This window comes from Hippichthys cyanospilos, chromosome 10, assembly GCF_059441005.1.
Source record: "Hippichthys cyanospilos isolate Australia breed blue-spotted pipefish chromosome 10, RoL_Hcya_1.0, whole genome shotgun sequence".
Taxonomy (NCBI): Eukaryota; Metazoa; Chordata; class Actinopteri; order Syngnathiformes; family Syngnathidae; genus Hippichthys; species Hippichthys cyanospilos.
The window spans coordinates 4,174,123-4,246,211 of record NC_142378.1 but is presented as its reverse complement, the minus strand read 5'-3'; the positions used below and the strand labels follow the sequence as shown (position 1 = coordinate 4,246,211).

The 72,089-nt window shown below is 38.1% G+C and overlaps 3 protein-coding genes and 1 long non-coding RNA gene across 6 annotated transcripts; 3 read left to right on the top strand and 1 right to left on the bottom strand.

Annotated features, from left to right (window-relative positions):
* The first annotated feature begins 31,011 nt into the window (after positions 1 to 31,011).
* b3galt2 (beta-1,3-galactosyltransferase 2) lies at positions 31,012 to 42,462 on the top strand. The gene is made up of 2 exons (XM_088426402.1): positions 31,012 to 31,594; positions 39,441 to 42,462. The coding sequence occupies exon 2, from the start codon at positions 39,686 to 39,688 to the stop codon at positions 40,994 to 40,996; it is 1,311 nt and encodes a 436-aa protein (XP_088282528.1). The 5' UTR covers positions 31,012 to 31,594; positions 39,441 to 39,685; the 3' UTR covers positions 40,997 to 42,462.
* Positions 42,463 to 50,567: 8,105 nt separating this feature from the next.
* On the bottom strand, positions 50,568 to 55,909 carry LOC148416668 (uncharacterized). The gene is made up of 3 exons (XR_015867051.1): positions 55,805 to 55,909; positions 52,156 to 52,234; positions 50,568 to 50,644 (listed from the first exon to the last, which is right to left on the bottom strand). It is a non-coding gene; the product is annotated as an uncharacterized LOC148416668 (long non-coding RNA).
* A 1,617-nt stretch (positions 55,910 to 57,526) lies between these two features.
* Positions 57,527 to 61,814, top strand: glrx2 (glutaredoxin 2). 3 transcript variants are annotated; one of them, XM_088426442.1, is made up of 4 exons: positions 57,527 to 57,562; positions 58,231 to 58,297; positions 59,626 to 59,802; positions 60,794 to 61,814. In XM_088426442.1, the coding sequence occupies exons 2-4, from the start codon at positions 58,232 to 58,234 to the stop codon at positions 60,953 to 60,955; spliced, it is 405 nt and encodes a 134-aa protein (XP_088282568.1). In that variant the 5' UTR covers positions 57,527 to 57,562; position 58,231; the 3' UTR covers positions 60,956 to 61,814. The 3 variants fall into 3 exon arrangements, with proteins under 3 accessions (XP_088282568.1, XP_088282567.1, XP_088282566.1); XM_088426441.1 differs by lacking the exon at positions 57,527 to 57,562 and adding an exon at positions 57,569 to 57,762; XM_088426440.1 differs by lacking the exon at positions 57,527 to 57,562 and adding an exon at positions 57,992 to 58,154.
* A 346-nt stretch (positions 61,815 to 62,160) lies between these two features.
* On the top strand, positions 62,161 to 68,862 carry uchl5 (ubiquitin carboxyl-terminal hydrolase L5). Its single transcript, XM_088426439.1, has 11 exons — positions 62,161 to 62,378; positions 62,765 to 62,828; positions 62,899 to 63,004; positions 63,527 to 63,652; positions 64,668 to 64,729; positions 64,845 to 64,975; positions 65,118 to 65,181; positions 65,646 to 65,748; positions 67,957 to 68,070; positions 68,155 to 68,253; positions 68,328 to 68,862. The coding sequence occupies exons 1-11, from the start codon at positions 62,303 to 62,305 to the stop codon at positions 68,370 to 68,372; spliced, it is 990 nt and encodes a 329-aa protein (XP_088282565.1). The 5' UTR covers positions 62,161 to 62,302; the 3' UTR covers positions 68,373 to 68,862.
* The last annotated feature ends 3,227 nt before the right edge of the window (positions 68,863 to 72,089 follow it).

Here is a 72,089-nt window from a genome sequence, read left to right as displayed (position 1 = left end):
AGGAGTGAAAGGATTGTGTGTGTGTGAGACGAGCATAATATTGCGGTCATGCTCAATCACGTACCGCTGCGCTCAGCAGGTGATTTAAGTTGTTGTGGAAATCACATTCTGTCGGATTCACTAAAATGTCTTTCTTTTCCCCCGTCGCAATCATCTGACGCTGGCGTTCTTTCAAATGTGTCGGGGGTCCTGGTTTGCCGAGAAAATATCCGGAGGCAATGGAAGAAGGCACGGCTCAGACTGGGATCCTCTCACATGACGACTTGAACTATAATAGATGTTTTTTCCATGTTCAAAATTAGATTGAATTTGATCATCAGATTATCGTTTTATTGGATACCGGTAATCGAAGGGAAGTGACTAATTTCAGGTATCAGCAAACTAATTTGGCTGACGGGAACGGTGCACGTTTCTTTTCAAATTAAGAACAAATAGATTGGAACATGAAGCAATGCTAAATTGTGTCTTAGGGACGCCTTTGCAAAATGATTTGTACGTTTATTTGGTTAAGTTTTATTAGGAAGCACAGCGTCATTAGTGTTCAACAATCTAATCTAATGCCTGACAGAAACAGCACGTTTTTCAAATTAAGAGCAAATTGATTGGAACATGAAGCAATGGATTGCTAAATGGTGTTATGGGACTCCTTTGCAAAATGCTGTGTACCTTTTTTTTGGTTAAGTTTCATTAGGAAGCACAGCATCATTAGTAATCATCAATCTAAACGCCTGACAGAAACATTACACTTTTCAAATTAAGAGAAAAATGATTGCAACATGAAGCAATTTATTGAGAATGGTGTTATAGGGACTCCTTTGCAAAATGCTGTTCACCTTTATTTGATGAACTTTTATAAGGAAGCGCATTGTCATTGGTGATCAGCAAACTAATTTAATGCCTGACAGGAACGGGACACTTTTCTTTTCAAATTAAGAGCAAATTGATTGGAACATGAAGCAATGTGTCGCTAAATTGTGTTGTGGACTCCTTTGCAAAATGTTGCATACCTTTATTTGATGAAGTTATGTAAGGAAGCGCATTGGTGATCAGCAAACTATTTAATGCCTTTTCAAACTAAGAGCAAATAGATTGGAACTGATATTTGGCTTTTTTATTTTATTTTTTTTACAGGGCAGGCAGTTGCTAGGCATCAAGGGGTCATAGTTTACTGCATAAATTTAAAAATGGCTGGACGGAAAAAAAAAAATGTCCAAAAGGGGAGTGGTCTCGGCCACCATATAGCTCCGCCCCTGGCAGGACAGCAAAGGTAAAAAACTCCCTGCCAAACATATGAGACATCCCTGGAAAGGCCATGATGAGCTGCCCCAACGAGTCAAACGACAGAAAGCAAAAACTAATGTCCACTATAGTGGACAGCAACAAATAGACCAGCTAAGGAAATACTCCATTTAAAACAGCATGCTTTCTATCACGCTGAATAAAGTGGAATACGAATGTTTTCTTTTTTGCCGTCGGGAGTTCTGGTATCATTTTCTCTTCAATGTCATATCGCTCCCGCTGCCAAAAGCCTATCATTTACAATTCCCACCTTGCTTTTTTTCTTGTCCAATTACCTCCACTTTCACAAAACGCTCGACTCAACCTGTCATACGCCGCCCGAGGAATGGCGCCGTTGTTCCAAGCCTTCCCAAACATATCAATTTGGATGTTGCGCAAATGAGATGGGCCTGGCCAGGTGAGATGTTTCATTTACCGTTCATCGGCCGTCCGCCTTTTGGATGCCGTCCAATTTCCCGAGCCGCGCCGTTGTAATTCGGGGCCGGGATCTTCAGGCGGATCGGTGCGTCGCTGATGAAACGATCGGCAACTCAAAGCCGCCGGCTCGCGGGTCAAGATTAGCTAGCGTATCAAAGTCCCGAGTCGCGGGTGCCGATACCAAGTATTGGTACTGGGCCCGTGCCTGAACTTATCTCAAGGTATCGATATCGCGATTCAAGGTGATACTAGTATCGGGCTGGCTGGGTTAGGGTTAGGGTACAGAGGGATGGACATGTATCAATATCAACCGCCGATATCGGGCTGATACCGGACCTTGTTTCAAAGTATGAGCACACGTGATCAAGTCAATACTGGTACTGACCTGATACTGTGGTACTTGGAAGGGCAAGTATCGATGCCATGTATTGGTATTGGGCTGATACCTCACCCTATTTCAAGGTATGTATAGTACACGATACTGTGGTACTCAGGCATGGATGAGTACTGATACCAACTAGTGTTATCAGCCTAACACCTGACCTTGTTACAAAGTATGGGTATTTGTGATGAAGTCGATACTAGTGCCGACCTGATACTGCGGTACCTGGGGCAAGTACTGATACCACATATTGGTATCAGGCTAATACCTGACCTTGTTTCAAAGTAAGGGCACTCTTGATGAAGTCGATACTAATACTGGCCTGATACAGTGGGATACAGTTGGATGGGCAAGTATGGATGCCATGTATTGATATTGGGCTGATACCTGGTATGGGTCCCCATGATGGAAGGTGATACTAGTACATGATACTGCGGTACTAAGACATGGATGAGAACTGATACCAACTAGTGTTATCAACCTAATACCTGACCTTGTTTCAAAGTATGAAGTCGATACTAGTGCTGACCTGATACCGTGGTACCTAGGGCAAGTACTGATACCACATATTGGTATTGGGCCAATACCTGACCTCATTTCAAGGGATCTATTATATTAGTATCAGGACAATATCGTGGTACTTAGTGAAGGACGAGCACGGATGTCAACTTTCTGTATCGGGCTGATACCTGAACCTGTTTCAAATTATGAGTGCTTGCGATGAAGTCGATACTTTACAGGCCCGATACTTTGGTACTTAGGGATGTGCAAGTACTTATACCAAGTATTGGTACTGGGCCAATACCTGACCTTACTTCAAAGTATCGGTACTCGTGATGGAAGTACACGATACTGTGGCACTAAGGCATGGACAAGTACTGATACCAGACCTAAATTCAAGATATCAATTCTCACGATGTCGAAGTCGATAATAGTGTCAGCCCGATACCGTGGGGATGGGCAAGCACCGATACAAAGTATCGTTTCTGGGCTGATACCTGATGTCATTTCAAGATATCAGTACTATACTATTACCAGCTTCCCTCTTGGAGCAATTTTTGAGGGGGTAAATGCATACACCAAAAGTGGTATCGGTACTTGGTATCCTGGGTGATCTCCTGGAAGGTCTGCTAGTGGAAGGAGCCTCAGTAAAGCATCCGCAGCAGAGATTAAGTTTGATTAAATGGATGCCTTATCTTCCCCAAAAATACACTTGAAATCTCTGGACTTCATGTGGCTGTAATTCCAAAAGTTATGTTGCTGTTGCCCATGAAAAATAAAAACAAAACAAAACACATTCTTTACTACTGTACTGATTTTCTGCAGGTGCTAGCAAGGTGTTAAGTCTTCCTAGACAAGTGGACTTTATTTGGTGCTAAGCACTTTTAATGGTGGCGACTGCGGCGGCATAAAATAGGCATTTGGACAAGGGGTGTGGTGACTTTTTATAACCACTGCGCATCTATATATTTCTAATGCCTGGTGGTTTCCAGCAAGAGTGAAGATCTGAAATGGACTATTTTTTTATGTCCACTGTAGCTAGCAATTTCCAGAAAGGTTGAGGAGAAGCTAATGGTGTGTGGACGGCGCCTGCCAAAACATTTCTTAATATGACTCGTCTTGCTAATTGCTTCTCCGCCCGTTCTGTTGTCCGTCCCATTTGTGCGCCAGAAGGTGGGGGAAAGTTATTCACCGTAATCGTTGTGTGATATTCTCCCTTGTTTATTATTTTTTTTCCCCGGGCACGCTTCGTATATGCTGCTGGCTGATTATTCTCGTGCGTGTCAGAAATACGATAAACTGGAACATGAATTTACAGCACAATTTTGCACAAAGGTGCATGCACGCTGTAGCTGGAACAAAATCAATTTCATGTTTCGAAGGAGGATCTAGAGAAAAGTAAACTTGGAAAACTAGACCTCGAAGGAAACTAGGAATGGAGACTCGGAAAACTAGACTCGAAAACTAGACTATAAAAATAGACTTGGATGGAAACTGCTTGGAAACTAGTCAGAAAACTTGATATGGGAGGAATGTGAAAGAGATATTCTGAACACTAGACTTACAGAACTAGACTCGAGAACTAGACTCGAAAACTACACTAGAAGGGAAATTTTTTTAAACGACTTACAAAACTAAATTTGAAGGGAAAGTGAATAAAAGTATTGGAACACTAGTCAATGAAACTAGAGTTGGAGAACTAGACGTGGAAGGAAACTGGGAGACTCAAAACCTGGGCTTGAGAAAGTTACTTTTGGAAGGAAACCGCAAGGGAGACTTGGAAAACTATGCTTTGAAGGAAATTGAAACACAGACTCGGAAACTGGACTCACAAAACTATTGGAAGGAAACTGCAAGGGACTTGGAAATTTACACTCAGATTCGAAAATTTTGAAACCAGACTTGAAAGGAAACTGGAAGGCAGACTCAGAAAATGACTCGGAGGACTAGACTCGAAAATTAGACTAAAGATGGAAAAACTAGACTTGAAACTTGAAGAGAAACTGTGAAAACTAGAGTCGTAGAACTAGACTTGAAAATTAATTAGACTTGAAAGGAAACTGTTTGGAAACTAGACTCAAAAATTAGATTGGGAAGGAAAGTGAAAGAGAGACTTGGAAACTAGACTCAAAAATTAGATTGGGAAGGAAAGAGAAAGAGAGACTTGGACCCTGGCCTAAGGTTTGGACGGGAATACCTAGAAAGACGTAGAAAACTACATCCAGAAAGTATAATCGTAAAACTCGACTTGAAAGGAAACTGAAAGAGATACACAGAAAACTGGACTCGGAAACTAGACTAAAACAAAGCCTGACTGTTCTTCTTCTCCATCTTCAGCATAACAAGCAGAATGGGCACGTTTTGTGCTTGACTGCCCCTACAGGTCAAAATTGGAATAACGTGTCTTTTCTCACACCGAAAAACAAAACAAAAACAAAACAAACTGTCATCGCTTCAACCCTTTTCCCTCTTCTTTATTAGCCGAATGAGTTTGGAGTCGGACAGCTTGCTCCAGTCACATTAGTTGGGGGGGGGGGGGGGGGGGCTCCTCCCCCTAATAGTGTCGGACACAGCTGGGCGCACGGCTGACTCCTCACTGCCCTGCCGGGCTTAATCTTCACCCGGGCGAAGACGCTCTGAGGAGGAGGGGCCGACGGAGTGCGTTGCCATGGCGCGAGAGTGTGTCAAGTCCAAATCAAAGGCAACACCTAACAACTTCCATTTCCCGCTTGCGGTCTTCATTTTCTACAGGCTTAATAGGTGTATGTCAAATCCTATTTGAGTTCTTTTTCGGGATATCCCGAGGCGCGTTTTAATCAGCAGCTCCACAAGATAGATTGTGAAACATCGCAATTTACTTTGGCTAGTCGTCTTGAAAAATTGCGTCCTTAATAGCATCCGTACAGGACATAACAAAATTGTACCTGTTCCGGTTAATTTGTTCTTTGTTTGAGAAGGATTTCATCACTAATGACTGTGCATCCGTATGAAACTTAACATAATGACGGCATACGTTTTGCAAAGGGGACATGAATTTCCTTCATGTTCCAATTAATTTGCTCTTAATTTGAAAAAAAAATACTCTTAACTTGAAAGTAAATATGCCACTAATGATGATGTGCATTCATACAAAAAATTGACAGCATACAATATTTTGCGAAAGATCCACCATCACACAATTTAGCAATATGTTGTTTCCTTTTCCAATTGCTTTGCTCTTAATTTGAAAAAAACTGTTTCGCTCATTACAATGAACAAAACTCACCTAAAAAAATGCGTCGAACAATTTACGAATAAGCCACGATTACAGAAAGCAGCCATACTTAGTTTGTTGTTCCAATTAATTTGCTCGTATTTTGAAAAGAATTGCATCACGAATGTGCTTCCGTACAAAACTTAACAAGATGACAGCTTTAGAAGTTTATAACATTCGCGCGATAAGCTGCTCCACGTTCCAAAAAATTAAACCAATAAATGGTCCTGTCTAAAAACATGTTTAAAAAGGAAATCAAATTCAAAATGTAAAGGTAAAGTCAACGTCATCCGAAGCAAATTTTGTAAATTCTGTATTTAAAAAAAGGATGTGACACTCATTTTTTTGCAGACTGATACAAGCTCTCAATTATCGAGTAGTCACTGATACCGATACCCAGCACTGATACCACTGGCACGCTTGATATGCAAAATGACCCTAATTCGATTCAAGGCTTAGCGGAGTTCAATCCAAATCATGAAGCACGGCAAGCCGTGTTTTCCGGCCCCCTTGCAAAGTTTCCATCTTATTGACGGATGGATTTGAAGAGCTGGCGCAGAAAGTGAGGGCAGGATAAAGCTTATCTTGCCCGGTCCGCAACAGCTTGTAAAACAATGCTGGAAACAAGTGCAATCTCTGCCGTGATAGATTACGGCCGCGCCGTTAGCTCTGCGTTCACGCTAGCCAAGCAAGACAATGAGATTGCTCGCTGCCGTGTCCAGGAAAATTCCAATATTTGGCCCAAAAATGTACATGGGGCAAATAGCATTCACTGGAATGATTTGAAATGCCTCTAATGTCAGGATCAATTGATTAGATAAAATACAGCACAATTTACACTCACACCTTAGGGAAATTAAAAAATGCTTTTCACATTTTCAAATTAAGTGCAAATTAATTGGAACATTCACCTTGTGTAGTATTTGGACCATTTTGGGACTTTCCTTCCACATGATTTAGGCAGTATTAGAGCCATTCCTGCAAGTGTGATAACTAAGTGGCCGTGCTTTTTTGAAATTTGACATGTTGTCTGGGCGAAATTTCAGCTCCTCACTGTCATCTTTCAATGCTTTCTCTTTGATGTGCAATGCTTTTGACTTCAGGATCAAACTATTGGACAAAATACCACACAATTCATACTCACACCTTAGGGCAATTTTGTAGCACAACATGTACACATTTCTTTTCAAAAGAAGAGCAAATCAATTAAAAAACTTAACCCCTGTGAAGTATTTTGACCATTTTGGATCATTTTCTTCCACATCATTCTGGCAGTATCTTAGCCAAGTGTGGTAACTACGTGGTGGTGCCATGTTGAAATTGTCAGCATCTGGGTGAAATTTCAGCTCCCCACTGTCTTCTTTCAATGCCTTCTCTTTGATGTGCAAGGCCTTTGATGCCAGGATCAAATTATTGGATAAAATACCGCACAATTCACACTCCCACCTTAGGGCAATTTTATAGCACAACTTGTACACTTTTCTTTTCAAAAGAAGAGCAAATTAATTAGAAAATTAAACCCCTGAGGGCAATTTTGTAGCACAACATGTACACTTTTTTTTTCAAAATAAGATCAAATTAATTAGAAAATTAAACCCCTGAGGGCAATTTTGTAGCACAACATGTACACTTTTCTTTTCAAAAGAAGAGCAAATTAATTAGAAAATTAAACCCCTGTGAAGTATTTTGACCATTTTTGGTCCTTTTCTTCCGCATCATTCTGGCATTTTCTCCGCCAAGTGTGGTAAGTACGTGGTGGTGCCATGTTGAAATTCGACAACACTGGTTGAAATTTCAGTTCCTTACTTTCTTCTTTTAATGCTTTCCCTTTGATTCAAAATGCCTTTGATGTAATCTTCTCAAAGTATTGACAAGATAAGATGAGATGTTATTTATTCTAACGGGACTAGCATAGGCCAGAAATCTGAACGCGCGCTTTGAACCCTGACTCGGTTTTTCCATTTGCAAAACGTCCCCGTTTCCACAAGCAGGCTCGAAGGAGGCAGATGGGGGTAGATTTTGCAAACAGGAAGTGATCGGGCGACCATTATGATTGGACAATTACGACACGCCCAGGAACGAAAAACTCGCGTAAAGCTGTTTGTTTTTCTTTCGTGGGGGGTCGCTAGGTTGGATTGTGTCATATTTGCTAGCATGAATTCATTTGGGAGGGAAAAGTCAGGCGGCGTTAAAGCGTTTGAGAGGATCAGATAAATCCCCGCCTTCAATAGAGCAAAGCGCCTTTCCTCAACGCAATCGTTCTTAACGGGCGGAAGAGCGCACGTCCTAATCCCCAATTTTTGCCCTGCCCAAAGCTCCGAATGCAAAAAGGGAGACGGACACCATTTTGCAAAAAACGTTTCAACAAAACAATCACAGATTTAGCCTGTTGCTTTTTTTTAGCAGACAGTTTCTTTTATGTATATTTTTTTGTATATATGTGTGTGTGTGTACAGTATGTTTATGTACATAAGGATATATAAAAAAAAAATAGGCCTCCAACCAACGATTATTCCAATAATTAATCATTTTTGTCAGCAAAAATACAATTAAAATTTGATTTAATGCTTTATTTATTTACATATTATATCTACTTTTACTTTACTTAATTCTTTTATATATATATATATATATATATATATATATATATATATATATATATCTATATATATATCTATCAATTGTTCCAATTAATTTGCTCTTGGTTGGAAAAGAGAAGCTGTTCCTGTCTTTGCATTAAAAAGGATTAAATTGGATTTGCTAATAAATTATCAAACCCAGTTAATTTATAACATTGATTCTCAATGCAATGACGTGCCCAGTGAAATATTTATTTTTCCGCTAAGCTTTAAGCCGTGAGCCACTGCGATGTCATTTTTAGTTGACAGGAAGTGGCAAAATGGCCGCCCCCTTAGCTAAATCAGTGGATTTGGCTCATCGATTTATATTTCGCAAACACGATATTAATCCTCATACCTTGGGCATCAAGAAAATTTAAAAACGGGTTATATCATAGAAGTGGATGACCCAGAAATGTAAATATTACTGCGTTCCGAACGTTTACTACAATCGAAAGACCAGCAGCAAAATTTCCCTTTTACTTGCGTGAGCAACGCTCCCAAATTCAATTTGAAATGCGATTATCCATATTTGTACTCCGGTGTTAAGTGCGTTTGATTGCGAGGGGGCAAAACACGCCATTCATATAAAAAAGCGTGCGCTAATGAACCCTTCAATCATGAAGCAATTCACATCTGCCCCACTCATTATCTGGGAGGCGTATTACCATCATGGCGGAGTGGAAAGGGAGTTTACAGTATAATTAGTTATCTGTTTTAATGTAATTACTACGTCTCATCTCCCCCACAATAAGCCTCATTTCCCCTCTAAGTATAGCGCACATTGAATTTGGGATGAATGCTGTTGCAGAAACCCTCGTCGTTTTGTGGTGCCTTTTAAAATGGGGATGTTGATATCCTGATTCCCAAAATATAGGGCACGCGTGTATATGGGACGCGCCCTTATTCAAAGGGCTACATTTCGAAATTTCAGCTCCTTACTGTCATCTTTCGATGCTTTCTCTTTGATGTGCAATGCCTTTGACTTCAGGATCAAACTTTTGGACAAAATACCACACGATTCATACTCACACCTTAGGGCAATTTTGTAGCACAACATGTACACATTTCTTTTCAAAAGAAGAGCAAATCAGTTAAAAAACGTAACCCCTGTGAAGTATTTTGACCATTTTGGGTCATTTTCTTCCACATCATTCTGGCAGTATCTTAGCCAAGTGTGGTAACTACGTGGTGGTGCCATGTTGAAAGTGTCAGCATCTGGGTGAAATTTCAGCTCCTCACTGTCATCTTTCAATGCTTTCTCTTTGATATGCAAGGCCTTTGATGTCAGGATCAAATTATTGGACAAAATACCGCAAAATTCACACTCACACCTTAGGGGGAATTTTGTAACGCAATATGTGCACTTTTCTTTTCAAAAGAAGAACCAATTAATTAGAAAATTAACTCCTGTGAAGCATTTTGACCATTTTGGGTCATTTTCTTCCACGTCATTCTGGCAGTATACCCATGTGAAGTATTTTTGTGAAGTATGATTAGTTAGAGCAAATTAGAAATGTTTGTGTTGACCCCCCACCACCGGGTGGCGCTAGCGGCAAATTTATGACATATACAAGCCTTTCAATGACTTTATTGATTGGCTTAGCCTGGACTCCCGTAATGCGAATGTCTTCAAAGTCATAATACTCTAATTATGACACAATAAATATTACTATTTCAATTTCAGAAATATATAAATATCGAGTGTTGTTACTTTTGCTACTATCACATTTTTACAATTTTTTTTTTTTACAATTTTACAATGACTTGTTCAAATTCAGCCCAAGTTGGGTGATATTATATTTGGTGAATTACGGTAAGTGGTCACGCCATTTGACATATTGTCATAATCTGGGTGAAATTTCAGCTCCCCAAAGCCTTCTTTCAATGTTATTTGATGTAAAGATCTATACTATACACGTGACAAATGCTATATATATGACAATAAAACTCTTGAATCAAATCATTGGGCAAAATACTGCACAAGGGCAAAAATAGAATATTTTTATTAAAAAAATTAAATACAAATCATCCACCCCCCCTCGTCGATGCTAATCCATATTCCCCGCCGGTTTCTTGCCATTTCATCAAGGAATATTAGCGTGCCTGGAAAATGTCCAAAAGGCCGTAATTTAATCACGACTCTGCAGTATTTAATTTCATTAAAGGGTTTTGTGTCGATTTGATGCACTGCCACGAAATATAATTTTTTCGTTGCGCTTGGTCATGGCTTCGACTTTCTCCGAGCCGTCTTTGCCACACTTTAAACTGACGAGGGACTAATTACGTTTCCCTCCTCTTTCAGACTCCTCCGACGTGCGTATCATCTAAAATCTGCCATTTCTCCCGAGCAGGCGTAAACGTAAGGAAAAAAAAAAAAGAATGATTCAGGCCGACAATAACCCGGGATCACCATCTGCGATTTTCGTCCGCGCTCGGCTAGCGAGCTCCGCGTTCTCCGAGGGGAATCAGATTAGACGTTAAGTGATGCCCGGGCTGTAAAAGAAATTAAATTAGACCCAGAGAGTCATTTGAAAAAGGTGATGAATAACCCCCCCCCCCCCCCCCCCCCTCCCCCCACACACTTTGACAGACAGGGCCGTGTTTTAATCTTATTCGGTCGATACGTACTGTACACGACTGGCGTACGGATTTCATAGATTTTACTCTGTTACAGGAAACAGTTCAAAAAAATCCAGATTAATTTGGGAAAATATTGTGATTCATTTGGTGATGGACTCAGACGTTGGTTCAGCCTGCTCGCTTCTTTTATTGAAAATCATGCAGAACCTCAGCTAACAGGAGCAGCTGTTAGCACTGGCTGAATATATATATATATATATATATATATATATATATATATATATATATATATATATATATATATATATGTATATGTATATATATATATATATATATATATATATATATATATATATATATAAAATAAAAATATCGATTGTTCCAATTAATTTGCTCTTGGTTTGAAAAAAGAAACTGTTCCTGTGTTTGCATATATATATATATATATATATATATATATATATATATATATATATATATATATATATATATATATATATATATATATATATATATAATAAATAAAAATATTGATTGTTCCAATTAATTTGCTCTTGGTTTGAAAAAAGAAGCTGTTCCTGTGTTTGCATGTTTGCATATATATATATATATATATATATATATATATATATATATATATATATATATATATATGAAGCACCAATACTCTCTTCCTTTTTTCACCGTAAGCAACAAGTCTTCTAGCCAAAGCGCTGTTTCTCTGTGAATCCTTTCATGAAAAACGTCAGGACAATTTGAGCCGGCGGCGCAGATTCCCGAGGATAATTAAGTGTGAACATTTTTCACTGGGCATCCCTTGTCTACTAACCGACCTGGGACAACTTTGGTCTCCTGCCAGAGGACACAGGTCCACAATAATGTCCTTACATCTTTTCATGATTCACCTCGCATGACTTTTACAACGCTCGATAAATATTGCCTCGAGGCGTTTCCCTCCTTTTTTCGCAGGGAGCGCACGATGCAGCAAGAACAAAATGATTTCCAAGCCAAGAACCAGGACAGAAAATGTCCATTTTCATATTTATACATAGATAAAAAAAATAAGTACCCCCTTAATTACTCTTCATTGAACATACAAGGCTCAACTTATTTATTTTTACACCGTAACACAATTTAGCAAGAAGTTGCTTCATGTTCCATGTAATCTGCTCTTAATTTGAAAAGAAAAATGAACTATTCTTATCCTGACATTATTGAATTTCATTAGGTGATCCTTGCAGAAACTCTACCAAAAAAAAAAAAAAAATCTCATGTATCTCTGTCATACTCTCACATACTCCAAAACTCCAAATTCCATTTGAGGTCTCTACCGCCACCTACTGTTTTGAGGTGAAACACAAGTCAACAAGGAATTTTCCGTTTGCTGATTCAATGATTTATTTATTTAAATCATAAATAAATAAATAGTTTAACCGCAGCTCAACGGAATGTTGCAAAAATTGCAGGAAAATTATTGTAATCAATCCTGTTAAAATGCATCTCAAAAATTGTAATTATCATGGTTTTATATGGTCCAAAATATGGACAATGATTATTTTTATACACAAAATCTCGCACGTCCAGCTGCCATCAGTTAGAAGAATCAGAATCGTTGCATTTTGAAATTTTACATGTTTTATTCTTCTGCTGGAAATTTCACTTTCCTTGTGTTTTTTCCCATTGATTCTTTTATGATATCATTAAAAAAAAATCCATAATTTGTAACACAAGGGTTAGTAAGTAATCCAAATTTGAGCATAACTTTCCAAGTACCTTGCTACCTAATAAATATATTGAATATACTCCCGCTGTTGTGATACCTTATGTGTTAATTTACAATTTAAAAAAAAAAAACGCTTGAGGGAATACATTACAAAGCTCTAAAACGCCGCTTGAACCATTTCTGAGTAAAATATTCAATTTGGCTTAATAAATGTGAAGCGTGAGCTCAACGGAAGCAAAAAGCCTGGGACCGAGTCGTCCAAAGGCTTAGTCGGCGTCAGCCTCATATTTGATGAATTTTGAAAATCTACAGCGGAACGGACGTCCCATTTGGCGCACTCTTGGGTCTGGGGGCCGATGGTGAGCTTTATCATGTTGACAGCGACTGACATCGCGGGCCCTCATCAGGCCACCGGCTTCACTCGAGCCTCCCTGGGTGCGCAATTAAGTGCGAATCGCCAGCATTGTGTCATTCCTTACGTCTTCAAAATCGCTTCCTTTTCGCTGATGGTTGGAGAGGGGAGTACTAGCGATAGCGCCCGCCTTTTTGCTTATAATTAGCCGATCTTCCAACACTGGATACCTCCTGTTATTTTCTGCCGTCTCCTATTGATTTGCAGCATTGGGCGCATTTGTTATAAAAGTGACAACAAATCAACAAAATGGTCAACATGACGGCAATGACTTGCCAGGGTTTTATTTTGAAGGGCAGCCTGCTCACGTGTCGGGAAGTGACGGTTGAGTAATTTCTGAATGAGTTCCGAATTCCGATGAATGACGGGAATGCTAAAAAAATGGCGAATTAAAAATGTCGGAATTGCAAATTTCATCGTTCTTGAAATCGTAACCGATGCTAGCAGCTAGCAGTGCTCGTAGCGGGGAACGGCAGTGAATAGCTCTAGATGCTACAGCAGAAGCAGCTAGCAGAACTCCACTGCAACTTCAATGGCAACAGTGAGCAATGCTAGTAGCAGCGAGAGGCATTAGATGTAGCTAGCAGCACTGCCGTATAGCATGACAAGAACTACCAGATTATGTTAGAAGCTAACAGTGCTAGATGCTAGCAGCATTAGTGGCTAGCAGCACTCAATTACACCTTCGATGCCAACAGCTAGCAGTGCTAGCAGCACTGAACTATCCCGTATAGCATGACAAGAGCTGCCAGATTATGTTCCTAGCTAACAATGCTAGATGCTAGCAGCATTAGCGGCTAGCAGCACTCAATTACACCTTCGATGCCAACAGCTAGCAGTGCTAGCAGCACTGAACTATCCCGTATAGCATGACAAGAGCTGCCAGATTATGTTCCTAGCTAACAATGCTAGATGCTAGCAGGATTAGCGGCTAGCAGCACTCAATTATACATTCAATGCCAACAGCTAGCAGTGCTAGCAGCACTGAACTATCCCGTATAGCATGACAAGAGCTGCCAGATTATGTTCCCAGCTAACAGTGGTAGATGCTAGCAGCATTAGCGGCTAGCAGCACTCAATAATACATTCAATGCCAACAGCTAGCAATGCTAGCAGCACTGAACTATCCCGTATAGCATGACAAGAGCTGCCAGATTATGTTCCCAGCTAACAGTGGTAGATGCTAGCAGAATTAGCGGCTAGCAGCACTCATTTGTAGTTACTTATATGACAGTATAAGAAACGAACAAATACAATACATATCTATAGTCATATATATATATATATGTTTTTTTTTAAGGCTGTAAAACCTCTTTCACCTTGCACTTAATGCATGTTCATCAAGCATGCATGAACATTTTCTAATTTTAAAATTCTAACCTTTGTAAAAAAACAAAACAAACAATAATAATACACATGAAAACTGATAGAGAGGCCACGAAAGGTGAATCACGTTATGTGGAGGGAACACTGTACAACGCAACTATGCAATAAATTGATTCATGTTCCAATTAATTGGCGCTTAATTTGAAAAGAAGCTGATTAATGCAGGAACCCTGTTAAAGTTTTTTAATATACTGTGTATAAGATGCACCAATGTAAAATCAACTGTCCAATTCCTCCATTTTTTTTTTGTGTGTGGAATTATGGATTACTGCATATTGTAATCCGCAAGCAACCAATTAATCTCTTTTCAGAGTCTCGCATTTCTATTTCTTTTTCCCCAAGACCAAATGGATAATTGGAAACGTATTTCCGTCCTTAATTCCCATGGTCTGTTACCTAAGTGAGATGGTTTAATTACACTCACCAATAAAAGAAAGCAAATTTGTTGTGTCACGTCGCATTAACTTAATGTTGTTTTGCGAAGGTTTCCGGCGGCGTAATGAAAGCGTTCCCCTCGCTCTGCCATCGCATTCATCTTGGCACACCATTACAATGAATGGGCTAAAAATGGCAATTTAGCTTCAAAAAAAAAGTGCACTGATTAACAAAAAGGAAGTCTGTTTTCTCCTGCAAGAAAATCGCCATCATCAGATCACATAAGTCTTGCGCCTAACCAGGAACTGCGGTCGAATCGAAAAAACACTCATTGTTTAACTTTAAGTGTAAAGTTGTAAAGCGGTGGTGTCAAACATATGGCGAGCGGGCCGGATTTGGCCCGCCAGTATGTTTTATCTGGTCCTCAAGATGATTTTGCAAGATGTTCCAAGAAATTTAATACCCAACCCACTTGTTTGCTTTCCATATTCAATTGAGAAGAAAAACTTTTTTTTTACAAGCTGTGTCCTGATCAACACTGAAACTTAAAAGTAGAAGTGACCAGTTGACCATTTGTTTTGAGCTCCAATTTCTTTAGTTTTGGATTTGTATTTTTACTTTTTTAATTTATTTACGCACACGTGATACATGATATTTTCTCAGGGTTTCTGCAAGTATCTGCAAATTTAATTTTAGTTTTTTTTTTCATCTATATATACCTATATATATATATATATATATATATATATATATATATATATATATATATATATATATATATATGATTTGTACTATTAGATGATTTTATATTAGCTTGTATATATTTCTTTTTATTCTTGTTTTTATTTATTTTGTATGTAATATTATAAAAATTATAATAATATATGTATAAAAAATATGAAAAAATATAAAATAATACATATATTTATTTGCAATTAAAATTACGTTATTTTTATTATTTGTTTGCTTTTAAGCTTTTTTTGATAGGGACAGTACATTACTCTTTTTATCATTATAATTTTATTTGTATCTTTTTTATGTATGAATTGACAAATATATATATATATATATATATATATATATATATATATATATATATATATATATATATATGATTTGTACTATTAGATGATTTTATATTAGCTTGTATATCTTTCTTTTTACTCTTGTTTTCATTTATTTTGTATGTAATATCATACAAATTTTAATATATGTATATGTAAAAAAATGTGAAAAAATATATAATAATACATATATTTATTTGCTATTAATATTATGTTATTTTTATTATTTATTTGCTTTTAAACCTTTTTGATAGGGACAGTACATTATTCTTTTTATCATTATTTTATTTGTATTTTTTTACTGTATATATGAAATGACAAATATATATATATACATATATATACAAATACATGTGTTTATTAATAAGATATATTATTTTGATTAGGTTTATCTTTTTTTTTTCACAGGAATAGTACATTTCCCTTTTAATTCGATAAATTCAGATTCAATGAGATGAAATTGTTTCATTCTTTCCCACACACATGTACATGGTCCTTGAGGGACACGTTCTACTTTTCAAAATAAAAGCCAAATGTCCACTACAACGGACAGCAATGAAAGGGCCGGGTCTTAGGAAGATATCTGGAGCCTTCTCCGTTTTTCCTCCTTGCCGCTCGCTCGCCCGACGGCCGACTCGCGAAGAGAGGTCCGGCCGGCGCCGAGTCATAAAAATGATTCAGGGCCGGGCGCCGAAACGCGCTGAGTAAGATTGGACTAGCGAGGAGCCATTCGTCGTGGGCTTTCATTGCGTTTCATTCACTTGTCCAAATGAGCTGTCATTTCTTTTAGTGGGCTGATGAGAAAGCGCTGTAGCCCAGCACTTAAGATGATACGGCGGAAGCCGGCCCATCAGAGCTCAGCTGATGGATGCGGCGGACGCTCCGCCTCGCTGCCGCTAATGCGCCGGGCTTTTTCCGATGGCAAATGGGACTCTCGGCGGCTGCTTCCAAATTCACGTGTGAACAAACTCGAATTTCACCTAATTGGATGAGGATGACCAGATGGATCTGCATACATATATGTAAACACGTCTGATGTTAGCACTTTAGCGATGACATCACACAGGAAGCACTTTGCATGGCCCCAAACTAAATTTAAGTCAACTTACATGCTCAAAATAACCCCAAAAATAAATATCATTGCTCCTGTGGACTTGTGATTACTAGATGACTGGAAATGTAAAATAAAAACATACAGATAAAACGCCCTAAAAAGGTGTCTATCTCTGCACTTGTCACCAACACAGCAGCACCATCTCGAGGCAAACTAGTGAACTGCATTCATATTGTTAACTTCAATTAACATGATTTACTTAAAGGGTTTAGGATTTTTTTTCGTTCTTTACACTATACATTTTGATTATTATGCACTAATGTAATTCTACTATATATTTCTTACCATTTTTTATGCATTTTTATAATTCAATAATTGTCATTTAAAGGGTTTAGGAACATTTTATGATGTGTGGAACGGATCAGGATATTTACATGTTTAGAAGCTTCTCATGAAAGCTCCACGCTACGAAATTATTTCCGGAAAAGGTTAATTTCGTAAGCACCATTGTATAAGCCACAGGTGTCGAACTTTAGTCCTCGAGGGCCGGTATCCTACATGTTTTCAAATCTTTTCCCTCAAAAACACCTGATTCAAATGATTGGGATCGTTTGGAATCACCTGCAGAGCTTGCTAATGAGCTAATCATTTGAATCAGGTGTGTTGGGGAAAGAAAACCGGAAAACATGCAGGATGCCGGCCCTCCAGGACTGGAGTTCCACACCTATGGTATAAGCGAAAGTCCATTTATACGAAAAACAAGCACAATTCATCCATTTCAATTTCCGTACCGTAACTGACGAAAGGTACTCGTCGTTCTTGCTCCCATCGGCCATGATTTATTTTTTTTTTTTAATCAAATACTTGTTCAGCGCGCCCCATCTGCGGAACGCGGCCGCTCCAATAAAAGCCATCCCGCCGGAATAAAACGCAGCGTGCGCATCCCTCACCGAGCCAACGTGGCCTTTTGATTAATAACCCCACAAGTTGCAGCCTTGTTGCCAAGCGCTCCATTCATCAAATATGCAACATCTACATATCCCGTGTATTTTTTTTTTTTGGCGAAGCTTATGAGACGAGCCCCACTGAAGCAGATTGCTGCCATATATCCATTAGGTTTCCTTTAAGCGCCAATCACCGTAAATGGAACGGCATGAGCTACACTGAAGCAACTTTTCAGCTCGTAAAATCGACAATCGCGTGGCCGTGATCAGGAAGCGACCCACTCGGAGCAAATGAATATGGAAAATTCCACAACAACGGATATTATTAATCAACCTATCTTAAAAGTTGACCACCCGACTTGGTCAACTTTTTCCACCTCCAGCCCTAAATTCACGTCAATTTTCTTATTGTATGCATGTTTTTCTTTGCGATTCCGCCAATAGTAAAGTTCAGTAAAGTTTGGATTTCAGTTCTAGCCTTGGTCGGCCTGATTGCCAATGATTCGCTCGGGTGACCCGCTAAAGCGGGATATATTTGACTTGTGGTATTTGAAGCTTCAAATATAAAGAAACCCCAAAAGACATTTTGCTTTTCATACCACTTTGATAATCTCACCTAAATACTAGAAATTTCACCACAACAGATGTTTATAGTCGACCCGTGACTTACCCGACTTGGTCAACTTTTCCACCTCCAGCGCCAAATTCAAGTAAATTGTCTCATTTTATGTGTGTTTTTCTTTGTGATTCCGCCAACAGTAAAGCTCAGTAAAGTTTGGATTTCAGTGCTAGCCTTGTTCTGTCTGATTGCCAGTGATTCTCTTGGGCGACCCGCTTCAGCAGGATGTATTTGACTTGTGGTATTTGAAGCTTTGAATATGAAGAAACCCCGAAATATTTGTTTTATTTTCTAGACTATTGATCTCGCTTAAATACGAGAAATCCTACAACAACGGATGTTTCTCAGTCAACCTATTTTATGTTGATTAACCCAACCTGGTCAACTTTTCCCACCTCCTGCCCTAAAGTCAAGCCCGGCGTTTTTTTTAATTTTGCGATGGTTTTCTTTGCGATTCTGTCAGTACTATGGTTCAGTAAATTTCGTATTTCCATTTTAGCCTTGTTCTGTCTGATTGCCAGTGATTCTCTCGGGCGACCCGCTTCAGCAGGATGTATTTGACTTGTGGTATTTGAAGCTTCGAATATAAAGAAACCCCAAAAGATTTTTTTTATTTTCCAGACTACTTTATTGATCTCGCTTAAATACGAGAAATCCTACAACAACGGATGTTTTTCAGTCAACCTATTTTATGTTGACTGACCCAACCTGGTCAACTTTTCCCACCTCCAGCCCTAAAGTCAAGCCAGGCGTTTTTTTAAATTTTCCGAGGGTTTTCTTTGCGATTCTGTCAATACTATGGTTCAGTAAAGTTTGTATTTCTGTTTTAGCCTCGTTCTGTCTGATTGCCAGTGATTGTTTTGGGCGACCCGCTTCAGCAGGATGTATTTGACTTGTGGTATTTGAAGCTTCGAATATAGATTACTTTATTGATCTCGCTTAAATACTAGAAATCCTACAACAACGGATGTTTTTCAGTCAACCTATTTTATGTTGACTGACCCGACCTGGTCAACTTTTCCCACCTCCAGCCCTAAAGTCAAGCTAGGCGTTTTTTTTAATTTTGCGAGGGTTTTCTTTGCGATTCTGTCAATACTATGGTTCAGTAAAGTTCGTATTTCCATTTTAGCCTTGTTCTGTGTGACTGCCAGTGATTCGCTTGGGCGACCTGCTAAAGCGGGATATATCTGACTGGAGATATTCGAAACATTTGAAGGCCTGCCTCCCCTATTTAGATCCCGGCTTTTGTCAGCCGTATCCATTTTCAGAAGCCAGCCGTCCGCGGAGCGACGGCCTGTGCCTTATATTTCATATTTCCTGCGCAGTCAGTAACACGCGTTTGAATTTGAGCCGCTTTTAAAAGGGGAAAAAGCCTTTAAGGATTCACCCGGTTGATTCGGCACATTGTCGCCCGGTGATAAGAAAAGCCCGACTTTTTTCTCAGTCAGCATCATTTCCTTCCCGATGTGTTTTCCGTCAGGATTAAAGGCCATGAAAACATGGCGTATCCTTGAGGAAATATGTGCGGAAAGCAGAAATTGTCCAATTATTTTATTCATGCGCGACTCCCTTCCCGGGCAATTGGCATTGAAAAGGAGCCAAGAAACAACGGCGCCATTGGTTTTATGGCTGAATGAAAGTTAAATTTCATACCTACTTTGAGGGAAACATCAGACGCGATTTAATAGGTGAGCAGGCGTGGAGTTCTGCGCTGTGGGGGCTACTAGAGAGAAATTATTGGCCTATAATATACTTTAAATAGTCTGGCAATCCCCTGTGTCTTGTAAAACAGCCATTATCAACTTTTTTCAATCGTACACCCCCGGTGAAATATTTTCGCCCCCCGACTAAGTACCCTGTAACCAGCATAAAGCATTTGGGATTAATGAATCGGAAAAAATAAATAACTAAACCTCTTTTGTGCCATTCGTTCGATATTTGCTGTGTGTGTGTGTGTGTGTGTATCTGTATCTATATATATATATATATATATATATATATATATATATATATATATATATATATATAGCTTTTTACGTATTACTATATATCATATTTCAATTCATGTGCTCTTAATTTGAAAAGGAAACTGCACCATTCCTTAACATTAAGTAAAGTAAAATTAAAGTATAGAGCGAGAGAGAGAGAGAGAGAGAAAAAATAAAACATATTTAAGATATTTTGTTACATTTATATATATGTTATATGTATTTTCAGATTTTATTTATTTTATATCTTACTCATCTGCCGGAAATTGCATTCCTAATCTCAACGAGTATCTGGATAAATCAGAAAATAAAAAATGAAAAGCTTTGCAAATTATATTAATTAATTTAATTAATAATATTACTTAATTATTATTTAATTATTAATTATACACTTTAGCCTGAAGATGTTTCATGTTCCATTCCATTTGCTCTTAATTTGAAAACTGCACTGCTCCATAACATTAAGTATAATCATATATATATATATATATATATATATATATATATATATATATAGAGAGAGAGAGAGAGAGAGAGAGAGAGAGAGAGAGAGAGAGAGAGAGAGAGAGAGAGAGGAGAAAAACAATGACCTCGAGAGGAGAAAAACAATGACCTCATTTTCCAATCAACATGCTCTTGATTTGAAAAGAAAAATGTACTGTTTCTGTGAGCAAGACTGACCATGTGCGTATGCAATCTGATGGCATTAATTTTACAGTAAGTTGCCTTAAACATAACATTAAAAATTCTTCAATTAGTTTTGCCAACGCCTGCAGAAAGCATGCTAAAATCTCAGCTACCCATTGAAGTTCATTCCCCTGCCCCCGGGGGTTCTCGCAATCTCATTCGAGAACCCCGTTCCTGTTATTCAGAAGAACGCTAGTAACACAAATTTGTGATCTTTACCAAAACCTGTCAATTCTCCTGGGAGGAGAATCAAAAATTTGATGTTCAAATCTGTCATACTCAAAAGAAGTGTGGCAGTGTGGCATGTTGGTTTTCTCTTTGAGGAGCAGACAGGGATAAAACCTTTTTTTTTTTTTTTTTCCCCAATACAATCCTGCCAATGTAGCCCGTAGGCAGGCTTTGCGTTTGAAATGCGCAATTAGTCACCCCCGTTTACGTTGAATGCAACATTTGGGGAAACATCAAGCCTGCGGACTCGCAAAGAGAATGACAGCAAAGGGGGCGGAGCCATACATTGGCTCTGCTTCTTACTTGCCACTTTAATGCCACTTTTAATGTCTAAAGCCTATGTAATGACCTGTTGGGCTTGTGGGGACCGTTTTAGTGGACTCTAGAAGTTCAGACCTCTTTTTGATTGTCAAGACTTCTATATGTTTTTAAGGTTAAGGTTAGAGGCTAGTAATAGCATTTCGTCAATGGGGTGTCCCCAGTATGACAGAAAAAACAGTGTGTGTGTTTGTATGCACGTGTCTTTACCCTTGGGGACCGAAACCCAGATGTTACTTTTTTGTGTTGACCTGTTGCACTTTTGGGGACTGTTTTGGTGGGCCCATGAATTCAGAACTCTTGTTGATGGTGAAAACTTACTTTTAGAGTATATGTTTGCATTTTGTCTAAGATTAGGCAGAGGGTTTGAGTTGGGCAATCTGTCGTAATGATTAGTATTAGAGACATGAAAATGCATTATTTCAATGGAGAGTCCCCACTATAATAGAAAAACACGTGTGCATACGACCTTGTTTTTGTGCATAATGGGGACCAAAGCCCTGATGTTACTGTCTGTGCAGACTGCTTTGCTTTGGTGTATTGCTTTGATTGTGTTAGGGCAGTGCTTTTTTTTTTTTTGCAAAGACCCCCGACCCCCAGGAAAGAGGTTGTCACGCCCCCCCCCCCCCCCCCCCCCTCGACACGCTGACCATCTATAAAAACTGCATAAGTATCCTAAACCTGTATTCTTTTTAACACTAACGAAAAAAAGCTATATAAATCAACGTTGAACAACTTGAATTTTTTACAGCGTTTACACGGGTTACAGCTTCGTCTAAAACTGAAAAAAAAAAAAAACAACAAATGCATCAAAGTGCTTGAAAAAAACTTTTTCCTGGGGTTATCCGTGCCCCCCAGGGGAGCCCGCCCCACTATTTGAGAAGCGCTGGTTTATGGTTAAGGTTACGCAATCATCCTGATGGTTAAGATTTGAGTTAGGAAATGCATTTTCTCTATGCAGTGTCCCCACTCAGGCAGTAAAACGTGTATCTGTGTGTGTGTGTGTGTGTGTGTGTATACCTCCTGCTTGCAGCATTGACCCCTCTGTTTGCCCGCTCGCCACTGTGCTTAATCTACAAAAGAGCGGAGCCGAAACGCAGAGCTAGCGTTGGGGGAGCCGTTCTAATCTCGCTAAGTGTTCTCCTGGCAACCGCGATGCTTTTTGCGAACTTCTACCCGAGGATAAATAACTCGCTTAACAGTCGATCTGGAAGGAGCGTGGCACATTTTAGCCACGTCGTCTGCCATTTTTCATGACTTTCCATTTTCTGACGCTCGACAACTGACTGCCGAAAGCGCATTGGGCTCGGCAAATGCTTTATTGCCGTTTACGGAAACGTGGGATTAGCGGTTCAAAGTCATGTGATGCGTTTGGTTAGGAGAGTTCAGGCCGTTTAACGTTTACATGAAAATAAAGGGACTTACGGTTGTAGTTTCCCTCAACGACGTTTAGTTTCGTTTTTATTCATCGACGATACGGCATTACAAGCGGAACGACGGTTGTCGTCACTCGATTAGCATTTTTGTCGGATTACGTTTCGGTCAACGGAAGTAAGGAGTGTATTATAGCCGAGGGTTAAAACCCTTCGCTGGCTTTGTTTTCGTGTTACACTTATATTACTGTGTTGTATTACAGTTGCAGTGTAATTGTAGTATCACAATCATGGTGTTGACATTAAGTAAAAAGAACTAAAACAGAAAAAATAAATCGTTTGAGTGCAGACAGTAGACCAGCGCCTGACGAATGACGGACCAGAAAAAAAAAGTCAAATGTCCTCTGAGTGGTTGGACAAAAAAGAAACGACGGACTGGTTACAATTTCGTACGGCTTGAAAAAAAAATGACGGAGCGACGTTGTCGGAAAGTGGGCGGAGCTCTGACGAAAGAAATGAAAGTCGCCCACCTCTGCTCGTTTTTAATCTCGTTTTTTTTTTACAAAGTCCGAGCTTTTGATGAACGTTCCCTTTTCCCTCCGAGTCGTTTGCTCGCCTTTTTCCCCGGCCGGATACAAGACGTGCTTTGCGTGCCAATGCACCGGCGACGGCGGACACAACTCAGGTGCGTCTAATAACCAGCCATAAACAAAAGCGGGGGGCAAAAGATGCTTATGGAGGCAGTCGGGCCGCTTGAAGGAAAAGCGGCCTTTACCTTGATTCATGACTCTATTAGACTTTGTGACGGAGATAAGGACCGGCATGCTTCACCGTGATAGCTGACCTCTGCGTTTTAGCCGTCATGGCGCCGAGACGCCCGCACCTGCGCTGTTTATCAAGCGCGGTGGAGTAATTTCACGCTTAATCATACGCCCGCTCGGAATTAATTGCCCTCATCTGACTTTGCTATATTAGCATCTCGCCGCCATGGTTTCACCCCCGATGTAGCCGTTAGCTAGGATGCGGATTAGCCTTCGCTTCGGCCAATGGCTGTCGAGCATTTTTCAATGATGGAAACCCTGTCAAATATTTGTTTGAGCCAGTATAGCATGTCTGACCTATTCAAATTTGGAACTACAATTGCTGGCGAATTTTATTCGGTAACTCTAGCAGCTAGGAAACGTAACATCATTCGTTTTATTTATGGCAGAAAACCTGGGTAAAACTTAAACAGAATAAAACACAATGTACAAACTGTTGCAAAATAGTCACTATAATACCATTTTCAACTGTTCCAATTCATTTGCTCTTCATTTGAAAAGCAAAAAGGTTTGGTTCCTGTTATGGCATTAAAAGGCATTAATCAGGTGCATAATGGGAAAATTGTACTTTTGTCGTTATTTGAAAACTTAGAACCAAAACTGCCAAAATAAACAATTTAAAAAATACATAAAATAATAAATAATAATAAAATAATACATAAAAATAAATAGGAAAAACACTGAAACGTGTACAACTAAATAACAGCAATGGAAATTATAATGTACACTAAAAAAAAAAAAGAAATAAAAAAACAAGATGCAAAAATTAAAAAGAGGAACCTAATGTGGAAATAATATGAAAATATAAATATCATTTGGATAATATTTTATGTTGACTGTCTTCAGAAACTCTTAAATATATATGTTTTTTTTATTTTCATGTTTAATTAAATGTATACATTTGTTTTTGCTTTTCTTTCATTTCTTTTCAATCTTAAAATGATTTTTAATTTGAATTCATTTCACTTGTATTCATTTTACGTGTATGTAGTTATTCAATTTTAGTTTTTATATATTTACGTATTTATTTACTTTGAAAAAGAGAAAAATAAAAACCTAATTTAAATAAATATAAATGGAATTACAAGTAAAATATGATTCCCCTTAGATATAAATAGAGTCGATATAAAATGAGACTGTTTTTTTTTTATATTTGATTCCATTTTTACATTACTTTTGCATTTATTCCCACATTTATTTTTCCATTTACTTTGAATTTCCAAATCATCGAGTTGAATTAAATTCACCTTGCTTTTGTTTAGATTTTTGCATACATACAATTTCAAAGTTATCTACATTTATTTATTTCCTTTTCATTCATTTATGGCACTTTTGGAATCTCCATTGATTTCTGCATCATCTACCAGAAACTGCCAGTGTATCTTCATCATGCACCGTACATCCAAAATGAAGAGAAAAGAAAAGCTGTAAAGTAGCAAATAACAGAACTTCTTTAGATGTTTTTGCTTTGGCCTCGAGCGACGCTGAAAAAAATATCCAAGATATTGTCGAGCAGGCCTTCAGGAAATCCCAGATGTTCTGCTTTCCCTTCATTGTGCGCGGGACACATTAATATAAGCTGTTAAAATCGACCAAAAAAAAAAAAAAAATCAAGAGGAATAATAAAAAAAAAAAAGGAATTAAAAATAATAGGAACTTGATTTCTTATTTTTATAATGCACATTTAATTTTTGCTGCAGCAGCGACAATTGAGCAAGAAATAAAAGCTCCATTTTAATGTTTGCTCTCCCACTGACACAAAATCCATCACATTTTTGATACTATGCAAAACAAAGATGAATAAAAAGTTACTTCAAGTGCCTAATTTGCAGAAGACACTAAAAGTAAAGTCACTTTCTCTGCAAGTTTTTTTTTTCCGAGTGGTGTTGAAATGTTTTTCAGGAAGAAGAGGAAGGAAATAAGACGAGCGGTTTTGGGGTGGGGGGGGGTAACTGTGTATTATACGCCCGCAAAAACGGCACACGCGTGACGTCAATCGAGTTGCTATGACAACACAGATGTCCTGATGCGTTGCATGACGAGCGAGCGCCGCTTCCGTCGCCCTGCAGGTAGAAAGACGCCTCATCTCGTTTCCTGTGCTTTAAAGGTCAAAATAAGTTGCTTTCTCTGCCATCCTCTTCATCACATTTTTTTTTCTTTCTCCCGCTCTCAAACGGTACCCGAGAAATAACTTGAAAGCACGCGATGAAGTCATTTTTCCATTTATTAAAGCGACAGTAAACGTATTTAGACATTGTCAAAGGATATTATTAAAGTTACTAACTTTAATAACATCAGCCAAAAGACGGCACACTTACGGTAATTAAATACTTTGTATGCTGTGACAGAATCAGTACGGATTTCTTTTCAAATTGAGAGCAAATGAATGAGAATATGAAGCAACTTGTTGCTAAACTGCGTAAAAAATTGTATGCCTTTATTTTATCAGTTTAGATGTATGCACAATAATGCATATATATATATATATATATATATATATATATATATATATATATATATATATATATATATATATATATATATTATACAAATTGTCTCCAGGGTTGCCTGCATGGGCGAGCAAGCAGGTGTGACAATTTGAGGAAGTCACCTTTCCAATCCATGTCACATGATATGAATGTCCGGGGCACGGCGGCTCCGAGCCGAGCGCCAGAGGAAATCAATCACTATCCTGACGGTAGGGTTTTTTTTTCGGACAAATAAGCTCTCATGGTCCAGATAGGCCCGCTAATGGAAGTCCAAAGTATACCTGTGAAAGATACACTCCGGATTAATAATTTAGTCATGTGTACTCCATTGATACCTTGCTAGAGTGCCGACAAAGACGCAAGCGATCTCCGTGAAGCTTCGTAAGCGGCGTTTCGCCAGACAGAAATGAATGCTTAAAAATGTTTGAAAAAAAGCCGTGAGCTCATAACCGCGTTGTTGAGTCAGGAAGCACTAAGACTGTCCATAACCGGTAATCTTATTTATATTTTTCATCCAATCCTTGACATCAAAAAGAAAGCATTGAAAAAAGACACTAGGGAGCTGAAATTTCACCCAATATGTCAAAGTTCGACATAGAACAACCACTTAGTTATCACACTACCAAAGTTAGCCATCTCTGGGCTAAAAAAAAAAAAAAAAATGCCGGAAGATGACGACGACGATGATGATAACGACGACGGTAATGATGACGAAAACGACGATGACGACAAGAATGATGACGACGGCGGTAATGACGACGAGAACGACGATGATGACGATGATAACTATGACGGTAATGACGACGAGAACGACGATGACGAAGGACGACGATGATAACGACGACGCTAATGGCGACGAGAACGACGATGACGACGATGATAACGATGACGGTAATGACGACGAGAACGACGATGACGACGACGACGATGATAACGACGGTAATGACGACAAGAACGATGATGACGACGACGATAACGACGATGACAACGACGATGATAACGATGACGGTAATGACGACGAGAACAACGATGACGAGGACGACGATGATAAAGACGACGGTAATGACGACGAGAACGACGACGATGATAACGACGACGCTAATGGCGACGAGAACAACGATGACGACGATGATAACGATGACGGTAATGACGACGAGAACGATGATGACGACGACGATAACGACGATGACAACGACGATGATAACGATGACGGTAATGACGACGAGAACAACGATGACGAGGACGACGATGATAAAGACGACGGTAATGACGACGAGAACGACGACGATGATAACGACGACGCTAATGGCGACGAGAACAACGATGACGACGATGATAACGATGACGGTAATGACGACGAGAACGACGACGACGACGATGATAAGGACGGTAATGACGATGACGGTAATGACGACGAGAACAACGATGACGAGGACGACGATGATAAAGACGACGGTAATGACGACGAGAACGACGACGATGATAACGACGACGCTAATGGCGACGAGAACAACGATGACGACGATGATAACGATGACGGTAATGACGACGAGAACGATGATGACGACGACGATAACGACGATGACAACGACGATGATAACGATGACGGTAATGACGACGAGAACAACGATGACGAGGACGACGATGATAAAGACGACGGTAATGACGACGAGAACGACGACGATGATAACGACGACGCTAATGGCGACGAGAACAACGATGACGACGATGATAACGATGACGGTAATGACGACGAGAACGACGACGACGACGATGATAAGGACGGTAATGACGACAAGAACGATGATGACGACGACGAGAACGACGATGACGAAGGACGACGATGACAACGACGACGCTAATGGCGACGAGAACAACGATGACGACGATGATAACGATGACGGTAATGACGATGAGAACGACGATGACGACGACGACGATGATAACGACGGTAATGACGACAAGAACGATGATGACGACGACGATAACGACGATGACGACGATGACGACGATGACGACGATGACGACGACGACGATGATAACGATGACGGTAATGACGACGAGAACAACGATGACGAGGACGACGATGATAACGATGACGGTAATGACGACGAGAACAACGATGACGACGACGACGATGATAAAGACGACGGTAATGACGACGAGAACGACGATGACAACGACAAGGACGATGATGATAACGACGGCGATAATGACAACGAAAACGACCATGACAACGACGATGGACAACAACAATGATGGCGACGGCGGTAATGACGACGAGAACGAAGATGACAACAAGGATGATGACGACGACGACGATGATAACGATGACGGTAATAACGACGAGAACGACGACGATGATAACGACGACGGAAACAACGACGAGAACGAATATGACAACAAAAATGCTAACTACGACGACAATGACGACGACGATACGGTAATAGTTTTTCCTCGAGGTTATCATACCGTCAAAATCTGATATCGCACGTGCCTACATGAATGTGAAAATAACCAAAAATAGAAACAATTCGGGTATGTTTTTTTTTTTTTTAAATTCCTTGTCGTCCATTTGCATACTTAATTTGACCCCACATTGTTTGTTCATCCATTTTTAATTGTCCAGTTGTCTCAGCGGTGTGGAACAAAGAGCGCAGGGGTGGTTAATCCGCTTGTTACCAGACAACCACTGGCCACCATGCTTTTCACACACTTAAATCCCCTTTTTCAACACACTGAGAGGGGAGGAGGGAGGGGGCAGGGAGGGAGGGAGGGACAGGAGGGAGGGAGTGTAGTGCTTGAGAGGAAACCAAAAAAGGAGAAGTAAATATGTGGCATTTACAGTTAGTGGAAAAGGGAAGCTGTGATTGTCAGTCACGAAAAAAAAAACAAAAAAAAACAACACTTCCTAGTCTGGTATTTGTTTGTGTCCGCTGTTGTGTCCATTTTGTCTCTTTGTGACAGCGGGGCGCCTCGAAACGGATGTAGGCCTTCAAGCTTTTTATTTAACAGGGTTATTCAAACTTTTGAAAAATCTCATCATGAAAGGGCCATTTTGACATTTTCCTTGTATAATAAAAATGCTAAACGCAATAAAATCAACCAAACCAATGAAGTCCTAAAGTTAATGATTACCACCAAAAGTATTTGATTATTTAGTACTTAGTTATCTAGGATTTTTTTTAGGATGTTTTTTTTCCCTACTGTCAGTGAACACAGCACGGTCGTGCACGGTCATTCAAAACAGGTGCAGATATTTTCTGGTGTATTTTCTGACCACCCAGAAATCTTGTAAAATTCTAAAGTGGTAGTCTTATAAAATTGTGTTATGTTGACTGTTGATTAAAATGATGAAATCGCTTGATTACTTTCACTGTGATTGTTAAACAATGAATAATATAACAAAAAAAAATCTAAGTGGCGTTTGCAGCCTTCGGTTTTTCTGTGTTTCCCTTAGTTCTTCATTTACTTAGTACCAGACATTTTTAGAACCTCATTTAGTCAAACACTTAAACAAATGTTAATTACCACGTCAAAACTTGTAAAAATAAACCTAAAAATACGTCTTTGGTTGAAAAATAAATATTAAGTATATATTAAGTACCTTGTCAAGACTCGTAAAAATAAATGTAAAAAATGTGGCAGTTCAACCCATGTGGTAATATTTCTATATGATTGCAGCTGGGCCTGCGAGATTTTATGTCCAAAATTAATTATTCTCTAAATTTTGGACCATATAAAATCATTATAATTACCATTTTTTAGATGCATTTTAATAGGATTTATTAGGACATTTAGTAGGAAATTAATAGGAAAATTCTTTGTTGACTTGTGTTTCACCTCAAGACAGTAGGTGGCAGTAGAGCCCAGTTAATGGCTATGTCTTAAAGTGACAACATCACATCACAGTTTTCAATTTTTTGTGGGTATTAATAAATTGAACTTACATATGTATGGATAGAGCTTAAGCCATTTAACAATTTCTGTGGTTGACGGAAAAAAAAATATAAATAACTTTAATTATTACGCCTTTAAAAGCATTTACAATATTAGGGGGGAAAATTCAATGTGTGTAGTTTGCAAAGTGTGTGCACAAAGGTTAAAAAAACTGCTGAGTAAAATTATAAACTCGCAAGCCTGCTTTTAATGCTGAACCTGAAATGATATAAAAACAAAATCTAAGTGGCGTTTGATGCCTTCGATTTTTTTCCCCCTTATTTCTTCATTTAGTTAGTACCAGCCATTTTAAGAACCTCATTTTGCAAAACACCTGAAAAAACACGCATTAATAAATACAAGGCTTGTAAATAAACGTAAACATGAGATTTTAACAAAACAACTGTGCGTCATTTTCAGATGCGTACATGTCAACATTTGGACATCCTGCGTGTTTTTCCCGTACTGTCAGTGAACACAGCACCGGCGTCTAACTAGGTCACGTGAGACACTCGGCTAAAAATGCGGTGACGTGCGCGAGTTCCGTCAGTGAGTGTGGCGGCGTCTGACATCCATCCAGCCAGCAGCCTCGCCGGGACCTCGTCAGCTGCTGCAAAAGCCGACGGAAGAACCGTCTCACGATGGGGACGGACCAAGAAAAAGACAACGCGGACAACCGGGAGAACATTTCGCTTCTGCACAAAAACATCGGATCCCATCGTTAATGGCCAATTGCACGCGTGCAGCTGTCCCCTTTAATTCCGCTTTGTTTTTTTTTTATTTTTTTTTTAATAAAATGACCCCGAGCCCTGGAAAGAGCAACTTGGATCAACGAGGCTGAGGATCGGATCGGATCGTGTGTACAGCGGGGGGGAAAAGCTGCGGTGCGTGCCGGAGACCAGGAGAGGGAGGAGAGGAGGAGTTGCGGCTCGAAAAAAAGCCGCAGGCAGCCTTCGAGACTCTGCTGGGGATGGCCGTCAGCGAGGACGCCACGCCGGCGATGTTGTGACGAGCCCACTCAAGGGAAACAAACAAAAACAAAAAAACCTTTTGGATGTGGACTCAACACCCTTGCTTGACACCAACATGAAGAAGAGGAGACACGCTGCACCGCACATCTCGTGAGTCCCCCCCCCCACACATCTTCATCATTTATTTATTTCGCCGTCCCCACCCACTTCTCTCCCTTCTTGACTGTCAGATAAGCGCAGGCACGTCATTCCATCATTTTCCGTTAAAAGCCTAAATTTGTTCGCAAAAGTAACCAAGTGTTCAACCAGGTGAGATGACACCGAAGCCGCTCACAAATCTGCTTTAAGACCCTCCGGTATTTTCATTCGATTTTTTGAAAACGCATAAATAATACACTCAAGAACCTTTAGTATTTTCATTTCATTCATGAAAATTCATGAAAAAAATGTCTATTTATCGTTCGAGCCCCCCCCTATGGCTCAGGTGTGAAAAACATTCTGGCAAATATGTTCAAACGTACTCGTGGGATAACGTCAAAAACGTAGCGTTGACTTGCACATGCCTGAAATTAAAAACAAACAAAAAAACGTGAAGGTACATATCGTTTTGTTTATTTACAAAGTCCAATGTTGGGCAAGTTACTTCAAAACTATAATGCATTATTTATTACTTAACTGTCATTCAAAGTAATTCGTTACGTTACAATGTTACTGTTTTTAAAATGTAATGCATTACATTACTATTGCATTACTTTTATATCACTCTCACCACCATAACTGGAAATATGGATTTGATATTCTAACTGAAGCTCATCATGCTCATCATACAATAATTTCAATTGTATTGTTTTGTAAACCTCACAAGAAAATATTTTTTTTTTGTATTTTAATCCCTTTATAACTGAGCTTCCCAGAGTTATGCATTGTTTATGCTGTAGGCAAAAAAATCTCACGATTCCAGCGTTAATATTTAAATTCAAGATCATTTGGCTAGGTGAGAGACATGTTGCAAAAATAGATGCTAACGCGCGGCTAACGTTAGCAGCTAGCTTACCTCATTGCTAAGGTGTTTACCGTACTTTTTTATGCTTCGTCTTTAACCAGAACTATTTAAAGACTATTATCAATAGGAATTGTACTGTGAAAATTAGCGTTAGCTTACCTTGTCATGTATGCTAGTTGCGACAGGGGTCTTGCTGACAAGTGCTAGCATATCTTCTAACGAATCTGCTAACCTGTCAAAGTGGAATCCTTCATCGAGAGTGCGCAATCCTCCGCGTGTTTTTTTTTCGCTAACGTCACGTTACTATGGCACCGCTCTAAATGGTTTGTGAAATTACAGGTCCTGTTTGTGGACAGCGCTTTTAGGTGTCACACACAAAGTGCGCCTAATGATGAAGTTTTTCTTGTCGTTATCTTTAACGAACTGAAAGTAATGGTCATATGTCCATTTGTGTACTTGTTTCATCTCAGCTGTAGTGGATCAGCAAGTAAACATTTTGCCCCGGACTTTTCTCCTCCGATCTCGCAGTGTTTTGGGTGAATTTTGGGGGAGAAAAAAAAAAAAAACACCACTTCAGGCTAAAAATGGATTGCATTACTTGACTCTCGGTACAATATTAGAATTTTTTGTGTATACATATTACATTACTATTTTACAGTACAAAGTAATGAATTACAGTAATTACATTACTTCCGTAATGCATTATTCCCAACAATGACAACACCTGCACTAAAACATGTTCAAACACAGTTGCAAGTACTGTTCAACTACACTATAAAATCACGGGGCGTTGGCTTGCACAAATCGAAAGTAAAAAAAAAAAAAAAAAAAAAAAGTACCAGGGCAATAAAAATCCTTTTGTTTATAAACAACATCTAGACTATAATACTGTTCAATCACAACTGCAAGTACATTTCAGACTTCAACATACTTGCTAAAAAAATGCCCCCATAATGCCACAAAGTTAGAAAAAAAACACATTTTAAACATTTAGACTAGTATGTTCAAACATATTTGCAGGAAGTATTCAAATATACTCATTTTTTTTCTTAATATCTAAACTTCTTGTGTGCAAACATACTTGTCGGCTAAATGCCCAAAACAGCGTTTTTTTCTCATAATGCCACAGGGGGTAGATTTGCACATTTCAAAGTTAAAAAAAAAATAATAAAAAAAAATAAAAAACACATTTTTTTTCTTATTTAAACTACTCATGCTCATATGTGCAAACTTACTTGTAGGATAAATGCCCAAAACAGTGTTTTTTTTCCCATAATGCCACAGGGCGTAGATTTGCACATGCCAAAGTTTAAAAAAAAATACAAAAATAAAATGTATATTTGAACGTTTTTGCACGTAATACTCAAATGCTCAAACTTACTTTTATGTTAAATGCTCAAAACCTCAAATTTCCCCCCCTGGGTTATTAGCCTGTGCAAGTAAAACAGAAAAAAAAATATATGTTTGCTTCTTTTATTTTTCTCTTTTTTTTTTTTTACCCATAATGCCACGGGATATGGCCGTGGGCACATGATTTGTGGAAAAAGCTACGTTTGTAGCATGTTTTGATTCAAGTGGAGCGGGGAGCGACTTGGCAGTTCCGTCGGCATCTCCAAATGTATTCTGTATTAATTTGCAAATGATCAAGTTCAGAGAGAAAAAAAAAACATCCCTGCCAAGAGGTAAGGCCTGGGATTTTCCGCTGCTTTCCGAGCGATTTGGCAAGGAACGGCGCACGGCAATCGCTGCCAACGGCTGAGGTCGGCCGTAAAAATGAATGAAAAACCGACTTGGATTGATTGGATACACGCAGCATCCACTCATCAAGATTAAAATGTCATAAGTGTATTAGTGATGTCAGAAAATCTGTGGGAAAACGAGTTGTTTGGATTTGGGCCCGCGATGTCCCAGACGTTGCCGTCGTACGACATTCCAAGGTTATTTGATTCTTTTGTTTTTTATTCGTGGCCTAGTAAGACTTTTCATGTTTATTGTACCGGTTTTTCCGCACTATAAGGCACACCTAAAAGCCTAATTTTTTTTTTTTATTAAAGTTGATGGTGCGCCTTATAATCAGGTGCGCCTTATATATGGATCAATATTGAGATTGGGATTGGTAGATGGGGAATGAAGTGATAAAGTAAGCTTGACCTGTTTCTTTTGTGTGTTTACATTTGAACAAGGTTGCTCATATTGACATTGAATTATTATGCTATTGAGGGAGTTATTATTTGAGTTATTATTGTTATTACTTTGAGTGTTACTATATTGTGATTGAATAAGTTTTCAAATATGTCGTTAATTGAGGGTGCGCCTTATAATCCGGTGCGCCTTATATATGGAAAAAGTTTTAAAATATGTCATTAATTGAGGGTGCGCCTAATAATCCGGTGCGCCTTATAGTGCGGAAAATACGGTAATTACATTACTAATCCTAACACTTATCGTAATTATTGTAGAATACACCTTAGTATAGGATGCACTTTTAATTTTAGGGACAAATTCTGGTGTTTTCACTGTTACTGTGTTTAGGACGCACCAAAAATATGTTGACATTGTAAAAACTGTAGCAAAGGGTCACAATCCCTGAAAAATTTCAGCCGCCGCAACCAAAACACAACATCGAGATTAATATTGCATTATGGAATTGAAATAAAATCCATCTGTTTTCATCCATTTTGCCATTTGCAAAGAAGATATGAATGTCTAAAAGACATATGAAAGGAGGCACTTCCAATGTGGGATGATCTCATCTTCTTATCAGCACACTAACTGGATACGTTCCAATATTGGTCGGGTGCGACTACTTCTTTGGAACTCCACCCCCCAGCTCCTTTCTTTTCGAAATATTGATCCGTAAACAGTGCCAATGGCAACCGTCCCAAAAATTCTGGATCGATTGTCTACACACGTCTGATGTGCGGCCAACAATTGCAGAGTCGTCACCTTGTCCATTTTATTCATGATGTCGTGTCTCATCAACCGCCGTTAAAAGATAAATAAAACTAAACTGTTAAATAACGTCACAAAATGTTGTCTCGACAAAATGTTTCCCCAGCTTTTGCAAGCTCCCCCGTTATGTCTAATTGCAAGGAACAACAATAATGTCCTTTGGTCACTTTGACCCGGGGCATATTCATTCCCCCAAACCGGTCAGAAATGAGTAAAACGCAGATCCAATATTTCATAATTTATATTAATTACTCAAGAACAGCAATATTATCACTGGTGCCAGAGGTGTTTACGTATATTTACCCAAAAGAGTCAAAAATTCCTTTTTATTTTTTTGTTGTGAACCCATTTACAAAGGAACAAAGGCAATCATGTATACTTGTGTGTTGCTTCTCGTAACAACATCCTGGGTCAATTTGACCCGTAGAGATTTTAGTCACTCAAACATGTCAGAAAAGCGTAAAATCCAAATCCAATCCTTTGTTTTAATCTGTGATTCATACGTATTTCTCAAAAACAGCAATGATTTCACTGGGTCAATATGACCCGGAGGTGTATATATTTTTCCAAATGTGTCAAAAATCCAGTTTGTTTTTATGGATTACAAAAGAGATAACACATAATTTATATTTGTGTGTTACATTTGTTTCTCTGGAATGGTAATAACAACCTGGGTCAATTTGACCCCTGGTAATGTGTAATCATCCAGAAGTTTCAGAAACATTATTGTGTGTAATCCTGTCAAAAAATATCGAGATTCTTTTTTTTTTCCCATCTCAGAAATAGCAACAATATTTTTGGGTCAATTTGACCCGGGATTTGCTTATTTATCAAAACTATTTTTAAAAATAGCATGCAAATCCTGTTTTAAATGAATACGTTTTTTTACTGAAAAACTACATTCAAAATTAACTTTCAAATGCGTCAGTTAGAACCAGCAAAACCAAAATCATGTTTGGATGTTTTTTTTTTTAAATATATATAATTTTTTATATATGATTTATATATACACAGAAGCTGCAATCTAATAATAATATCAAAAATAATGATAAGCCATAAAACTGACAGTGTGCCACTAATATGTTTTCATTCCGAGCTTATTTAACAGCCTAATTTTCTTCACCTTTTTGCTTTTGAGAGCATTTAATTCAAAGGTGTTTCCAAACTTTTGATCGGTAACTGTTGTCCACCATGACCAAAGTTGATCAAGGCTACTTGGGTTACAAAGCAGAAAAAAAAAATGACAAATGGCCTATTTCTAATTTCCGAGGAAATGTATGGATATCAGACAGACGCGACCAAGCTCTTGGAAATGGAAAATGTGAGCGTGTCAGATATTGAAATGAGGAAAGTAATTATGAGGCGTCTCGGCTTCATTTTTCATACAAATGCTTGAAGTATAAGATAAGAGGTTCAACTTTACTGATACTGCGTGTACTGAAACTGAGCCGCGTACGGGAAGTGTAGCCTACTTTACATGCTACTATGGAATGAAAAGTAGTTCAGATTGCAAGCGTTTGCATCGTTTTGTTTTGAAAATTAGTTGTTTCGTTATCCTCCATGCATGAGGAAATCAGAAAAAAAAATATGATTGGGGCTTGTTGAGTCAACTCTGCAAGCAGTAGTGATACCGTATCACAATAGGATCTTGTCAAACTGTCTCCAAAAATGTCCACTGTCAGCCGCATTAGATTTAAAAAAAAATCTTCTACAAAAACGATGGATATTGTTTCAAAATAATATTGAATATTCTCAGTTGGAAGCCTTAAAATTTGCAGACAGCAAGTTTGTTTAACTAGCACGAGCATAATTTTGTGTTCTCGATAAAAAACAAAGTCAAACGAAGTCGAGATTTGTGAGCCATTTTTGAGATCCAAAAAAGGCACGGAGGGCGTAGCAACCCTCATGACTTGATTTTATTTGGTACAGCTTTGTCTCCAAGAAGTGGGCGACATCAAAAGTCAGAGTATTTATTGGTTTGGATAAGCAAACCTGCCATGTTCTCCATCGTGATCCTTTTACTCCATGCATGCCAAGAGGGTAGAAAACAAAACAAAAAACTGAGATTATCTAATTATTTTCAGTGGCTTATTGAGTCAACTCTACACGCACCAGTGATACCGTATCACAGTAGGATCTTGTCAAACAGCTGTTTCCAAAAATGTCCACTGTGAGAATTTTTTTTTTAAAACCCATTACCGTACTTCTTGGACTATAATGCGTACTGGTATATTAGCCGCAGCGGCAAAATACGAGCAAAAAATTTATTTTTGGCATGGATAAACCACAGGTAATAACATCAGATCATTATGTAAAAAGATGATATATGAAGTTTCGGAATTTTTTTTTTTTTTTTAGTTATTTAATAGTTTTTTAATTGTCTGCCCCAACATATTTTTAGTCCCAACATATTTATAGAAAATGGATGGATGGATATCTGTTAGAAAACAGCAACAACAACAAAAAAACAACACAGATAAGCCGCACTGGACTATAAGCCGCAGGGCTCAAATCATGAGAAAAAAGTCGCGGTTTATAAAAATAGTATATATTTTCAAAATAACTGATTGGAACCCTAAAAACTGTCAGAAAGCAAGTTTGTTTGACCAACATAAACGGTCCATTCCTACTTTAGATAAATACCCCTAAAGACGAATGAACACGTCTTTGGGATGGAACGAGTCGGCACCGTTGCGTCTCAGTTTTAGTCCGCCCACTTTATTGTATATTTGCGCCCGGTTGCAGGCCGGGTAGCCCTGGTGGTCTCATTTGGACGGGTAGGCACTGTCGATAAGCTTAAGGTGAGCGCCGGGAGAAGATGGTAATCGCCACAGGCTGGCAGCGGCTTTCGCTCGGCTGCCCGCCGGACTCCGAAAACTCATCCTGACAGATGCATTTCCTCCCGAGATGCGGCTTCTCGACAGGGGGCCGATGACATTCGGCCGCCCCGGCGTTTCGGCGTAGCATTAGTCCGCCTCACGCTGAGCAATTTATACGTAGCGTATCATCGCGTGGCGCAGACGCATCATAATTCCATCGAGATCCACTTTTCCATCCGATTCAAACCGTAATTTCACGACGGACAAATCATTTGTCAACGTGCCTATTTAGTCTTCCTCTCGATTGTGTATGCTTTTCCGGAGCTTACCATGCAGAAATTTGGCACGCGGCAATTGAGCCCTCTCAAATAGTCCCGCTAGTATTTTGCGATTGTCCCCTTCTCTCTTCTCACTAAGCCGCATCCCGCGAGTCTTGTTGCGCTCCCCGCCCTCGTCCGATTAAAGCTGTTACAAAATGGCCGTATTGATGGCGCTTGGCTCTTTTAAACCGTTCGCTTCTATTATCCCCGAGAGACGCTTGCAATCGGTGGCGAAACAGAAGCACGCAATTTGGCCGTTTTATTGAAATGAAATTAGGAGGGCCCGACAGATATGGATTTATTTTAATTAATTTTTTTTTTAGGCTCGTGAAGATGTTTAGCATGAAAAAAAAACTGCTATAACCAAATTAGGAGTCCTTGTGGACTCAGACTCCATTACGATCTGGACCTTTGTGACTGACTTGGAGTCAGACCTTGCGGATGCGGACTTTGACTGTAACTTTCGTGGCTTTGACTCGACTTGGACTCAGTCCTTGTGAACGCGGACTTTGACTCTAACCTTTGTGGCTCTGACTCGACTTGGACTCATGGACGCCGACTTTGACGCTAACCTTTGTGGCTAAGACTCGATTCCTACTGGGACCTTTGTGACTCAAACTAGACTCAGTCTAGATAATAGGTCTCAAACTCCAGTCCTCGAGGGCCAATTTCCTACATTATTGAGACTTATGGATTAGCTAAAGATGGACCGGACTCTTTTCTAATTGGCTGAATACTTTCATTGCAAAACGTGATCTGTTAAGTGTCAATCAAAATGGATTTAGAGAGGAATGGAATTCTTCTATGGCAGTTATCACGAATGTCGGACCGGAAAATAAACGCATGTCGCCCACCTCTGGCGAAAAGTGCTTCAACTCTTTCGTGCGTGTGTTCTCTTTCAGATTAGAGGTGAACCTTATCGTATCCTGAAGGCGGCAAGACAGAACGCGATGTGCTTATCCACAGTTCCAAAGCGAAATCTCTAAAGTTTCCCGAAGCCTTCTGAGCACGACCGACCTCCACGGCGTGACCGTCCGACGACTCCCAGCAGACATCGGCCCCCGAAACCCGTACTTTTTGGCAACCACATGTTTGAGACGACTCCATGTGATCCGAGCAGCAGCCCCCGGCCAGCCCAGCCCGCACCATGCAGTGGAGACGGCGCTACTGCTGTCCCATCAAGATGACGTGGAACGCCAAGCGCTCGCTCTTTCGGACCCACGTGGCGGGCCTCCTCTCACTGGCGCTGCTCTTCACCCTCTTTTCCTTTTTCAGTCGCCAGGACTGGCTCCCCGGCCGTACGGGGCCACGGGAAAACCCGTTGGCCTACACCGTCAAGGGGGTGCGCAATCCCAGAGGGGAAGCCAATCAGAGTAGCTCCCTTCGGAATCTCTGGCGGGAGCCGGGCCTGGCGGCGCCGAGGACTCCGCTCAACCTGAGCTCTCAGCCGGCGGAGGGCGAGGCCGGGGAAAGAGGGGGCGGAGCCCGAACGGCGGCGATGGGCCTGGGGGAATCCATGAGCGCCAACAACAGTTTACAAAAGGAGATGGACGTGGGAGGGAAGCTCAGCGCTCAGCCTTACCGCTACATCCTGAACCAGCCTTTCAAATGCAGCGAGAGCGCGCCCTTCCTGGTCCTCCTGATCGCGGCGGAACCGGGCCAGGTCGACGCCCGCAACGCCATCCGGCAGACGTGGGGCAACGAGAGCGTGGCCGCGGGCCTGGGCTTCGTTCGGCTTTTCCTGCTCGGGGCGGGCAAGGGTTCCGACGCCTCCCTCCAGAGCAGCATCGAAGAGGAGAGCCGCGTCTACCGCGACATCATCCAGCAGGACTACGAGGACACGTATTACAACCTGACCATTAAAACTTTAATGGCCATGAACTGGGTGGCCACGTACTGCTCGCGCGCCGCGTACGTGATGAAAACGGACAGCGACATGTTCGTCAACACCGAGTATCTCATTCAGAAGCTGCTTAGGCCCGAGCTGCCTCCCAAGCAGAGGTACTTCACCGGGTACCTGATGAGAGGCTACGCTCCCAACCGAAACAAGGACAGCAAGTGGTACATGCCGCCGGAGCTGTACCCCAGCGAGCGCTACCCCACCTTCTGCTCCGGCACAGGGTACGTCTTCTCAGGGGACATGGCGCAACTCATCTACCAAGCGTCCCTCAGTATACGCAGGCTTCACCTGGAGGACGTCTACGTAGGAATATGCCTTGCCAAATTGCGCATCGATCCGACTCCGCCCCCCAATGAATTTCTCTTTAACCACTGGAGGGTGTCATATTCCAGCTGTAAGTACAGCCACCTCATCACGTCGCATCAGTTCCACCCCAATGAACTTATCAAGTACTGGAACCACTTGCAGAGTAACAAGCACAACGCCTGCATCAACATGACCAAGGAGAAGAACGGAAGGTACAGGCAACGGAGGTTTCACGGAGAGCGGCCGCCTTGAGACGCCGGCGTGTTTGGAGATGTGCGCGTTCGAAGGACGTTTTGGACCTCAGCACAACTCGCCATATCCTCCTGAGACCCGGCCTAGTCTTTTTTTGTCGCCGCTCCGTCTTTGGGTACAAAAAAATTCAAGAAGACACGAAACGACCGTTTGAGATGATTTTCATCGCTTGTTACGAAAGAAAATTCAGGATCCAAAATTGCTGGTGTGTAATCACGAGACACGAGACACCAACGAACATCTTATCACAGGTAGTACTCGGTATGACCTTAAACTAAAGTTAAGTAAACTTTCATGCTGAAAAGCGTACAAATAAAATGACCGAAACAAAGTTCTCTGCATGCGCTAACAAACCAGCGCCCTCTTGAGGCAAACAAATGAACCTCATCCATATTATCAAACACTACAATTAATATGATGAATTTGAAGGGCTTAGGAACAATTTTACGGGCTTGGAACGGATTAAGCCAATTTGCATGTACAAACACTCTACTTACGAAAAATTCACTTTCGGAATGAATTGATTTAAGTAAGTGGAGGTACCACTGCATATCCTTTAACTCATTGGAGCTACCCAATCTGTTTGTCCCGAGTCTCAATACGAACAACACAACAATGTTCTAAAATCACATTCAATCGGCAATTAAGGGTGCAAGCAAACGACTTAATTACGCTGACGGTGAATCACAGCCCCGGTTGCTAGAGTTTACCGATGTCTCGGGCTCCGTTATAGCTGCGTCTAGCATAAATTAGGTGCTAGCTAGAAGCACTGGAGTTCCATACAGGCTAAGGTAACAGATGTTACTGCACATTTTGATGCTGGCAGCCTGACACAGTCGCCGTTCTTACTGATCACTTTATAAGAAACCGGCCCAGTAAAAACAGATCTTTGAGGTCTTTGGCTGTGTGTAATTTGGTGGTCTGTGTTTCTAAAAAATAAAACTCCAAAATTATATCTAAATACCAAAAATACTTGCTGTCTTGCTGAGACAAAATGGACACAATATTGGACCCAAATAAATGGACTGGTTCTCAGGAGGATATAGAAAAAGCACATTGATTTTGGTATTGTGTACAGTTGATGTTTCAAATATTTTTGGTTTATTTTGAAGGAAATGTCAAGTATCGTATACGTGTTCTTCTCCGAGATGCAATGACGGACGCATTTGTGACGTGGACAACGGGAAGCGGACGGTGAAAACGGCTCAACGTTAGACAAATCTATTTAAAAGCTTCAGAAGACACCAACGTGTTTACACAGACAAAGGGAAATGTATATGTATTTTGTTGAAAGTTATACTACCTAAATATGAATGAAAATATCTTTGGCATTGACCACTTCTTCGGACCTCTTTCTGTGTTTCTGTCTGTGTTTATTTTCCGGGTTCATCAAAAACCACAAATTCGAATGGTTTATCTGCCATATCCTGTATTTTATCTAAAAAATAAACATGAAAGCACAGAAAGATGGCATTTATGTTGTCTTTTTACGGATTACACTGAATTTAAATGCGCCGTAGCAATTAGCAAGTGTGCAATAGCTAGCTAATGAGCTTTGGCTAGCTAGCTTTTAACTTGCCAAACAGATGGGTGATTTCAGTTCATTTATCATTAGCTAGCTAGCTAACTTGGGATGAATGTACTGAAATCATCTTGTTTTCTGTCTTGTTTGATAGAAACAATTTTAAACCATAATATTTTGTCTCTAATTTGGCCATTTTTTTCATGTACAGTAAATACAGTTGAAAGTGCAATTTACTGACGAAAAATGACCGCTTGTGCTCAAATTAAGAACCAACCATGGCTCAGATATTTTCTGGGTTTGGTCATGTGACAATCACAAGCTGAGCAGTGATTGGTTGTTATATGAACCCTTACATGTGATGTCAATCTCAGGTGACAACAAATGGCAAAATCTGTTTTTATTGGTAAAAATTACACAAGAAAAACAATGACGTAAGATGATACTTTTCTCATACCAATACCAGTATGTGTGGTTACTGATACCAAGAACCGATACCAACACTAATTTTGATTAGCTAAATTACGATCCTCCATCAAAAAAATAAGTCAATTTTTAAAGAAAAACTCACTTGTCACAATGCATGATTTTCATTAAAATTTCATGAAATTGTTTATTTTTTATTGTTCTTATTTGCAAATTGAAAACTGCTCCAGGAGAAAGCAATTACTCATGTGGGTTGCCATTTTAAGACTGTAACTACATGTATCTCTGTCCGTTCTCCTCGCAAGCAAGAATAATCTAAAGCCTACTGTCTTCCTTCCTTGTGTGTTATTCATTAAATGTTCTCGGTTGACTAAACCTGACAGATACCTTGAAAAAAAGCCATGTTGGCCCAATACCGATACTAGGTATTGACAAAATATCTTTATTCATGTATTTATTTGTTTTTTAAACTGCCGAAGTGGCATAATGAGTAAAACAAATCCCTTGCGGAGCGACGGGGAGTTGCAGCCTTGCCCAGCTAATTTGGGGTGAAAGGTGGACCAAGAGAAAAGCAAGCGAGATCAATTCTATTTAAAGTACCCTGCCAACAGCTGTCTTTGAATACTAACATCAAATCCTTTCTTTTAATAGCGCGATATAAATATCAGCCATATCCTATTTCTTTGCAGGCTACTTTGGAATTGCGACACACCGCTTTAGAGTGGAATGAAAACAAATATACTCTGCTTTGCTCAAATACTAGTATTTTGTAATACAGAATTAAAAATGTAAATTAAGATCAATAATTTAGTGAAATAAGCAAGTGATTTAATGGTTCCCAACATATGGCCGGCGGGCTGGTTCTGGTCCATGATCAGATTTAATCCGGCCCGCATGATTATTTTGTTATGTTAAGTATAAAAATGAGCTGAATGTTTTTAATCAATGAAAAACTTGTTTAATGACTAATAGTAAAGTTAATGTTTATCATTAATAGTGATGCTGCGCTTGTACCATTTTGGACAGTATTAAAAAATAATAATAGGGCAAAGCCCTAGTGTTTGGCACCTTTATCATTGTCCTGTAATTCCCACCCTGCGTGCAGTTAACCAATCACATTCAAGCGTCTATTAAGTGGGAGGCGGCACACAGCTGTCACCATTTAAAGTGTCTCAGATTCACCCCAACTCAGTTCACATGTCCTGGGAGGCTTTTCCTGACTTTTGATTTCTTTCCAGCAGAAGGATATTTTTATTTATTTATTTATTTGTTTGTTTGTGTTTTTATTTATTTATTGTTAACACTGACCACCAATATTTGGAAACGTCCATAATTCCCTCAACCCTGACTTGCAGTTACAGCAAAGGAAAAACAGCCCAAGGTACCCTAAGGTAATTGATTACCTCAGCACTTAATTACCCAATTGATTACAATAGGGCTTCATCACCTAAGTAATCATTTGCTTCATCATCTAAAGTAATCGGATACAAAGTTACTTCCTAGTCTAAAGTAATGGGTTACCTAATACTTAGTTATTTTAAACAATCAGCTACCGTAGTGCTTCATCGCCTAAAATAATCAATTACTTGGATACTTTGATTACTAAAAGTAATCGATTAGTACTTAATTCTCTAATGGAATTGATTACATTACTACTTATTTAACATAATGATTACTATAATGCTTCATTGGCTAAAGTAATCGGTTACATTCGTACTTAATTTTCCAAAGTTATTGATTACCTTAGTACTTAATTATCTTAAGTAATCCGTTACTTAAGTGCTTCACTGCTGAAAATAATCAATTACTTTTGTACATTAATACCTTAAGGTTATTGCATTTGTACTTCATCGCCTTATGTAACTGATGGCATTTGTACTAAGTTACCTAATGTAATCAATTACATTAGTGCTTTATCACCTGATCAATTACTTTAGTACTTAATCTGTTAGGTAATCAATCATTTTAGTGCTTTGTCACTCAAAGTAATCATTTACTTCAATACTTCATTCCCTAAATTGATTGATTACATTAGTACCTAATTTTGTAGTTGATTACAACAGTACTTATTTACCTTAGGTAATCAATTACTTAAGTGCTAATGTATTCAATTACCTCAATACTTAATTCGCATAAGTAATCACTTACATTTGTACTTAATTCTGTAAAATGATTGATTGACTCTGTACTTAGTTACTTAAATAATTGATTACTTTGATACTCAGTCCCAGCCATCTTAAGACCCACCAAACACTTAAAAAAAATAGGAAAATAATACCAATACGTAACTTGCGTTGAATGCTTTGCGCAGGTAAAAAAAAAAAATAAAAAAAAAAAATATATAATTATTAAAATATAATTATTAAAATAATATAAAAAAATAATATAATTATTAAAATATAAATTATTAAAATATAAAAATACGTCTTTGGAATTGAATGAGTTAAAAGCTAAAGTAATCGGATAGGAAAATTACAGCTTCAAAATAATTCAAGTTGTAATCAAGTATGCATAACGTGAGGATATTGTGTCTAGGCCGAGTAATGAGCAGAGAATTAAACATGAAGGTCATGGTCTGGAGGGCATATACAATATTGGACTGAAAAACATACTTTGGGATTTTTAATTAGAGAATGAAAGGCTGTCAGTCTTTCCTCGACACCAAAACAAAAGAGGCTGTATACCCAATGAGTGGCGTGCCGCCATTGATTAAATTGCCTTTCATCTTTTTTTTGGAAACCAGATCTTCATGTGCGGGCTGTTGACAGAAATAACACCATGAATGCTAAACAAATTATTAATGCAAAAAAAAAAAAAAAATTGACTTCACTTTTAGGGCATTTTTGTCCCTAACAAAGCTTATCAACATTGCCTACCTAACCAAAGCTAGCCATTGCTCATACGCTTTAATGTTTATTTTATATGAAATGTAAATAATTTAATTCTTCAAATAATAATAGATAATGATGTTTTAAAACTGAAAAATGCTAAATTAATAAGGCCTTTCATGAACAAGATACGATACAGAAAATGGACAACATTTCTCTTGCGCATTTGCGCAAATGGGGTTATATGGAGTGTGAAATGTAAACAATGTAGTTATTTCATAAATAAATATAGATAATAACGTTTTAATGCTGAAAATGGATGAATTAGTAAAGTCTCTCTTGAACATAACAGAAAAATACAGAAAGCGGACGAAAAATACAGAAAACGGACAAGCTTTTCTCCTGCTCTTTTGCACTGCTATGTTCTATGGATTGCAAAATGTAAACAATTTAGTTACTAAATAAAATATAGATCAAATGAATAATCTGGGTGAAAATGGCTAATTGAGTAAGGCTTTTCTTGAAAGACAGAAAATGGATGTAGGTGGAAGCTAGCTAACTAGCTAGCCATTGTAATGTCGTTATACTCCACGTGAAATGTAAACAATCTAGTTATTTCATAAATAAATATAGATAATAATGTTTTACTGCTGAAAATGGATGAATTAGTAAGGTCCCTCTTGAACATAACAGAAAAATACAGAAAACGGACGAGCTTTTCTCTTGCTCTTTTGCACTGCTATGGAGTTCTATGGATTGCAAAATGTAAACAATTTAGTTATGAAATAAAATATAGATCAAATGAATAATCTGGGTGAAAATGGCTAATCGAGTGAGGCTTCTCTTGAAAGACAGAAAATGGATGTAGGTGGAAGCTAGCTAACTAGCTAGCCATTGTAATGCCGTTATACTCCGCGTAAAATGCAAATAATTTAGTTATTAAATTAACTCCAGCCGAAATATCAACCATTTACCGCCGAAAAAGGCTAAATTAGTTGAAATAATGATCTTGTTAAGGTTCTTCTACACAGGCAAAGATACCGTGAATTTCAACCAACCCCCAAAGTGTGCGCACTGGATATTTTGAACGTTTCTTAAAGTGCATAACAGCTTTTTAGCATAACAAAGCAATCGTCAAGGGCAGTCCCTATACCTTCCTCAAAGCTCATTTGATCCCGCACGGTGCAATTACGGCGTGCTCCGCTCAGGTTTTCATCAGCCGCCATTAGTAATGATTAAAGCGGTGGCAAAAAGTGAGCGGATATTGGAACGGGGACGAGGTATCGTTCATGCATGTCCTACGCAATCAGACTGCGAGATTACTCGCATCCGGCCGCACTCAGCCCTTCGACAAATAATGGAGATGCGCCAATAGTCCTCCCTCTCCCGCTCGTGTAAGAGAAAATAAAGATTGCGCTAAGTGGAAAAGCAGATACACTTGGAAAAGAAAAGGTTCGAGAAAAAAAAAACAGGAGGGCGGGGGGGTTGATGAATGAATGCGAAAGAAGCAGTGACTGATGCGTATTGAAAAGCTGCGCCGCTGTAAAGGCAAAAATAAAGGGGCGAGAGTGGAAATGGATTGAGATGTCCGTCATGATGGAGTGGAGGCGGTGATCAAACTTTAACGGCGCAGCTCACTGTTCTTCAGAAATCAGAGCGGAGAACATACACACTTGAGGAGCAGACAAATTTCCTGACCTTTCCGTAACAGCCACGCCGGGAGCCTGACAAATAGCTCTCCTTGGGGATGAATGATGAACCTTAATGGAAGTTGGAGGTGAAATATAAAAGAATGTCACATGGAAAATGATACATTTCCTTTCTTGCCGCAGACCTTACCATATTTCCTCGACGGGGAAATAAATATTTGAAGGCGCGGGTCTTGTGAGTATGATAATGGCGGCTGCTTTACTAGGGAAAATGCAGACGAGGGGAAACGGGTCAAAAGGAACAAGGGCTCGCAAAGTCGTCCGCGGTTGTGTTCGCGCTTTGTAAAAATGGCAGACTTAACTCCAGGCGGGAGAAAAATGCGTCGCTGACTGCTTTTCCTCGATAACTTTTTTAAGAGCCTTATATCGGCGATGTTCTAGTTTTTGACTCGTTTGATCCCAGAGACTGATTTTTGTGTCTTTACGGAGTCCAGGCATTCAGTTCCAGGTACTGATTTGGATATTTTTTCTCCAAATAATAGGGAAAAAGAAAGTCTCAAATAAGAAAGAAAGAAAGAAACAAAGACAGAAAGATAGAAACAAACAAAAAGAAAAGAAAGAAAGAAAGAAAGAAAGAAAGAAAGAAAGAAAGAAAGAAAGAAAGAAAGAAAGAAAGAAAGAAAGAAAGAAAGAAAGAAAGAAGGAAAGAAAGAAAGAAAGAAAGAAAGAAGAAACGGAACGAAACAAACACACAAAAAGATAAGAAACATAAAAGAAAGACAGAAAGAAAGAAAAAAGAAAGGAAGATAGAAACAAACAAAAAGATAAGAAAGATAAAGAATGAAAGAAGAGATGAGAAAGGAAGAAAGAAAAAAGAAAAAAGAAACAAAGAACGAAACAAACACATAAAAAGATAAGAAACATAAAAGAAAGACAGAAAGAAAGAAAAAAGAAAGGAAGACAGAAACAAACAAAAAGATAAGAAAGATAAAAGAATGAAAGAAGAGATTAGAAAGAAAGAAAGAAAGAAACAAACAAACAAACAAACAAAGAAAGAAACAAAGAAAGAAACAAAGAAAAAAGAAACAAAGAACGAGACAAACACACAAAATGATAAGAAACATAAAAAAAAGACAGAAAGAAAGAAAAAAGAAAGGAAGATAGAAACAAACAAAAAGATAAAAAGAAAGAAAGAAAGAAAGAAAGAAAGAAAGAAAGAAAAACAAAAAGAAAGAAAGAACCCAAGTGATTGTATAAGCCTTTTAAAAATGACGTAAAAATCCGTCTTTGGGATTGAATGAGTTAAATGTCTTATTATGCGCAACAACCCAAAAAAGTTGACCTTTTTCCTACTGGAATTAATGACCATGTAAACACATTAGGATCTCTTCAATACCAAAGTACTTATTTATTACTTTGTCATCACAAAATGAGAATAAAGTCATCACGCTGAGATTTTGTCATCACGAGATTTCGTCATCTTGATGCTCATTAAATTCGCTACGATGAAATTTAGTTGTCGTGACACGATTTAAAGTCACGGCAAAGATTTTGTGACCGTGACAACTTTGTCCCCGTGACAAAAATTCAAGTAGCCGCATCATGATGAGATTTAAAGTCACCATGACAAGATTTGAATCTCACCACAGCGTAATGTTATGGCGATTATTTACTTTTCCATGATTTTTCGATGAAAAAAAACATGTTCACTATCGTTCTGGAAGAAAATCTTGAAATGTAGTAGATCTGAAAAGGTTAACGCATAAAAAGAAACCTGCTTCAAAGTAAACCACAACTGTCAGGCAGCATGCACGCTGGGAGAAATATTCCAAAAACTGCGCACTAACATTTATTCATAAACATTAATTATGCAATTCCAGCCCAGCCTTGTACAAAGGACAAAAATAGAATGAAGAAGTCTGCTTTTAAAATACCCAAAGTACCCCCTAATTACTCGTCATTGAACATACAAGGCTCAACATTAATTTTTACACCATAACACAATTTAGCAAGACGTTGCTTCATGTTCCATGTAATCTGCTCTTAATTTGAAAAGAAAAACAAACCATTCTTATCCTGACATTATTGAATTTCATTAGATGATCATTGCAGAAACTCTAATAAAAAATCTCATGTATCTCCTTGACATGCTCTCACAAACTCCAAAAGTACATGTAGCCTCATTTGAGGTCTCTAGCGCCACCTACTGTCTTGAAGTGAAAAACATGTCAACAAAGTACCCCCTAATTACTCTTCATTGAACATACAAGGCTCAGCTTATTTATTTTTACACCATAACACAATTTAGCAAGAAGTTGATTCATGTTCCATGTAATCTGCTCTTAATTTGAAAAGAAAAATGAACCATTCTTATCCTGACATTATTGAATTTCATTAGATGATCACTGGAGAAACTAAAAAAAAATCTCATGTATCTCCCTGACTTGCTCTCACAAACTCAAAGTACACGTAGCCCCATTTGAGGTCTCTAGCGCCACCTACTGTCTTGAGGTGAAAGACAAGTCAACATGGAATTTTCCGTTTGCTGACATAGGTGGACGCCCGCTCAATGGAATGTTGCAAAACGTATGTAATAATCGTATTAAAATGCGTCTAAAAAAATTAATTGTAATGGTTTTTAATGGTCCAATATTTGGACGATTATTTTTGTAGACAAAATCTTGCACATGCAGCCGCAAACACATAGAAATGTCAGAATCGATGCAATTTGAAATTATACATGTTTTAAATCTGCTGGAAATGTCAGCACCCTAGTGTTTTTTTCCCAATTGATTCTTTGATGATATAATAAAAAAAAAGGAATTGCCATAATTTGTATTATAAGGGTTAAAACTGCTCAAAAGACATGAGCGGCCAAGCTACATCAGGGCCAGATGGTCTGCTCGTATTTTACCCGACTAGGTAATCTTCTCATTCATACTTTAATGAATCTTTGCAAGGATGCTTCACGTCGTTTTATTTTCTCCAATCAACTTTAGATGATGATTCAGTCCCATGTAGTCAATGTTGCTGTTTTCATCTCAGTCACAGCAGGCCACGTTTCTCCCTGTGCTTCATCTTCTCGGATTAAAGCGCTCAGTTTATTTCAATGCGCGCGGGAGTTGATGAATTTGAGACGGTCCGCCTCTCGATCTGTCCTCTCTTTTGCTCTGGCGTTCATTGTCGTGCGGAGTAATGGTTCCTCGGCAAGGTCAGTTTTTCCCTGTGATGTACAATATTAGCACTGGACGGCCATCCTGGACTGCCGTCCTGCTGAGCTAAGAAAGTCTGCTTGCAAATGGTAGGAGAAGACACGATGACACTGAAAAGTATTCAAAGGGGCTCACATTTGTTCTTTCAGCCTTATTCCAAAATGAAATACCTTCATATGTTAATGACAGTGGTCTGTTTTCCTCAGCTAGTAGGAATCTATCACAAAGACTGGACCTACTGATTTGATGTTACTGATGATCTACTGTACACATACTTTTTTTTCCCAGGCTTATGCTATGCTCTTGTGGGGGCATTTTTTCTATCTATCTATCTATCTATCTATCTATCTATCTATCTATCTATCTATCTATCTATCTATCTATCTATCTATCTATCTATCTATCTATCTTCAAGCTAGCAAGCTAACCTGCGAGCTTTTCATCAAGCTAGCTAGCAAGCTAACTCCTATCTATCTATCTATCTATCTATCTATCTATCTATCTATCTATCTATCTATCTATCTATCTATCTATCTATCTATCTATCTATCTATCTATCTATCTATCTATCTATCTATCTATCTATCTATCTATCTATCTATCTATCTTCAAGCTAGCAAGCTAACCTGCGAGCTTTTCATCAAGCTAGCTAGCAAGCTAACTCCTATCTATCTATCTATCTATCTATCTATCTATCTATCTATCTATCTATCTATCTATCTATCTATCTATCTATCTATCTATCTATCTATCTATCTATCTATCTATCTTCAAGCTAGCAAGCTAACCTGCGAGCTTTTCATCAAGCTAGCTAGCAAGCTAACTCCTATCTATCTATCTATCTATCTATCTATCTATCTATCTATCTATCTATCTATCTATCTATCTATCTATCTATCTATCTATCTATCTATCTATCTATCTATCTATCTTCAAGCTAGCAAGCTAACCTGCGAGCTTTTCATCAAGCTAGCTAGCAAGCTAACTCCTATCTATCTATCTATCTATCTATCTATCTATCTATCTATCTATCTATCTATCTATCTATCTTCAAGCTAGCAAGCTAACCTGCGAGCTTTTCATCAAGCTAGCTAGCAAGCTAACTCCTTTCTATCTATCTATCTATCTATCTATCTATCTATCTATCTATCTATCTATCTATCTATCTATCTGTCTGTCTGTCTGTCTGTCTGTCTGTCTGTCTGTCTGTCTGTCTATCTATTCATTCATCTAAGGACTAATGTTAGGTTCAGGCGACCTAGAACGTTTAGTAAACAACACACAAGGAAGGAAGACAAGTGACTTTTGATTCTATTTGCTCGCGAAAAGAACGGACAGAGATTAGTTCGCAGTTACATTTCTACCACTCTGCTCTCTCTTTTTATTCTTAAAAATAGCCCTAGTTACAAAATGGCGCCTCCCTAGAGGTTTTGGGGAAAAAACACAGCGGCAACGTGACAATCAACACACAATAGCGGTGTGTGTCTGTGTGTGTCCTATGCTATCAGTCGTCAATACATACAGTGGCTATTATCTTCTTCTCCAAGGCCATCCACAGACCGTTCAGTCCTGTAGTCAGGTCACGGTGTCTCCCCTCACACCTATCAGGGATAACTTTTTGTTTCATTCTAAAAAAAAAAAAAAAAAAGAACTAGGGAAAAGTGCCGAATTCCATTTTATCAATGACCACCCCACGGTGGCGCCACTGAACATTGGAGCTTCCAAGGCCGTTCTCCCCGCGCGGTGTAATTGAGATTCGCGGCGGTTCCAACCTTGGACGTGACAAAAACGTTTCAGCCTCCCTGTCCAGGTCCTCGCCTCAAAATGCAAGCAGATTTCACCAAATAGATAAGCACAACCGGTGTAGCTGTAGCAGATGCCCGGGGAAGGCCATAGCAACACGGTACAGTACCTGCATGGCTGATTTGGTTGCCGTGGCAACCGGTGATTGATCCCTTGAGTTATGCGGCGAGAGAAACAATATTAATGACTGAGAGGCAGCGGTGGAGGATGGAAAACGATGATATGGTTGGGGGGTACGCAGCTCATTTGCCAACGCCAATGCGCCACAGCGCTTTGCATACGGAAGGACCAAAGAAAAACAGCAGAAGTATTTGGATTTGAATCCTTTATATTCGGAGGCCGCAACCTTTTTTTTTTTCAATCATGTGTGAGATATTTTGGATGGGGTGGGGGCGGGGGATTAAAACAGATTGCTGTGCCATCAGTGTGTTATTTATTCAACTTAAGAGGAAGGTTTGTTGTGGTATCGCTGAGCAAAAATTTTTCAGCAACTCCAGAAGATAGATTGCGTAACATCGGTTTTATTTCTGGCTTGTTGAAAATTATGACAATATGCATCTGTTTAACCCAGTACTTATCAATTATTTCTTGCAAAGGAAAGAAAAAACCTTTCACGCCCCTGCACACCCGCCGCGCCGGCTATGAATAAGATTATCATTAATAACAAAAATTGTACTCATCAACATTAACGGAAGAAAAAAAAAAAGAACATTCAATGAGTGTTAACTACTTTTTACAGCGTTTAGACAGGGCCCAGGTTAGTCTACAATTGAAAAAAAATCAAATTGCAGCCCCAATTTTATTGCAATTATACTTTATATGGCAAAAACCCCAATTGGCATCGCCCCCCCCCGCCCCCATTTGCGTTTGTTTTTCAGCAGTTATGAATGCAAACAATTGTTCCCAATTAAGAGCGCATGATCAATATTGCTTCAACATCATTATCTGATTTGCAACGCCGCATCCTCAACCAACCTCTGATTGCGGGGCTGCTGAAAAAACCTTTGTTGGAACACATGTTCTTGCTGTAGTTTAAAAAAAAAAAAAAATCCCATTGAACACTCACAATTTGCTGCAAGGCCTGTGAAGGCATCTGATAAAACTACACTGGCAAAAAAAAAATTGACAGTGACAGTCCATCTGGCTCCTTCTCCATACTTTGAGTTTTTTTTTTTTATATAATGGCTGTCTCTCTCACACACACACACACACACACACACACACATATATATATATATATATATATATATATATATATATATATATATATATATATATATATATATATATATATATATATATATATGAGAAGCGTGCAAGATAAATGGCCAAGTTGTTGGTGCAGCATCAGTGATTGCTGCAGGACTTTCACACAAGCAACTGCAGCACAGTTGACTTATCTGGCTTGGCCTACAGCGCCCCAGGTTTGAGGATTATTCGCGATAAAGGCGGCATCAGATACAGATGCGCATGACAAAAAAAAAAGGGGGGTTCATTTTTGGTCTGTTTGCTTTGCACGAGCACTTGTCATTTGGGATTAAATGAAAGCAAAATATTCTGAAAGACAGGGAAAAATATGATTTGAAAAAATCCAACAGAAAGTAAATAATCTGAAGAAAGAATTTTCTGTACAAAACAGCAAAACTAGCCAGTTATGCGCTGCTTGAATTATAATTCATTAATTTGAATACTTATTCCCTAAAAGAGGAAAAAAATTAAAGTGTTTTTCAATAACAAGATTTATTTCTGCCATGTAATTTTTCAGGATTAAACGTTTTTTTTTTTTAGTTATTTTATTATGAATTGTAGTTTTTCAGTATTAAATTATTTCAAATATTCTTGCGTCGTGGCAAGGCAGAAAAAAATGCCGTAAACTTATTCTTTAAATGTTGTTATTCAAAAAGTTTACTCCAAAAGCAAAACATTAAAAATAAACAAGCGTTAATTAGTTAAACCAACTCTCCAAAACAGTTTCTCCGAAGCTATTTTAATACACGACACTATTCAAATAATGATAATTATTATAATTATTAAAAACATGTATATTATTATCATGTATATGATTATTATTCCTCCTTAATTATTGTGTCGGGTCGTCGTGATAAGGTCACAGCACAACGACGCAACTGTGCCCTCTTGTGTATACAAACGAAATTGCACACGTCACACTCGCTTTGCCTGTCTGCCTTCAACAAATGCTCGCCACTTACAAATTTCTACCTGACGCACAACAATGATTCATAACCGTCTTACGAGTAAGGAAAACTTAATTGCAATGTGCAACCACATTTTCCTATTCATTTCTCACACACATTCAGTGCCATTGACGACTGTGGACGTTCAAGAACCATTTTTACCGGACTCCACTGACAGCGATAGAAGTCAAAGATCAATTTAAACTGGGCTGACGGAGAATGAGATAATGAGGTGCCGGGATCCGCGCGTGATTAAAAACAGGATCTAAGCAATCAACACCTCCATACATCAGCGCGCCGTTGACCTTATTGGCTGGCCACCAGGCATCGCGGATGAGTGGAAGTAGAGTTCACTAAGCGTTTCGGCCTCTTCCTGGGGGCCGTTTGATTTGCCATCCTGTATCAAGATCTCAAGGATTACTGTGCTCAAGGAGCTGTGAAATCTCCTCTGACACCTTGAGCCTCTGAAACCAGAGCCGTCCAATTGTCCAATCACGGAAACACATGCTAGCTAGCGTAGGGTGACCGCGCGTCCAGATTTTTAGCCTTGTGTCCCGAATCCCGTGTTTTTGTCACGATTTTACGTAGGCGGTGTCTCGGTGTCCCCGTTTTTTAAGTCCGAGGCTTACCGGCACGTGAACTACCTGCTTCCGTGTCTAAGAAATTTAGCGGTTGTCCAAACTGTGGCTCGGGGGCCATTCGCGGCCCAGCATTCATTTTTCAATGGCCCGTGGCATAAACTAATGAAATACAAACTGGGTTATATCCTGCAGGCCTAGTGTTGGAAAACTACATGTCCCGGTTTTCAGCCTTGTGTCCCAAGTCCTGTTGTTTTGTCCAGATTTTATCGAGCTAGTGTCTCGTTTTTTTTAAATCCAGTCAGCAAAGCAATTGTTTGAGCCACACATACAGTATGTCAATCACCCGGTTGTCATAGCAATTCATATGATAAACCAACTAAAACGGAATTTAAAACATTATACTTTGGTTAATTAATGACTTAACTAATCAAGGCTTTTTGTTGAAAGTGATGAAATGTATCAGGATTTTATTTTTCACCCCTGTTTATTACTTTTTGAAGTAGCATCGCGGGCCGCAAAAATGTGTATGGCGGGTCGCTAATGACCCCCAGGCCATAGTTTGGACAACCTGCCCTAAGCTAAAAAAACTAACCTGACACGCCAGCGATGGGATTTGTGGCACCCGCGTTTCAATTCACCCGGCAATTGGTGTTGACAGCAGGAAGGAGACACACCTTCCCTGAAAACAAACGTCGCCGTCAACGTCTCAGGCTCCCTCCGCCGGCGCAAGCCACGTCCAATCTATCAAAGTAGATGCGAAGAAAGTCGAGCTGGGGTGCATTGAAAAACAACAAACCAAACAGAGCGCCCGTTCAATTGTCGGCACTTAACTTCAGCCGTCTTTCTTGTCGGGCGACGCAGCCCCCAGCAGGGCCTCCGTCACACAAGATCCGAATCAATTTTTTAGCTGCAAAAAAACGAGTCAATACAGACTGCACTTAAGAGTCTAGTCGATAAACTCAATCGCGGGGCTAAACGTCATGTAACAAAAGCAATAGTCCTGATCATCTCTGACAGGCATGAAAATAGTTCTGCAAAAGTGGAATACTACATGTTAGCATTACAGTGGACCTACACTTGTGTTCGCCTATAATAATTGCATTGAAAAACGTTTACTTTTTACTTACGTTTTAAACAACCAACCGTTAGTCATATTTTCGTCTACGGATAATTTAGCCTTCAGTTGAATGTACCCGGAGAACAGGCACAGGGAAATCAAGCAAATTTCATAGAGAAAAATCGTAAAACAGTGACCTCGAACTTGTGTATATACTGAATATGTTTCTTTATATACTGCATTTATGTGCATGGTTTGCACACTGTTGGATTTGCATTATTTAAAAAAAAAAGTATTGCATAGGCACTTTGCATTCACTAAAATCAAGTTTTGCCTAAATGAATATTGGACAATATTAAAAAATAGTCATATTTGTGAAACATGGTTTTAAAGTGACCCCAATGTCTGTACATTTTGGACGTAAATCCAACATACGCTTTATTAAAACATACGCTGTTGAAGTAACAATATTTATTTTTAAGAGAGATAAAAAAAAATTGCATCCGTCCTCGTTCACAAAAAATCAAGATAATTTACCGCAGCTAATTTACATTTCAAGCATCATAGCACTAAATGCAATTAGTCACTAGTAAATGTCGTCACATCCGCTTTCGTCCACGTTTTAATTTTTATTGAAAGTTAATACAAGTCACCCAATTTACTTATTAGACAAACATGACAGTAAAATAAGAAATGATAAAATAAAAATTCTAGTGAAAGAAAAAAGTCGAGAATTAATATAATTCATAACTGATATTATTTTCCATTTTAAGCAAAGCAACATTTCAGAACGTATAGCAAGTAGCGATCGCTTGCACTGTCGTCACTTCCGCTTTTTTCGTTTACACTAACTTTTTAGATGACAATCTACACGGGTGATAGTAAAATAACAAATAATAATAATAAAAAAGATTTTACTAGAAGGAAAGTAAGACGGATGATAATCAAATTTCAAGCTATGATATCTGTATTACTCAAACAATTATATGTCGGAATGAATGTCAATCATTACCCGACGGTTATCAAATATGCTTACGCGCAGCGCCACTTCCGCTTTCGTTTTGACTAGTGACGTTAAATGACCCTAAATCTCAATGAAATAACGGTATTGAATTCATAAATGTACATTTGTGAATGCGAAACTGTCCCAACAAAATATATACATTTTTAATACTACATAAATGTTAGGTTCAGTCACACCCCCCCCCCCCCCTCAGCATGCGCGAAGTGTGACGTCACTGTTTACGTTGACGGGAAGACGTTCACTTACTACTTCCGGGGGTCATGTGTCAGGTAGGCGCCAAGTTAACTAATACAAGGGACGTAAACAAAAGTGACAACGTCCATGAGTGATCAATTACTTGCATCCTTTAACATCAACCGCATGTTTCATCCGCTAAAGCTATTTTATATTTTTTGGCCTTAGTTTTTTTTTTTCCGATGTTTCCTCGGGTTGGATGGTTATCTCGTGCAGCATGTACCTGCTATCGAAGGTCAATTATTTAATAAATTCCCCTTATGCCTTATTATTTATCTAGATTACCATCATATTTAGCTCACGTAGATACACTCGATTTAATAAAAACAGCCGCTGAATATTTGCTTTTGAAAATCTTGGCCGAACTCCTCTATTGAGGCCAATTACGTCACACGACGTGAGACAGTTTGAAGGTGTTCGTGACGTCACCCACTTCGTTTTCTAATCCCGGTTTAAGCGCGTGCATCACGCTCACTGCAAAGTAGTTGCTCACGACATGAAAACGAGAAGAAAGAATCCCTCCTGAAAAGCAGTAGTCATGGAGCTGCGCAATTTAACACTAGCAGTTCTGTACTTTTCTTTCATATTTACTCTGACCAATTCTTGTGATATCGTGCAATTTTCAAGGTTATGAGAATTTTTTTTCTCGTAGTAATTCAACGTTTGTGTCTGCTTGAAGTCAATTCTTTTCCTCCTGTTTCAGAATGGGCAATTTTGCATCCTCCACAACTGGTGGCTCTACCAGTACAGCTTGTGTGAAGCTTGTCCATGTAAGTACAGCCCAGATTATTTCCTGTTTTATAAGGAGGCCATTGTTAAAAACTTTAACCATTGTGCAGCATTTTCACCTCGGTAGTGTGATAATTAATTGGTTGAAATTTGACAAGTTGTCGTCATCTGGGTGAAATTTCAGCTCCCTAGTGTCCTCTTTTGATGCTATGCGTTTGATGGGAAATGCTTCGCAAGTACGCGAGTCATCACGTTGAACTTCACGTTTATTTTGGCTCATGTATGCTGTATCATGTAGTATCTGTTGAATAATAAATCAACAACAATGTTAAAGTCAGTCAACTAACATATAAACACTTGCCGAACTTTAATCTATGAATTGACTGTATTTTTAGCCGACATTAGCGGGTTAGCAACAACTACTAACTATAAAGTGCAACCTCTACACAAACAAACACATAAAAAGAATAAACTTACTAAACATAGGCAGTAGAGTACGTTATCAACATAAATGATAATAAACTAACATATAAACACTTGCCGAACTTTAATCTATGAATTGACTGTATTTTTAGCCGACATTAGCGGGTTAGCAACAACTACTAACTATAAAGTGCAACCTCTACACAAACGAACACATAAAAAGAATAAATTTACTAAAAATAGGCAGTAGCATACGTTATCAACATAAATGATAATAAACTAACATATAAACACTTGCCAAACTTTAATCTATGAATTGACTGTATTTTTAGCCGACATTAGCGGGTTAGCAACAACTACTAACTATAAAGTGCAACTTCTACACAAACAAACACATAAACAGAATAAATTTACCAAACATAGGCAGTAGCGTACGTTATCAACATAAATGAGAATAAACTATAAATATGAGCTTATGTCGTCATTCACTACGTCACCGTAATGAGCCGAATGACGCGCAGAGAACGTAAAACAGGAAACGGAAATGCAACGCGACCCGACAAATTAAAAGCATCCATTTCAAAATAAGATAACAAACGTCACAAACTCTAACACTTGAAGAATTCTTAACGTAATTATTAACTAATATTACTTAGTAATTTGATGAATCCAGTACTGTATAATGTACTTTTTTGCATTTTTCAATTTTTTTTTCCATTTTTGCGCATTTTTTAAATATTTTTTTTATTTTAATTTAAATATAATTTAAATATTAAATTAATAATAATTTAAATTTAATTTTAAATATTTTAAATTTTTCCTGGAAAAGTTTTGAGACCGCGAAGTAGGAGGGATCATTGTATATGTTTTTTTGTTTGTTCTTTTTTTTTTTTTTATACTCTTGAGTCACAGAGAAATGATACAGCACATGTTTGAACCCTTGCAGGAATTGGTGTCACAGAACTGCGTGGTGATATTTTCCAAGACCACATGCCCCTACTGCAAAATGGCCAAAAATGTGTTCAATGAAATCGGCGCCACTTACAAAGTGATAGAACTTGATGAACACAATGACGGGAGGAGATTACAGGAGGCCTTAGCTCAGATGACCGGCGCCCGAACGGTAAGGACCGCATTACGCTTTTGGGGTTATGTTTTTTTATTTGATGTTATGTCATGTTACCCTGAAATACTAGCGACTGATTTACAGTAAAAATAAGTGTGCCAAAAATGTCTAGACATTTTTTTAATTTGACTAATTATAATTGAGGTAATGGTTTATTTGGCTCCAATTTTTGTATTGTATTATTGTATATAATTCATGTATTATAAAGCAGGGGTTCTCTAATGGTGTTTCTAGTACCCCTGGGGGTACTTGAAGCAACTGGGGGTACACGGGATTTTACATAAAACAAACATGAAAAAAATCCCTTAAATATAGTTATTGAATTAATTACTCGTTTTGGGAAAATATAAGTTCATAAAACAAATTTTAGGTTCAGTATCATGATGATCATATTCAATCATATTCATGATTGTAAAAAGCCAGGTTCTCCCCCCTAATGGAATGGTTGGACCCAACTTGTCATGTGCCTCCACTCGTTACCTGTCAAATTTGAGATTTGTTTTTGTGAACAAATCTCTACTATGATTGGAAAAGAGACACTTTAATTTGATTATTTTTCTATGGACAAACGTTTATTTGTTTATGTAAGTCTGATACTTTGTGTTTTTTTTTTTTGGGGGGGGTGTTATTAATTCTTAATTTAATGATTTATTTTTGTAAAGGGATCTCTAACGTAACCCCAAAACAGGATGCTTTATGTTTAATATTTTTCTGTGGACAAATATTCATTAATATATATATTTTTTTGAGAACAGGTCTGACATTTTATATTGATAATTTTTTGTGAAGAAATATTCAGGATTAATTCAGTAATTTCTTTTTGACAACAGATTTCTTCTATAACCCAAAATAGGACACTTTAGGTTGATTTTTTTTTTTTTTTTTTGCGGAATTTTACAAACAAAGTTTGAAAAGTGTCCAGTTTAATAAATCAGACAGCTTTAAAGTCCGGCCTAATGCGCACGTCTTCAAAAATGTGTGTGTTCAGGTGCCGAGAGTGTTCATCAACGGAAACTGTATCGGGGGTGGCTCGGATACCAAACAGCTCCATCAGCAGGGCAAATTAGTGCCCCTGATCAATCAATGCGCTCCCTGTTGCGCTCCCGCCTCCGAAGGCTCGGGGAGCGGACATTTTGAATCCGCCAAATGACTAAGCCTCCTTTGGGTAGCTTTCATTTATGTTTGCTAAATCTTCTTCTTCTTCAAGATGGATACGGTTGAAGACTGTTTGCTTATTTATCAAAGTGCGCCCAATACTTTGTGTGACATATTTTCATCCCGGTGTTTTCAATATTAAAGATTTCTCATTTGTTGAAGCATCCAGCGTCGTCGCAGTTAATACTGTACGCGGTATTGTTTCATTTCCGTATCTGATTATTGTTTTGTAGCTGGCCTTTTTTTTTTTTTTTTTTTTTTACACCGTATTTGTTTTCCAGATAGCAAAAGGTGTTAATTCAATGTTTATTTATGGTCAAAACGGTTGATATTTGGTTAAGGTTGACAATCTGTGAAATACGCATAAGTCACTATTATTAACTATTGCTATTATTAATTTCTAATGTGTCCACTCTATGAAGGTTTGAACTTTAGGAGTGTTTCAATAAGATACAAATGTGAGGAAAAGTTCATTCCCGTCTGAGAACATTGTTTGAAGGGATAATGTGGAAGATTTAGACAGTTTTTCATGACGGCCAGCAGGAGGTGCTGTAGGTGCTGCATTTAACATTGTGCTTAGCTATAACAAACATGGCCGCCTCTGGAGAATTGCCACCCCTCATGTAATATAATTTCATAACTATACCTATGATTTTATTTAAAACGTACTGTTTGTCATTAAGAACACATTCATTTGCAAGTTTTTGAAATTTACAATCATTTAATGTATTCCTTTTTAATGAAAAACTGTCTAAATCTTACACACTGTCCCATTAAAGTGTATTGTGAGTGTTTCTACAACCTTAAAACATGTATAATAAATTGTAAATAAATAAAGATGGCTACTTCGCGGATTTTGCCAATCGCGGCTCATGTTTAGAACGTTACCCCCGCGATCAACGAGGGACCGGTATAGATGTTACACAATGTTATTTTACATGTGGATTTTACGTTTTTCTGCAATGTCAGATTGTATTTATTATTTTGTGCATATTTTTTACTGCTCATTGCTATATTGACGAAAGGATAGTTCAACAGCACCGTAAAAACAAAGTATGTCAATGAAAATATGTGCTTCGTGAAAATAACAATCGCTATTAGCGATTCGTGATAGGTTTGATCGATTTGTTATTTAACTTCCCGAAAATGCTTTTGTCAGTGCTTACAAAACAACCACTGCAGAATTGTGTACGCCGTGTCGCAAAACAAACGCTCCCATTTCTCCCAGCATTTGCACGGTCACCGTCTCCATCCTGAGCGCAGCCGGTGACGTCACGTTAGCTTGATTGAAAGAAGCTAGCTTCGCATGCGGTAAATCTCGACTAAATAACGTTTGCGAATCATGGCTGGAAGTGCGGGTGAGTGGTGTCTCATGGAGAGCGACCCGGGCGTGTTCACGGAGCTGATCAAAGGTTTCGGTGAGTGATTTTAAAGTGATTTACGTCTTCAATTGCGATTTGCTAACTGCGGTAGCATGCTGCACGTAAGCTAACGCGCTGCGCAATTGGCTGTGCGTTTTGCAAAACGACAGCGTGAATAATAAAAAAATCCAAATAACTAATAAAAGCAATGCAGGGTCATGCTAGGCGTGCAGCAAGTTTTACTGCAATGTGCGTTTTCACGCAATAGCTTTGACGAGAAACAAGCTCATTGGTTAGCATTAGTCAGCGTTGCGAAAATCATGCTGTTTTTTTTTAACCTATCATTCAAATTCAGACACATTTGCGTTTTCGCCAAGTTTTGCCAATGCTGTCTTGCAGCAAAACGATTTAGTTGAATTGCCCGTGTTTCTGTGTCATTTCAGGCTGCAAAGGTGCGCAGGTAGAAGAGATATGGAGTATGGATCCGGAGAACTTTGACAATTTGAAGTATGTTCAATCCTGGGGCGCGCACGCTTTGATTTAAGTCACGAGTTTTAATTTTGAAGCTTTCTTCCAGGCCTGTGCATGGATTGATCTTCTTGTTTAAGTGGCAAGCGGGGGAAGAACCAGCAGGTTCCATTGTGCAGGATTCAAGACTTGATCACATCTTTTTTGCCAAACAGGTACTGTGCATTTGTGCTCACAATTACTACAATAATGTAAAAAAAAATAGTTTTTATACCGTTTTTTTTACAATCACATTTGCGTCACATTTTAACAATGTCTGCAGATGTCAGAAAATCTAACTTGCCTTTTAATGCCGTGACATCAGCAGTTTGCCTGTCTTTTCAAATTAAGAGCAAATGTATTGGAACATGAAGCAACGTGTTCCCGAATTGTGTATCGCGACCCCTTCGCAAAACGTGTGAATGAATCTAAGTATTTGTCGTCATTTGGCAATTGTTTAGATGTCTTTATCGTCATTGATGAACAACATACGTCTGATACCACAAAAAATATGTTTCAAAACAATGTAGTCACAGTGCACCATATTTAAATATTAATAATAAAATTGGATAATTTGATGAATGGTTCGTGTTATTTTTTTCTGTCACAAAATTACCACTGTAGGAGTATTTCACCTTTTTGTGCGTTGGGCACAGTTAATGATGATCTTTTAATTTGATGGGTTTGTGTGATTTCAGGTGATTAACAACGCTTGCGCCACGCAGGCCATCGTCAGCGTCCTGCTCAACTGCTCCCATCCCGACATGTTGCTCGGAGACACGCTAACCGAGTTCAGAGAGTTCACGCAGAGCTTTGATGCTGCGGTATGTCCGTTCGTAGTTACCGCTAACAATGAGTGCCGTCGACGTGAAAGGACGTCAACTGGAACACTACCGATCGCTGACAAAGTCAATATGCATAATTTTTTGTTTTTAAACCCCTCTCTTTTGTAGATGAAATTTGGCAGGTTATCTCTCTTTTTTTAATAATTTAAATGGCTTATGAAGTGGAAAAATTAAAACCCTGTATTAATTGTGCGTGAAAAATATTTTACTTATCAAATTAACTCATTCAAGCCCAATGACGAAATTTTATGTATTCAGGAATCCTTATCCTTATATATATATATATATATATATATATATATATATATATATATATATATATATATATATATATAATTTATTTATGTATTTTTTTAAATTTATTTTTTATTTATTTTTTGGGGGGGGGTTGTACCGTTTGATCCCTCTTTCTTTTTTCAAAGAATTTTTGGTTTTATGAACTGAATATTTATCATTTTTTTAGCTTTAATTTCCTGTTTTGCGAGTTAAATATCGAGACTAAAAATTTTAAGAAATCAAAACTGTCTATTTTTGTTTGCAGTTATTTCAGACCATTTTTTGCTGTTTCCTCAGAAAATAATTTCCTCAGATTAATTATTTTATGTTGGGTTAAGTTTTTCAGAATATTTTATGTTGTTTATTGGATCGTTTAAAATAATTATATATATTTATATCTATATGTATTTTGTCTGTTGGGCTATTTGATGTTGCTTTCTTTTTTAAATGTTTTATTGTTTTGTCAACAAAATATTTTTCCTTTTTTTTTAGCTTTTATTTCCTGTTTTGGGAGTAAATATTCAGGCTAATGAAATAATATGTAAACAGAGCAAAATTGGGTATTCGCTTTTTTTCCGAAATTTTTTTTTAGATCATTATTTTTGGTGATTAATTATTTTATGTTGTTTTATTTATTTATTCTCCTGTTTTACAGAATATTTGATGTTCTGCTTTTTGGATCATTTAAAACCTTCATAATTTTTTTTTGTCCCTCCAGATGAAAGGTTTGGCCCTGAGCAACTCAGAAGTCATCAGACAAGTTCACAACGGCTTTGCTAGGTAACGCTTGCATTTTTACCTCTTCACTGTCACGACCCCAAAGCAGAAAATAAATAAATAAATAATAACTGCTCATGTGAGCCTCTCAATTTGACAAAGCATTTTCTTTTTTCAGGCAGCAAATGTTTGAGTTTGACGCCAAGTCGTCGGCAAAGGACGAGGACGCTTTCCACTTTGTCAGTTACGTCCCCGTAAACGGTCGACTCTACGAGTTGGACGGCCTTCGGGAAGGACCCATCGACTTAGGTAAGTAAGCGTAGGAAAAAAAAAAAACAAACAAAAAAAAAAACCCTAAAAATTAAATTCTTTTCAAATTAAGAGCAAATTAATTGGAACAGGAGGCCACTTGATTGTTATGTATAAGCATTTTTCTTGTGTTTTTCTCCAGGTGCCTGCAACCAGGATGACTGGATCAGCGCTGTCCGCCCAGTCATTGAAAAAAGAATACAAAAGTAAACATTGCCAGGAAATACACACTTTCATGCAAAGAATATAGAATAAATCTTTTTTCTTTTTTTTTTTTGTTAGACATTTGAACTCTGCTTTTGACAAGTTGCAATTTTGATCACACGTTTAAAGGGATGCCCCAATAGTCAATTTATTTTTTTTCTGGTCCATCCCAGGCGGCGGCCATTTTGCCACTTGCTGTCAACTGAAAATGACATCACAGTTGCCCAGGGCTCATCCTATGATTTATAACTCAGATAGCTGAGCTGTGATTGGTTGCTACTCGAATCAAAAAACTGTGATGTCATTTTTAAGGGACAGCCAAGAACAAAATGGCCGCCTCTTTATTACAGGGGGGGTTGGATTTTGCTGCTTAATTCATATTCACAGGTGCTTAAAACATGTTTTTTTTTTATTTTTATTTTTTAATAATGTAAACGTTGCATTATTATTTTTGCGTTGCTCTCAGGTACAGCGAAGGAGAGATTCGTTTCAATCTAATGGCCATCGTGTCCGACCGCAAGATGATATATGAGAGGAAGATCGCGGAGCTTCAGACTCAGCTTACTGAGGTGAGGAAAAGAAAAAAAAAAAGTAGAATCTACCGCCGCTAACCTGATTCACTCATCCAATCCCAAAGACGTATTTTTACGTTTTTTTTTTTTTTTTTCCACTCTTCCATTCAATTCCAGGTATTTAGGGTTTGGGTTATAACATAAATTACAAAAATAAAAAGAGGTATTTAGTCAAAAAAAGAAAAGAAAAATGAACTCATTCAATGCTAGGGACGAATTTTTACTTTTTTTTTTAAAGTTTGCATTTCTGGCGTCTTAAAACAAACAAAAAAAAAAAAACAAGAAAAAAACCGTGAAAATACATATGCGTTATTAAATGTATGCTTTAAAAAAAAAGTAAAATTATGTCCATGGCATTGAATGATTTAATGCACGAATAATCTTTTTCTTTTTTTTTCTTATTCCTAATTTTCAGGGTAAAATTACAAATGTCTCCCCCATAAGATTGATGATTTTCTTCATTGATTATGGGTGCAGTAATAATCCGAATTCAGACTAGCATGATCATATTCGTATATTGATTTTTCCCTTGCAAGATGGTCCCATTTCAAATCATTTGAATAAAATGTGTAAAGGCCTTGATTTCCACGCTTGTGGAGTATGTCGCTCACTTCCTGTTCATCCATAGCGTTGTTTTTTTTTCCATTGTTTGTTTTGATTTCGGATGACGAAATTCATAACACGACCGGGCTGTCGCCTAAAATATCTTTTTTCTTCCATAACAAAGGTTATCTCATCGTCATTGTGATAAGAGTGTACGTAGGTGCAACAAAATATATAATAAAGCCATATTTTTTTCTTTAAAAAAAAAAAGACCATGTGTAGGAAGACATTTTTTGGCGGGAAAAAAAAGACAAATATTAAAGCATTTTCTGAAGAAAAAAAAGGCCATATAAAGTAAAGCAATTTATTTTATTTTTTTTTAAGAAAAAAGTGATTAATAAGGCATTTTTTGAAGGGCAAAAAGATCATATATAATAAAGCGTTATTTTTTTCTTTAAAAAAACAAGACCATGTGTAGGAAGACATTTTTTGGCGAGAAAAAACAAAACACAAATAGTAAAGCATTCTTCCTTTCTTTTTTTATTATTATACTTTAAATGTCCATATATAGAGAGGCTTTTTTTTCCTGAAAAAATGGCTGTAATTTTTTTTCCCGGGGAAAAATCACCATGTATATTAAGGCATTCTTTGTAAAAAAAAAAAAATATATATATATATATATATATATATATATATATATATATATATATATATATATATTGCAAAAGGTGGATTTTTTTTTTTAATGTATAGTGGTTAACAAGGTGGGATTTTTTTCTGAAAAAAAATTACATGTATAGTAAGTAAGGGTTTTTTTTTTCCTTTTTATGGGAAAAAAATGTTTTTAAGCAGTTTTTTTCTGAAAAACAAAGAAAGACCAAATATTTAGTCAGGTTCTTGTATTAAAAAAAACAGTGTGTAATGAACAAAGTGTTTTTTTTCTGGGAAAAAAAAGTATGGTAAGGCGGTTTTTTTTTGTTTGTTTTTTTTCCTGGAAAAAATGAACGTGTATATAGCAAAGGATTTTGTATTTTTTAATACGCAAACCAGCCATACTTTAAGGTGTTTTTTTCTTTTTTATGGGAAAAAAAAGCATGTAATGTTTTTAGCTGTTTTTTTTCAGAAAAACAAAAAAAAAGACCAAATATTTAGTCAGGTTCTTGTATTAAAAAAAAACCCTATGTGTAATGAATGAGGTGGGTTTTTTCTGGAAAAAAAAAGTATAGTAAGGCATTTTTTTTTCTTTTTTTCCTGGAAAAAATGAACGTATATAGCAAAGGATTTTGTATTTTTTAATATGCAAACCATCTTTTTTATGGGAAAAAAAAGCATGTCATGTTTTAGCTGTTTTTTTTCTGAAAAACAAAAAAAAAAGACCAAATATTTAGTCAGGTTCTTGTATTAAAAAAAACAATTAGGTGGGTTTTTTCTGGAAAAAAATGTATAGTAAGGCGTTTTTTTTTTTCCTGGAAAAAATGAACGTATATAGCAAAGGATTTTGTATTTTTTAATACGCAAACCAGCCATGCGATAAGGCTTTTTTTTTTTTTTTACGGCCATGAATCGTCTTTTTTCTTCTTGAAAACTACCACGCACCACAAGTCTTTTTATTTCAAATTTTTAAAAATATGAACCCAATGCGCGCGTCCCTCTTGCGTCCAGGACGAGCCAATGGACACGGACCAGAGCAGCACCTTCCTCAGCTCCATTCAGTCGGAGATCGCCAAGTACCACCTCCTCATCGAGGAAGAAAACCAGAAGCTGAAGCGCTACAAGGTCCAAAAAAAACGACCTTGGGGAAAAAAAAACGACCTTTGCCCGCTCAATTCTCATGGCCTTCTTCTTCTTTTGTCCTTCCAGGTGGAAAACATTCGGAGGAAGCACAACTACCTTCCCTTCATCATGGAGCTGCTGAAGACGCTGGCCGAGCACCAGCAGTTAATACCGCTGGTGGAGAAGGTCAAAAGTCGCCGCGGAAACGCGCTTGTTATCGAAAAATGAAAAAAAAAAAATCGTTTTTATCGTCTCGCCAGGCGAAGGAGAAACAGAGTGCCAAAAAAGCCCAGGAGGCCAAGTGATCTCATTGGTGGTGGCGGTCGTCCTCACGCGCACTCGCGCGGGCCCCGGCGTCCCCCATCGGGGCCGTCCCTCCTGCTGGTTTGTCAGAAGGTCTTGCAGAGACTCTCCGTGTCGTCATCGCGTTATGTGCACCACTGAAGAAAACGGGCTCAAATTGTCTTATTTTCATAATAAAAACGGCAACAACTTGGGGATTTTTTTTTTTTTTTGGAATGTTTTCAAACACTTGTGGTAGCTGGCTGCCTCCTACCGGCCGGCAAGCGGAATTGCACCTCAGAGTACTTTGAGGAAAAAAAAAATGGACCACACAAAGTGTACCTGGCTTTGTTTTAATGACAAAAAGATCACGTTTAGTAAGGTTTTTTTTTTTTTTTCTGGAAATAATGCCTATGTATGTAGCAAGGCATTTTTTTTGACGAAAAATAGGAATACCTGGAAAAAGACCATGGCTTTGTTGTAAAAAAATAAAATATGACCATGTTTAGCAAAGCTTTTTTTTTTTCTTAAGACCTTATATAGTAAAGCATTTTTTTTTTTGGCTAAAAAGGACCTCATATATGGCATTTTTCCGTAAATGACTATAGTAAGGCATTTTTTAATGAAAAAACGGTTGACATTTAGTAAATGATTTTATTCTGTAAAAAAAAAAAAAAACATGTATAGCAAGGCGTTTTTTGACAAAAATAAAACGTGACATTTAGTAAACAATTTTTTTCTGGACAAAATGACCATGTATACTAAGGCATTTTTTAATGAAAAAACGGTTGACATTTAGTAAAAAAAAATTCTGTAAAAAAATAACCATGTATAGCAAGACGTTTTTTGACAAAAATAAAACGTGACATTTAGTAAACATTTTTTTTTTCTGGACAAAATGACCATGTATAGTAAGGCATTTTTTAACGAAAAAACGGTTGACATTTAGTAATTTTTTTTCTGTAAAAAATAATCATGTATAGCAAGGCGTTTTTTGACAAAAATAAAACGTGACATTTAGTAAACAATTTTTTTCTGGACAAAATGACCATGTATAGTAAGGCGTTTTTTAACAAAAAAACGGTTGACATTTAGTAAATTTTTTTCTGTAAAAAATAACCATGTATAGCAAGGCGTTTTTTGACAAAAATAAAACGTGACATTTAGTAAACAATCTTTTTCTGGACAAAATGACCATGTATAGTAAGGCATTTTTTAACAAAAAAAAACGGTTGACATTTAGTAAATTTCTTTCTGTAAAAAATAACCATGTATAGTAAGGCATTTTTTTAACAAAAAAACGGTTGACATTTAGTAAATTTTTTTCTGTAAAAAATGACCATGTATAGTAAGGCATTTTTTTTAACAAAAAAAGGTTGACATTTAGTAAATTTTTTTCTGTAAAAAATAACCATGTATAGCAAGGCGTTTTTTGACAAAAATAAAACGTGACATTTAGTAAACAATCTTTTTCTGGACAAAATGACCATGTATAGTAAGGCATTTTTTAACGAAAAAAAACGTGACATTTAGTAAATGTTTTTTCTGTAAAAAATTACCATGTATAGCAAGGCGTTTTTTGACAAAAAATAAAACGTGACATTTAGTAAACAATTTTTTTCTGGACAAAATGACCATGTATAGTAAGGCATTTTTTAATGAAAAAAACATGACATCTAATAACTTTATTTTCTGGAAAAATGACCGTTCATCATAGTAAGGCATTTTATAAGTAAAACATGACATTTATAGTAAGGCTCTATTTATTTTCCTTAAAAAAAGACAATGTACAGTAAAGAGTAAAAAATGCCATTCATAGTAAGTTGTATTTTTTTTCTAATAATATGGCATTTTTTGAAAAAAAAAATAGGCATTTTTTTGGAAATAATGAGCTGTATAAGTAGGTTTTTTTTTTGTAAAAAAAATTTCTGACAACAGCATTTTTTTTAACTGTAAAAAATGACCACCTTTAATCGTTCATTTTTATCTGAAAAAAAAACAAAACAGCATGTACTCCAAAGTAAATGTTTGAATACATGAGCACGTATCGGCCATTCAGAATGCAAAGACAAAAGTTGCAAGTGACGTCATTTGAGATTCTAAAAACGGATGAGAACAATGTGATCAAAACACTTTTGGAGATAACGGCCGCACGTCACTCATGTTTGTGTGTGTGTGTTGCTATTTATGCTCGTCATTGTTCAAGCTCGCGCGCGCTTGATGGAATATCTTACACAAGGTGTTTCAAAAAAGACCGTATATGGAATACTCAACCTATCTTGAAACCTTACTTAAATTTAAAACTCGACTTTAAACCCTAACTCTAGATTAGATACCATTAGATACCACTAGATTTGATACCATGATCTGTCTAAAAGCCGACTTTGAAACCCTAATTTCAGATTGAAACCCTACTTTGATCCGAATTTGAAACCCTAACACTTCTTGATAACCCTCGTTTGAAACTTTTGTCCAAAACCCTACTTTAAAATCCTGACATGTTTAAAATCCGACTTTGAAACCCTAACCTCAGATATATTGTTCACTTGTAATTCTAGTGTCATCAAATGTATGAGCAAGTATATTATAACGTTTCAATGAATTTGCAAATGCGTTCGAACGAGTTGACCCTAACCCTAACCCTAACCCGCTCAAAAGTCTTCCGTTCTTAATGAACACATATTGTGCACTTCAATTTTCTGCATTTCATCATTTATTTATTTCAAAGGAAATGATCGGCAAGTCAGCCATTGGCGTTCACTCCCACAGCGGCGCAAACGCCCCTTTTCCCCAGAAAATATAGCAAAAAAAAAAAAAAATCCTCCATCATTTATTTTGGTAAGAAAACAAGTGGAAACTCAGTCGTTGGTGTTCACTCCCACAACGGCGCAAACACCCCTTTTCCCCAAAAACAGTGAAAAAAACCAAAATCATCATTTATTCATGTCAGAAAACAAGTGGAAACTCAGTCGTTGGTGTTCACTCCCACAACGGCGCAAACACCCCTTTTCCCCAGCGCCGGTGTATGAAAATACAGCAAAAAAAATCCAACAACGCGCCACGGCACGCCCGTTTACGACTTGTCGTGATCGATTTGAACATTGCGTTCACATTTGACCGACGTCAAAGTGGAGTGCGCGCGTGTTCTATTTTTAGCACCGATGTTTACATACACACAGTCCTAAAGTAGAAGCTGGGATGTGCGGGCTTGTCATCAAGATAAGTCGGGCAGAAATGAAAACCTGCAGGTTTTACTACAAGTAATCCGAGTGGTTTGGCAAACGTGTGACGTCGGGCGCGCAGACAGCAAACAAAGTCCGCTTTCATCCGGGCTGCTTCATCACGCTGCAAAAAGTGCAACTGCGCCCTGGGTTGAACTTGGCATTGTTACACTTGTCACGTGGATAATGCTTCCTTCATATTTCTTATTGTCGAAAGTTTAGTTGTAAAAAACAAACAAAAACGATTCACTTGCGTATGCAAATGTTTTTCAGCGACAGGACCAAATATAGTAAAGGACTAAATATAGTGAGGCGTTTTTTTTTTATTGTTTTGTTTTTTTTTTTGGTGGGGGGGTGGTGACCATGTATAGTAAGTCATTTTTTGAAGAAATAAAGGACCACGTGTAGTAAAGCATTTTTTTTCTGGAAACAATGACAATATTTTTGAAGAAAAAAGGACCACATGTAGTAAGACATTTTTTTTCTGGAAATAATGACAATATTTTTGAAGGACAAAAG

What these genes read in the sequence shown, in the direction of transcription:
- uchl5 (XM_088426439.1), top strand. Translation starts at nt 62,303, where the DNA reads ATGGCTGGAAGTGCGGGTGAGTGGTGTCTCATGGAGAGCGACCCGGGC. An exon ending in GGAAGGACCCATCGACTTAG is followed by an intron (nt 64,976 to 65,117) that starts GTAAGTAAGCGT and finishes GTTTTTCTCCAG; the next exon opens with GTGCCTGCAACCAGGATGAC. An exon ending in ATTGAAAAAAGAATACAAAA is followed by an intron (nt 65,182 to 65,645) that starts GTAAACATTGCC and finishes CGTTGCTCTCAG; the next exon opens with GTACAGCGAAGGAGAGATTC.
- glrx2 (XM_088426440.1), top strand. Translation starts at nt 58,066, where the DNA reads ATGGAGCTGCGCAATTTAACACTAGCAGTTCTGTACTTTTCTTTCATA. An exon ending in CTTGTGTGAAGCTTGTCCAT is followed by an intron (nt 58,298 to 59,625) that starts GTAAGTACAGCC and finishes GAACCCTTGCAG; the next exon opens with GAATTGGTGTCACAGAACTG. An exon ending in AGATGACCGGCGCCCGAACG is followed by an intron (nt 59,803 to 60,793) that starts GTAAGGACCGCA and finishes GTGTGTGTTCAG; the next exon opens with GTGCCGAGAGTGTTCATCAA.
- b3galt2 (XM_088426402.1), top strand. Translation starts at nt 39,686, where the DNA reads ATGCAGTGGAGACGGCGCTACTGCTGTCCCATCAAGATGACGTGGAAC.